A 72089-nucleotide genomic window follows, 5' to 3' on the forward strand; every position below is an offset into this window, starting at 1 on the left:
AATATTCTAATGAAGAATCTAGTTTGTCATATCTTCTGCATTTAATCTGATTTTATATGCAATTTTGGGTGAGATAATGAATACAATTTTGCTTCTTACAGATATGTACTTAAAAAAATAGAGACACATTTTAAAGGCCTTTTCAGTTAATAGTGGATTTTCTTTTTAAGAAATTTAAATAGGCAGAAACTTCTTATTAACTCTACAATGACTCTATTTTATAATGTTTTCCAGGCAATCACAGTTTTAAAGTAAAATGTGGAAAAATGTTATACAACACAATATTGTTTTATAAGCCCACGCCTGGAACTTAAAAAGGATCATATGTGTAAATCTTTAATGGGGACATTTTAAACTTAAGTATCCTTGGATTTTACTGGACAAATATAACCTGCCCATGAATGAATTAGAAAAAGTATATGTGTGTGTATACACAAGTTAAAGTACTATTTTAAACATGTATGCAGGTTTGTGATCATATAAATGTATATTTAACATATCTGTGTATACAAAAAAAATATATATATATACACACATATGTGTGTGTGTGTGTGTGTGTATATATATATATATATATATATATATATATATATATCATGTATACATATAATGAAAGATAATTTTATTTTTGGTTTTAGCTACCAAAATCCTAGATTCTCTTTTCTGAAGCAAAGTCTTTCTAAATACAAGATAATAAACATGATAAATTTTGAAAGTGATTTTTTAAATCTTGTAATTTATACCACAGATTTTAAAGAATGTCTCAGTTCTTATTTTTTCAAAAGAAAAATAAGTTGGATGTTCAAAGTGTACAACAAATACATATTCAGAGATGATGTTTCTGGCCTGTTTTATTCTTCTGCACCCCAAGCAATACTGCAACCTCCTGGTACATCCATGCCCATGTCTTCTGTCCGTCTTGGAGGAAATATGGCTGAGACAGAGAAAAAAATAATTTTTTAAATCATTCTGAATTACTTCTAATACATGATTATGGCAGATTATTTCCTTCTGTCTCTCAATCCATTGAGGCAGCCTCAGCAACTGTGGGGCGCTGACTGTGAGACCCTGTCTCTAAATAAAGTACAAAACAGGGCTTTGGATGTGGCTCAGTGGTTGAGTGCCCCTGGGTTCAATCCCCAATACCAAATTAAATACATATACAATTGAAAGGGCCACAGTGTCAGAAGAGTTCCTCCTTTACTTACCCCTTCTGTCTGCTTCCTTTTGTTGCTCAGGTCATTCCTTTCTTTGCTTTTCTTCTGCCACATTTTTAAAAAATGGATAAATATTTTCTTTGGTCTCCCTACTTTTGGTGTAAGTGTGCTGTGTCATTTAATTGAAACAGGGTTTTCCTCCACCTTACCTGAAGCAGGCATAGATGTGCCAGTAAGAATTACATTGAGAAGTGAGTAAATATGACTCATAAAACTATTTGGTTTTAATACATTAGCATATGCTGTCCATGTCAACAAATATCATGAATATTCAGTGTAACATGCCAATTGATTTAATGTCATCTAAAAGATATATTAGTTTGAAGCACTATTACATCATTACATAATCAAAAAGGTAAAAAAGTGCTGTAACTATAAAAATGCATTTGGAGGACCAAGATATTTTGAATGGGTACGAAAGTATGCAAGTATGCATGTTTGTATATTTTTTTTTCTTTTGGTACTTGGATCAAATGCAGGCAAGTGTTCTACCACTAAGCCATATCAGCAGCCCTCTGTAACATATATTCTTATCCTTAAATAGCACTGAAAAGGAATAATAATTTGTAGCACAAATCAGATTGATGTTTGCATCGAAAGAAGATCCTAGGGTAAAAAAAAAAAATAGAAGAAGTTCAAGGTGAATATGGCATTCTATCTTAGTTCAAAACCTAAAATGTACTGATCAGGGTAATCACCTATCCCCCTCAGAGACTGTTAATTTGCAGGAACTTTATAGAAAGCAGTTGGGCAATACATATTATAAATCCTAAAGGTGTTGATTTTCATTGACCCAATTAAATACACTTTTTGTGTTTATCCTAGAGCAGTGTTCAAAATAAGAAGCATATTTTCTAAATAAGGATGTTCATTGTGGTATATTAATAACAAAAGTTGAATAATTATAAACAACCTGAATTGTTGATAAAAAAAGATATTTTAGATAAGCCAAGGAATAACGAAGTGACTGAATACTATTCTGCCTTTAAACACCAGATTTTAAGAATATAAAATATATATACAAACATAAATAGATATCTGCATATATATGCATATATATTACATATATATGTTGTTTAATTTAGAAAAAATATTACTAAAAAGTGGAAATTTTATATAGAAGGTCTTTTTATATGTACACATAATTTTGCATGGAAAAAAGACATGTAGGAAATATACCAAAATACTAATAATTGATATTTCTGGGTGATAAGATTTGAGGTAACCAAAACTTCATGTATTTCTACATCCTTAAATTACCTACATAGATCCCATATCAGCAGTAATGAAAAAGTAAAATATATTAAAAATTTCTCATCTATTCAGCATTCATATTTCCAAAATCCATTACTAGCTTTCATCAGTGAATTCTGGCCTCAATGCAGTTAGTAAATGAGCAAAGGAAGCAGAAACCACTTTCAAAGTCACTCTTTCAGCTGCATTCCTTAGGGCTTATTAAGGTGACAAACACTTTTGACCAAAGCTTATGGTCAGCAACATTCTCAGAAACATCAAATGCTCCCATTAGTTTTATTTTTTTTTTCTGTACATGAAACAAGGGCTTCCCAAGAAGCTCACTGTGGCACCACAGGCTGTCCCCAAATTGTTCATCCTCATACTGGGTTCAGGTCTTTAAGTGAGCCCAGGTATGTTTTAATGACCTTGGAACTGGGAACCCTTTTGTACTGTTCCCATACCCAGCCAGTTGCTGTATATCTTGGCAGAGGCAAGCTTGTTTCTAAGGAAAGAGAAATATTTCCATTCTTTAATAAGTCATTCCAAGTTTCCTGTGATGTTATAAATAATCGGGCAAACAGCCGGCTTTATTCTGCTTAATTTGATATGGCAGATTTGAAATGTCGAAAAGTTCACTCTCAACATAAGCCATGCAACTGGACTCTGACCAATACTTTCATTCCTGATGGGATAAACTTTATCATCAAGCTCACTCAGGAAGGCAGCTGAGTCCCTGCCTGGCCTTCCCAGGCGCTGACTGATAGAGAAGTCTGAGCTGGCTGAGCATGCTGTGAGCATGAGGTCAGCCCTTCCTGGGTTTTCTCTGGGGGGACCTGCAACTAGCCTGACAAACTCAGCTAATATAGCTGTCATTCAAGGGTGGGGAGAAGGAGGATAAAAAAACAAAGTTGAAATTAACATGTGAGTAATTGGGAGAAGAAGCCATACATATCATTTCAGAGTAAACATTTCAATAAAAGAGACATATTTTCATCTCTCCATAACACTGTGTCAAATGTCCTTTCACGACCAAGTTCAAGGGCTGATTTAGACTCTGGAAGTCCACAAAGAACTGAATTCTGGGGCTAGAGATGAAGGTCACCTGACAAAAGTGATGAAAGATAAAACTACCATAAATTCAGATACTTGGCCAAGATTTCTAAATCTGCTGAAAGAGCTAAAAGGGCATATTGCCAATTAGTCTGATTTTTAATAGGATGTTTTTGTTGTTTTAGTTCTTTGCCGTGTATTTACAAATCAAACACGTGCTGATGAAACAGCTCAAGTGTGGTTTGTGTTGATCCATAAAATTATTTAAAGAGGAAGAAATAGTAATTGTTGAGCTTGTTTTAATGAGTTTGAATATTAAGCAATTTCCTTTTATAATACATTTGTTTAAAGCTCTCTGTTCATACCTCATTTGGTCTGATTTTTTAAATTTGTATTTTATCCAAGTCTAACCTCATTTTCTTCCCAGTTTCTTATTATTCTTAAGGCTGTTCATGTTCTAATTAAGTTCACTTCAGGAAACGTTTTCTTGGAAATAAATGTATCAAGCTGATTAGAGATAGCTGAAACCAAATGTGAGATGTGGGATCAAGATTTTTTAATCCAGACAATATTTAATATGTATCAGTTTGCAATTTTCTCAAAAGCCAAAAGAAAGAAAAAGGAAGAAGGAAAGAAATTCATTGTTTGCAAAAATAAAAAAAAAAATAACTCATATTTTCAAGTTTCCACTTGAGCATTTACTTGCTTATTGAATCTTAGTTTGCTTTAAGAAAGAGGGTACAAATATTCTGTGAGAACTGGGCAGATGGAGGGAACATGAGAAAATGCTTATTGCTATTGGGAGGGAACTCTCCATGGCTAACATTTGTCCCAGATATGCTGAGTGCCAACCTTTCTAATACTTTACCAGGTGGAAACAACTGTCATTTGTTAGCTGTTGTAGTGTCCTCATACTTTCCTGTCCTGCCTGGTCATTTCCCATTCCTATAATCTTACTATGGGTACTTTACTTGTAGTACATTATGTTAGTTTTCCAGGTCAGCTACAACAAGGTGCCATAAACTTGATGGTTCCAGACATTTATGGTCTCATAGTTCTGCAAGCTGTAATGGTGTGATCACAGGGTCTTCAAGGACAGGCTGCATCTGAAACCTGAAAGAGGTTGTCCCTCACTCTAACCAGCTTCTGATGGTTTGCAGGATGTCTGTGGCCTTCCTTGGCTAGCAACTATATCACTCCAATACTTGCTTGGTTGTCATATGATGTTCCCCTCCTGTATCTGTCTTCACATGGCAGGCTTCTTGTAAGGACACCAGTTACAGTAAACTAGGAAACCTCCCTAATCCAGTATGACCTCATCTTAACTAATCACACCTCATCTTAACTAATCTATTTCCAAATAAGGAAATAGGAACCAAGAGTCAGGGATTCACCACATCATTTTGAGAGAGATCACAATTCAACCCCTAACAGGTATTGAACAGGCAGCATTGGTTATTTAGCATTTAGCAACAAGGTTGCTAAACAATGAATTGGTCAATCAATTGACTATGCTTTAATTGTTTTAAAGTGACAAATATTAATCAGAACTCCAGCAGCATAGTCATAGCAAAACTGAGCCTAATGTAAAGATTTAAGCTTGAGTTTTCTTTATATTGACACATCTCTAACTTGAAAGCTTTCTGAAGCCATAGGGAGTCAGGAAAAATGTCACTTCATATATGCCCTCAGGTTTGGAATCAATTGATGTGCCCTTGTTTAAGAAGGTCAGTGTAGAGTTTAATTGGATATGTTTAACTGAAGTATTAAATAGAGACATTTCTGGCCTGAACAGATCCCTTGCCAGATAAGGACAAATATAATAAAGATGTCAGATGCTTCTCTGGACCAAGTGAGATCATTACACAATTATATTACTTAGGAAGGCAAAGGGCAAGAAGGCAATTTTTACTCTGAAATGTTACATTTCTGAGTTTCCCAAGTTCATTCTTCTTCTCCCTCTCCCTCTCTCTTTCTCTTTTTTTATGATTATTTTTGTAGGTTTTCTCCTAGGTTAATGGGACAAAATAATAAAATGCTGTCCTGATTTTTTTTAGCCTAATCTTGAGATGTTTTACTTAAAATCTCTGAATCTTCGAACAACTCTAGGCTGTTCTAAGCACTTTTGGCAATAAAAAAATCAGAACAAAATATTTACTTTTATAAAAGGGCCAGATAAAAATCCCCCCAAAATCCCTCAATACCTTGAGAGTCCTAATTCACTAATATTAATCATAAGCTATGAACTCTTTATTTTATTTAAAATAGTGTTGGATACTGGGGTAATAAAGAAAAATTGAAAGAAATGTTTCCTTAATTACCATGTCAAAGATACATATATAAAGCCAGGTTTTTAAGTAACTGGTAATGTAATGAGAGCCTTATTCAAAATACAAATGCCGGGATGATAAAGAAAGGCAAAGTCCTTCATTTGCACTGAGTGGAGCAGAGAATTAGAAGCATGGAGGTTAAGTTATATTAGGCTGGGCTATCACAAGATTCCAGTATCTTAATAAACATACACACAAGTACACACATTTGATCCTTTTCCATGGTACATGTTGAGTGTGGTTCGGCTGGGAGAAAGGGGGAGTGTACCTCTTGTGGCTACTCAGGCAGTGTCGCTTTAGTGTTCCACACCCAACAAGACACACAAAAGGAAACAAGGCCAAGGGCTCAATGGATCTTCAAGCTTCTATCCAAAAGGATGTGTATCCCTAGGTCCTGTCACTTCTGAAGTTCTCTTACCAGATGAACTCTTGAAGCCATAATAAAGCATACAATTTGTGATAAGGAGAAAGTAGAAGTGTAAAAAAGAAAACCATAAAGAATGTCCCAATGTTGGAATATGCTAGGATATTTGCATAAGACCAAATGGCTACCATTGTTGGCATTTTTTAAGAAGGAGGGTAGCAGTTGATAATTTGGACATCATGCCTGGGTCAGGAAATTCAAAATAGTGGAAAAGGAAGTTGAGAAACCATTAGCAACAATTTTGTGTGAGTAGAAATATTTGTGCATGACCAAAATTAAGGTATGAGGAGGAGAGCATGGGAGGAAACTATGATGAAAGTACACTGTCCCTAGGTTATTTGGGATCATTAGTTGGTTTAGGTTGTGTCAGAACTCCCAAAGTTGTCCCTTCAGGAAACTGTGATGGTTTTTGATGTCAACTTGACTACTCTATAGACCCCAGTTAATCAAAGACTAATTATTGAAGATTAATATAGGGTTTCCTGTAAAGGGATTTTATAAGGAGACAAAAATTACTAATAAGTTACTTATTGGGAATTGGGAATCAGCTGCAAGACCATAAAAGCAGGGTTGAGGTTTCCCAGAGAGAGAAGAAATTCTGCCTGTCAACAACATTTCTGACTGGTACCCCTGGGGTTCTGAGCCTTTGACATCTGTCATTTTAGATTGATAAGTTCCTTTTTAAAAAAATATTTTTTTCAGTTGTAGATGGACACAATACCTTTATTTCATTTGTTTATTTTTTATGTGGTGCCAGGGATCCAACCCAGTGCCTCACGCATGCTACGCAAGCGCTCTACCACTGAGCCACAACCCCAGCCCTGATCAGTTCCTTCTAATAAGTCTCTTCATATATATAACTCCCAATGGTTCTGTTCAGTTGATTGAAAACTAACTGATACATAAGTAATCTTTAAAGTACCATAAAAAAGTTAAAAAAAATGAAACAGAAAATATTTCCACCCAATAAAGTGTGATTTACTGAGCAGGCCATTGATTTGAGAAACTGTTTAGTCTCTCCGAAAACATTCTGTAAGACTTCCAAAAGATTGCATGAATGATAGAGGAAGTCATGAGTTCACTCTCCTCCCTGTTTGAAGGCACCTGTTCCTGCTACTTACCCTCTACTACCCTTTCCTATAACCAAGGAAGCCCCACAGGAGGAAAATGGGAAGTAGTCAAGGGTAGCTTGAAAGGCTATGGGCTGGGAATGGACAGCATAAGGTAAGAGTCCACTGGAAAGACTTGGACTTCTGTTTTGTAGTGGTAGAGAGGCACAGACATTTATACTTAAAGGAAATATAATTTGTGATTTGATCAAATATGCCAAGAGCCTAAAATATGCCAGACGTGGTGAAAGAAGCTGAATCAATATGAACAAAATATAATCTCCATTGTTCAGAAATTCATTTAAAAATAGTTGCAATAAAATGTAACAAGATTTTACAAGAGATTATATATACCTATTGGTGGAGAAAGAGTTAATGTTCTCTAGAAATATGTAGGAGGTAAAGAGAGATAGTTATTTACAAAGCAATCATGAAGAAGAGGGTCATTTGGGATCAAACCTTGAGTGTCACATTCACTTCTGGGTGTCACATTTCTGTGAAGACAGGGATGCCGCAGTCCGGCTGCAGCAAAATAACCGGGGGGGGGTGACGAACAACTTGTGTACGTTGATACAGCAGGAGTGGGAGCCCTTTATTGTAGGATAACAGAGGTATTTATACATTCCACATAGCTTATATAATTAACATAAACTAGATACAGCAGTCAACCAATCAGGAATCTCCACACTTAATGGCTCGCTTTTGTTACTTCTCAAACCACTCCCTCTGGCATTTTGCCAGGCACCATCCAGACTTGTTTACGAACTCTAACATTCCCCTGGCAAAATGCCAGGTGTTATTTTGACTTGTTTACAGACTCTAATATTTCCCCCTTTTGTTTAATTTAAATAATGACCATAGTGGTTTTTACAGAAACACCATAAATAACCTGCCACAAACAGAAAGGGAGGATACAAAATGCCACAATACCAAGCCAATTGATGGCTCCATGCAAGAAGCCCTTGGAAAAATTATACCAGCAATGACACCGTTAGCAAAGATACCGAGTTACAATTTGTTGTAGATTACAGTTTGTTGTCTCAGCTCAGGTAAAGCAGTGTATCAATAGATTAACTCACAGTCCAGGTAAATCACAGTCCAGGTAAGTTCTGCAGGCAGCTAGCCTAAGCTGTAGCAGCAGAAACAGCAACAGCTCTGAAGTCTCGTCCGTTTCTCAGCTGAAGTTTCCTCCGGGTTTTCAGCAACATTGGAAATTCTTCCACTCTCATTTTCACTGGCACTGGGACGAAGGCAGGAACTCCAGCAATGATGTTAAAGAAAATCCTGTAGCATTCCACTAAGAAAACAACCTTCTGAACAATTTAGTACATTATCTCAAGTTTTTTTTGCATTTGAAATAAGCATTAATAGTGCTCATTACTCATTAGCTTCCAGATGTGGGAGAACCATTGTAGCTTAGTTATTGGCATTGAAAATGACCAAACATCATGGACACCAGTAGCGTCTTCTGCTGGCTATAGTGCCTGGGCAGCCCCAGATGGCCCTGCGGAGTGTCCCAGACTCAAACTGCTACTGGGCACAGGGAGCAAGAGCCTGCGAGACTGTGCCTCCAGGTCAGGTCTAGATTTGGGCTCCCAGCAGTGGAAGAGCCAGCTTCCTGGCCAGGAGGCGGGGAAGGGCCAGTCGCCACCGCCTCTTGGAAAATCCTTGCTGCGCTGTGACCGGCTTGCACACTCGGCAGCTGCCTCTCCGCTCCACGCACCCTCCGGTAACGAAAAGTATTTAGTAATAGCCTTTTGCTGCAACTTTTTTCCTGATAATCTTTCTTCTTCTGAACTTTCTTTTTCTTTCTGACTAGAGTTCCTGGGCTCTTATCAACACATGCCCTAACTATTCTTGGTTCCACTGGGGTGCCTTCTTCCCTTAGTAATTTACTTCTCACCCCTTCCATATTTTCATCACAAAGACAATACAACATTTCAAGACAAAACAAGACACAAACATACTGTATTAATCTTCTCCATCTTCTTAAAATGGTCATTTTTCCTCTTGCCCTATCTGCCTAGGGACGAGCAGATTTGCTCCCGTCCTATCTATGGACGAGCAGCTTTTTTTTTTTTTTTGTCACTTACCCCCGAGTGTCCCGGGGCTCCCGGTATGGGCCACCATCTGCTGCAGTCCGGCTGCAGCAAAATAACCGGGGGTGACGAACAATTTGTGTACATTGATACAGCAGGAGTGGGAGCCTTTTCTTGTAGGATAACAGAGGTATTTATACATTCCACATAGCTTATCTAATTAGCATAAACTAGATACATCAGTCAACCAATAAGGAATCACCACACTTAATGGCTCGCTGGCATTACTTCATAAACCACTCCCTCTGGCAAAATGCCAGGTGCCATCCAGACTTGTTTACAGTCTCTAATACAGGGACAAAATGGAAAATAATGTAAGTGAAAAACAGCATTGTAGTCAAAGAATTGTTCAGAGACTTGCAATTCTTGAATGTGTTTGAAAGGAAAATACCTGGAGAGATAGACAAGATCTGGGTTTCAGAGATATATGTATATATCATTACATTTTCCCAATTGCTTTCATATAGATGCTCCTTTATAGAAATGAGAAAGATTTCTACATGCCCCTGATTGGAGCTTAGAACATTTTCCCAATTGCTTTCATGTAGATGCTCCTTTATAGAAATAAGAAAGATTTCTACATGCCCCTGATTGGAGCTTAGACCTACCTCAATACATATTTGTTTTTATTTGGTATTTGATGGAATCCAACAACTTATACCACTGTATCTGAGCTTCCTGGTGCTCTTGGTCTAGCCTCACATACACAGGTGGCCAAATCACCTTGATATCAGTAAGCACTTGCCTACACCTGGTGGGAAGAATGAGCAGCCAGCAGTTTCCTTGTGTGCAGAGGTGAAACATTCCTGTGCAGTATCCAGGCACGTGGCAGCCAGCCGCCTGCTGGATGGAGACATGCTTTGTGCCCAATTCCCTGAAAAATTAAGAAATATAAATTTTCAAAATGCAGTGTTTCATTTTCTCTTCAGCCTGACCTAATTATTGCCAGCAGGTACAATTGGCCACTAACGTGGATTTTCCTCCTCTTTTGCCTGTGAGTAAAAAGCCCCAGTCTCTCATTTGTTTTATTTTTCTTTGAAGGCTGCTGAAGTGTTTCATGCCAGCATCTCCTCATTCCTTCTTTGCCATTTTGATGCTTTGATTCACCTGTAAAACACATTTTTATAAAAGCCAAAGAAAGAACAGTGGCCATAAAAATCCCACATGCCTGAGCATGGTCCCCGTTGCTAGTGATCCAGGAAAGGCCTTCTGCTTGCAGCAGCCTCTCTTTGGCAGCTCCAGTCTCTACTATTCTTCTCCAGCCATTCTGCTCACAAGTCTGGCAGGGTTAGAGAAGCTGAATGCATTATTTCATGATCACTTGACAGTGTTTTCTTTAAACCTCCAAGTTTACAAAGAAGGTGACAGCCACAAGAGATTTGTCCTGACAGCACAAAGATTAGTGCATGCTGCGTCTGAAGGGGTCAGAGAAAGGAAAAATAAAGAAACAGCATGCAAATGAGCTCAGACATACACACATTCATGTGTATTTTGAATCTGCATAGGCCACAATGATTTCCTATTTTATTTTCCTTTTGACTAGGTAAGGCATACAAAAATGCTCAGAAAATAAAGAAGAGAAAAAAGTGAAAATTATCATGTATTGCCTTCTAGTTCTCACTAAAAATATCTTAAAGAAGAGCAGCCTTACATTTATCTCTAAAGGTAAAATGTCAAGACTCTTCAGAAAACAGTACATGACAATGATCACCTTTGAAAAATGCTAGCAATTCCAAACTTTTCTAATAAGCATATTTAATATGTATCTCATGCTTCAATGGGAAAAATATGTGAAGATTCATGAGCAAGTTGATAACACTGACATTCCAGGGAAGTGGTGTAAGTTAGAGTTTTGAATTGTGTTTTCTGGAAAGCTAATTTTGGTGATGTTTTGAGGCCTTCTTTGAGAATGGGATCCATAGTAAATAATTTAGCAAATGCTGTGTTAACAAGGTTACTTTGTTTATCTTTGAAAGATTTCTCACTGCTTTAAAAAAGAATGCATACACTAGTATGGTCTCAAGGAGTAAGTTCTCAAGAAAGAACCTTATTTGGAAAACATTTGAGAAAGTAAGAAGTAGTTTTTAACGACAAAACTTCACAATTCTAACTTCAGCTCTGATCTCTGAACAAAACTCCAGGTGTACAACACCCACTGTGTGTTAGCCATCTCTTAATAGGAGAAACTGGAATGTCCTCACAATCTATCTCCAAAGCATAACAGTGTCTGCCATACAACTTTTAGGTGTATTTAATCCCTGAAGTCATGAAAATAAATGTTGGGGTAAGTCTAAATAAAACAGAATTAATTACAAACAAGTGAAAAATTAATTGAGAAAAAATTAAGGAACAAAGAAGTTTCATTTTTATTAATAGAGGAATAAAAGGTTAAACATTCTTATGGATTTACATTAAGTATGTGATTTTATGGGTCCAATTGTTTTGTTTTGTTGGACCATTGTTGTGTTTCAATATCATATTCATCCCAATAATTTCTACACACGCCTTAAATGATCATTGAAGTTTCTCCCTAGTCAAAGATATTATTCTTTCATTGGCTTATCAAGCTAAATAGAGTGGTTGGAAAGGTTTTGCTATCTGTCATTTTGACTCCTTCATTTGGCAAGCTACATTTCATGTAAACATAGCAGGATACATTTCATGGGACATTAAGACTCAGAGCCATTGCTTCTTCTAGAAACAGGGACCAGGTGACCAAAGGGTGCGATTTTCACTGCTAGATATATTTCAACTCCTCCACACATGTTTATCACTAACTCCAATGAGGGCCACAAAGGAAGAAAGTTTATGTAGTACGGCAGAGGTAGGGAGATGTAGAAATATCTAATGGACCAATTGATTTGGGAAATGCTTTTTTTTGTTTGTTTACTTCCATCCACAGAGCATGAATTACACAAATAGATGAAAATTTCAAGATGATAGATCTAGCTCAAAAAAATGAATTTTTAGTCCTAGTGACTTGGCAAGCTGAGACAAGAGCATTGCAAGTTCAAAGCCAGCCTCTGCATATGAGCAAGACACTAAAGAGCTCAGGGATACCCTGTCTCTAAATAAAATACAAACAAATAGGGCTGCGGATGTGGCTCCATGATTGAGTGCCCCTGAGTTAAACACAGGGTACCCCCCCAAAAAAGAAGAGTTTAAACAACCAAAGCGACCCTCAAATCCAATTGTATTTCAATAATATAATAAAAATAGTATTTTGATAGAGTAGTAGGCTTTCCATCGTTAGATTTCATGTAGAAGTTAATCATATCTGTGAGATTTTTGTGTTGGATGGGAAGTAGAGACCACAAGGCTTATGATAGCTCTTCAGGTACTCCTGGCTACAAATGCTTTGGTCCTCAGAATGTTCCTACTCCTTCAGAGATGTGACCCAATATTGCTCATCACTTCAAAAACACACAATGTAGAGGTCAGCACAGAATAAGTTAGTATGCATGTTCTTTATGTTTCAACATTGTTTAATAAAAACATTTAAATAAATAGAAAAATAAAAGGAGAGGAAGAAAGAAAGGGAGAGAGATTTTTCCAAGAGACAAAGACGGAAGGAGGGAAAAAGAGGAATGGATACTAAAGGGAAGAAGGAAAGGACAGAATCTTGAACACACTATGCACAAAAGAGAATATAAAAATTGCTATTACAAATAGCCCCAATAAATAAATCACTGAATCATCATTCATAATATTCAAATTAAAAATACCCATATTTCAGGATGTGTGTTCTAGGAGTCTGTTATCCCTCTGAACATATTTTCTCTCACTTTCAATTTTTTTCTCTCTCTGCTTCTACCACACTTTGAATGAAAATTCAAAATCTTTATTACTTTTAATCTGGGGACTTTGTCCTAAGGGTGATGATGAAGAGGATCATCTCATATGAGCTCTAAGAAATGTACTCAGTTGAATGCATCATATAGAAAGGTAGAAATGGAGATATGCACACACATATAGAATTCTGAGCAGTAGAAACATTCCTTATCAGAAAAAAAAAAATAACAGAGTAGAGGTATGGAGGCTTTGGAAATGGGAATATAGAGGGATTTATGGGACTCAGCACAGAGTATCCAGAACTTTGATTCTGATATTAATAACCTTCAAATCATGTGTGCAACAGAAATATGCTCAGAAGCCAACTACATTGATGACTCACTCAGAGGATGCTAGCAAGTCTCTCTTCTTGGTACCACAGTTAGCTAACAAGACTTAAAAATGGAAGAGCGGTGATGGGGAGGGTGGTTGTGGATTGCACCCTATTAAGGCTAAGCTATTATCTTTGCTGAATTCTCAGCCCATTAGAAACAGAAACCAATGCTTTGCACTTGATAAGGCAGCATTGCTCAGTTTGACTAACCACTTAAAGGCAGGTTGAGTACAGTAGACACCATACATCTAGAAGAAAGAGGTACTGTATTCTTAACCAGAACTGAATACTACTTGTCTGTGTCAGAACCCTGCTTAGAAACTTATAAAATCTGGCTTTACTAAAACTGGATTCTGTACATCATTTTCTCAGACCATGGGACCATTTTATAGCAAAAAAAGATATGATAACACTATTATGATACTACATGATACTAATATGACCCTACTACGTTCTACATCATACAGAAACTGTAAGCCTAGTAGCACGAGAGAACAAAGATCACATCACTTGCCAAATCCCGGGGAATTCCCGGAATATTTGATATGGTGTCAATGGTGTGCTGGTGAAAGTTTAACATTGGGTTTACCAATAATACAAGGATAACAGAATAAATGCTTTGATTCGAAAACTTGTAAGTTTTCAAACTTACTCGAAACATGGGTGGTGTACAGCTATCAATGCTGCAAAACTAAAAGTCATCAGATGAGTTAAAAAAAAATGGAGTGGAAAAGGGATTCTCAGGATTGCCTCATATAGTGATGTAAATTGACTCAAGCCAATCCCTGGGCACTATCATCTGGGTGTGTAGTATGCACAATGTGCCACTGTCTAATATATGATGCTATGTCCACAATAATTACAATTCATAGATCAGAAAAACAAAATAACAAAAACCAAGGGTTTAAATTCTGATAATGGGTGTCCTCATGAGCATTAGTAGTGCTTCAATTCAGAATCCATGCTTCTGTACCTCATGACCTTAATATCAGTGGGATTTAAGTTATTTCTTCCTGTAGAAGTAATGTTTTTAAGAAGTAGTACAGTTTCCTGAAACTGTAGGTAGAACCCCAGCTGGTCCTTTTGGTCTGTTCATGCCAGTAGAACACAGGGCAACCACAGGGTTAATGCTCTTTGTTATTATAGGGTTCTAGAGCAGTTACTTCACAGGGGGGCTGCAAGGAATTGCTCTGGACCTCAGGAGATTTAGTATATATGTAGCATTGCTTCAATGCCCAGTGGTAACTAAATAACTAGCTGCAATATACAGTCTTACAAGAGCCAAGCAACTAAGGACTAGTAATATTTGGAGATGAAAGTCTGGTTGTCCCAATTTGCTAAGACATGGAGGAATTAGATAAAAGGCATTGATTAGGGATTCAACCCACTTGAGGCTAGGGAAGAAGCTTCTTTCATCAATCTTCTTAAATTAATTATTTTAGGATAAACATGACCATCCATCCCTTGAAGACTTTGTGAAACACTGGACTTAAAGCCAGGCACAAATGAATTCATGTAGTTCAAGAGTGAAATCTGCCCTTCCTACGTCCTCATAGCTCCTCTATTCATCTTGCAATTGTGGATACAACAGACAAAGACTTATATATTTCACATTTTATTCTTCATGGTTGAAGTAATATCATTATTGGCTAAACATCCATTAATTTTTTTAAAAAACATTTTTCAAATTGTAGATGGACACAATCTTTATTTATTTTTCCGTGGTGCCGAGGATCGAACCCAGTGTCTCAGGCACACTAGGCGAGGGCTCTACCACCAAGTCACAACCACAACCCCCACCCATTCATTTTTAATAGTGAAAAATTATAACAGACTGAGTTGAGAAAAAATATGAAATAAAATATCCAGTTTGTTTCATCCACATAATCTTTGTTAATAAATTTTCACAATTTGTTCTATATTTGCTCCAAATTCCTTTAATTAGAATGCAGTAGATTAAAATTTACTAATATCAAAGCTGGCTTTTGAAAATCCACCTCTACAACGATTATTTTGTTACTAATGATTACATTAATATAAAATTAAAATTTGGTCGATTCTTAGCACCATACTCCTATTATTCTCATCATCAATAATTATTCCCTATTCTTTACTTTCCTAAATGTATGTTATCTTGGTCAATGTCTCTTAGAACTAGGAAATTATCATATGTTATTCATACCTTCAGAAGGCTCATAATTTATTTGGGGAAATAAGCCTAATTCTTAAACAATAACAGATCTTGCAACTAATAAGTTGTAACTCCATTAGTATATAAATGATATGATTAAAGATGGTAAATCAGACTACAAGAAGAAATTAATGAGTACAGCAGTTAATTGAGATAGGAAATTAAATAAATACAGTTTGGGAGGTATAGAAAGCAATAATGATCAGTGTTATGGTTGCAATATGAATTGTCCACCCAAAGTTCATGTGTGAGACAATGCAAAGAATGGTTAGAGGTGAAATTATAAGATTATGAGAGTTGTAAAATTATTGGTGGATTTACCCACTGATGGGAATTAACTGTGGTAACTATAGGCTGTGGTAGGGTGTGCTAAGAGGAGATAGGTCACTGGGGGCATGCCTTTGGGGATTATATTTTGCCTCTAGTAAGTGGAACTCTCTGCTTCCTGATTGCCATGTCCTGTGTTGCTTTCCTCCTCCACAGCCTTCCTCCTTGATGCTCTGCCTCATCTTGGGCCCAGAACAATGGAATCAGCTGCCTGTGGACTGAGACCTCTGAAACTATGAATGCCAAATAAACTGTTCATCCTTCAAATTACATCTCACCAGCTCTTTTGGTCACAGTGGTGCAACAATTGACTAAAACAATAAGATTTCGTGTTTATTACCTTTCACAGTGTATTTGTTTAAAGCAAATCCCCAATTGCTATGTTCTGAAAGTTTGTGCCTACTTCCCCAATTCACATATGGAAATCTAATCCCCATTGTGATAGTGTCAAGAGGAGGGACCTTTGGGGAAGATCCCATGTTGAAGTCATTAAGATGGAGACCTCATGAAGACCCAAGGGAGTTTTTTTGTCCCCTTCTGCCATATAAGAACACAGCAAGAAAATACAATCAATGAAGCAAAGATTGAGTCTTCAATAGAAATCTAATCTCCTTGTGTCTTTTTTGATCACAGACTTCTCTCAGCATCCAGAACTGTGAAAAAGGATTTTCTGTTGCTTAGAAATCATCTAGTCCATTTTGTTATTGCAACACAAACTGACCGAAACACCAGTCTTATGACATTTGGAGGTGAAGCCATTAGCAGGTGATTTTTCCTTCATAAGTTGACTTAGTGTCATCATAAAATAGTCTCTAGAAAGTTTGTATGATCCTTCACTCCAGTGAAAATAGAGCAAAAAGACAGCCATCAATGAAACAGAAGGTGGTTCCTACCAGACACCAAATCCATAGGCTTGGGCTTGGTATTTTCTGGAAATATGATAAATAAATTTCTGTTGTTTATAATCTACCCGATCAATGGTACTCTGTTATAGCAACACAAAATGACTATGACATATGGCAAATTGGGTCTATATTATGATGGGTGTGCAATATCATCAAATGATTTTAGAATTGATGTGCTAGGAAATTGGTGCCTGAGATATATTTGAGTAAGGACTGACATGAGGAATGTTGTGTTCAGTAATAATTCTGATAGTTTGATAGAGAAAGAAGTCATGTAGTCAGCAAGAAGGATATGGAGGTAAGTTCAGTGTGAAGAACAAAATCAAACAAAATCTACATATATTTCTTATTCAAGTTATGCCAACGGAACTGGGAGTCTTCAAAAATCACTGAAAGTTTTTTAACTGCCATTTTATTACCTATTTTGCTAAAATATCTGTAATAAGTACTGTGGTCTAATTGTTTGGTGATATTTCTCTGAGAAATGCATAGTTTTGTAAGAATTGTGTTGTGTTCAGGCATAAAGTTGTCAGATGTTATGTAGTATTTGATGTTCAATGTGGTTTAAAAATGTGAGGTAATGTATATTTATTATTTTCTTCTTTTCATTAAAAAAGGATCATAAATATTAATGGAGTCCTTCTTGTTTATAGCCACAAGCCTAAAATTTTCTAATGTAGGAATAGTTGACACTATAGAAGACTTCTGGAGAGTTACTGAAAAAAAAAAAGAGTTACTGAGAGGGATTTTTCATGTCCTCATGTTTTTGCTCTTTTCCTAAGACTGGGCTCTTGACAAATAGTTATTTATAGTGTATTTCAAATGCAAATTGACATGTATTCAAATCTTTTGAATATATGAATATTTTAAGAATAGTCAGTATATCTTGAAAACTTCTCTCAACTACTTTTCCTTTGGTTTTTGGTGTCCCAAAGGAAGGACTCGGTAAGGGGGGAGGTTTGGTGGACTAAATAGAGGAGGCTTTATTTCAGACAACAAACTGAGAATTTCAGTGGATGATCTGTGCACTGAGCAGATGAGCAGGAGTGAATCTAACCCATGCTCTGCTCTGAGACCCAAGGAATGTGGCCAATGTCAATTAAATCCTGCTAGGGTCACTTTGATGTCTGGGGAAGCAGACTTGTGTCACATTCCAAGGACTCCACAGGCAAAAGTCCTGCAGTCAGCTGTTGAAGACTTAGTCTATTCATTAAAATGCAAAGGATGCCTTCAGAACTTGCCATACTATGAAATGACAAAGTGCCCCAAGTAAGACAAGCAATGATTAAAATACTTCCACCCAAAGAATAAACTAAAACTAAAATATGTTTTTCTGGTTGTTTTAAAGTTGATGTTAGCTCCAAAACTAACTTCCTTTGGAATGAGAGAGCTTGGAAGCCATACTGTACCAATCATGCTATTTTTTTTTTAATCAACCAAGACAAACCTTCAAAAGGATTAATACATGTGATAGGACCTAGGGATACAAGTTTCATTTACCTTTGGTATGTGAAACAAAAGGAAACATTTTAATTACAGAACAGGTTTCTTTAACAATAGTGTTATGTACTTTACACTAAAAAAATAAAATCCAGATGTATTAAGGATCTCCCCGCAAAAGTAAATTATTTGACTATAGGAAAATATGAGCACATGTGTGTTGGCTCATGTGACAAGGAGAGGCATTAGATATATAAAGAAAATGGAAATTTCAGAAAAAGAGTCGCTTTATGGATCAAAGAATAAGCTATAAATTAAAAAAAATAATATAACAATAAAGATGGACTTTAGATTAACTAACCTCATTCATACACAACACCCAGGAATGTATATTGAACCATTGCTTCTAGGGACAATAAAGAGTTCTGGGAGCCTCTGGTCACAACATTTTCATCAGCTAATCAATATATAAATCTGCTTTGTGTGTGTTACTGTTTAACGACACCCTATTAAAACAATATTGTTAAGTCACTAACATTGAACTCACTGCCAAAAGCACTATAACTTCTGGATGAATGAAGTTTATTTAATCTACATATTTTCTCCATGAGACAGCATAGGATTCTTGAGGTTAAGAACACTAGGCAACATTTAGCACTATGTACAGGAATGGTTCTAGACAGTGTAATCATCAACCAAACACAAAAATAACAAAAACTTGGTCTTATATAAACTGAAAGGTATACCTATGTACAGTATATACATTTAAACAAAGGATGTTGCCCTGCCCAACCTCCAGAGGAAAGTACACATAGGAGGATGACTTGAAATTTTTATTCATGAGTGACCACAAATATAAGTAAGTATTGATTTTGCAATTGAACATAGATTTTAGAAAGTAAGTAAATTTCCAAATGAAGAGTCCAGGGAAAAGGTGGATCCTGTGTGTGTGTGTGTGTGTGTGTCCATGCATGCACATGTATGTACAAAGAGGAGAGAAAAAAGAAAAGGAAGAGCAGAAGGAAGCCCAGGAACAACAAGATAAGGAGGAAGAGGGAAAGAAATCCATTGTTGAGTATGAGTATGAGGCAGTTAGTCTCCTAGAGGAAATGTCAATTGAAACAAATCTTCAAAATTAACTACTTTTATTAAAATTCTTTAAAAATATCTTCATACTTTGAGCATTGTTGAATTACTTATTTGAATAATGCCGCAGTCCGGCTGCAGCAAAATAACTGGGGGGTGACAAACAACTTGTGTAGATTAATATAGCAGGAGTGGAAGCCGTTTATTGTAGGACCAGAGCGATCTTTATACATCCCACACAGCTTATCTTAATTAGCATAAACTAGATACAGCAGTCAACCAATAAGGAATCTCCACACTTAATGTATCGCTGGCGTTACTTCGCAAACCACTCCCTCTGGCAAAATACCAGGCGCCATCCCGACTTGTTTACAGACCTTAACAGAATAAGGGCATTATTTTATTATTTATCTAAATTCCAATATGTGTTTGTACATATTCTTAATTAATATTATCACTGTTTAGAAATCAACACTATTAGGGGACATGAGCATTCAGACACCGCACATCATATAAAGTAGAAAGTCATGCTGCCATTAGAAATTGCAACAGGAGTCCTTAATTATATGAGTGAATGTTCAATATCAATTTAAAGAGTCAAAATGAAACTTTCTCTGTATATATGTGAATGTTTTGATATCCTTTTAAATATCTAGTATTATTTCTTCAAAGATATTTATAACCACTGCATATATTTTACAGAATCTTTGAGTATTTTGATTGTTAATGATTTTTATCCTGTTCTGTAGTTTACTAATATTTAATATTAATACTTTTATGCAATTACATTTTATTATGATCCTATGTTATAATAATAAAATATTAAAGTTAGTGAATGATTTTGAAATAATACATCAATTTAGAAAGGATTAATGGTATCTACTTTCTATAGTCTGAATATATGTGTCCACAAAATTCATATGCTGAAATCCTAACTCCTGAAGAGTTACCTCTGGGAGGTGATCAGGTCATGAAGACAGAGTTATGATTGGGATAATAGCCCTCATAACAGGGATCCCAGAGAGTTTCCCAGCACTTCTACCAGGTGAGACAAGCAGAAACATCACCTATGAACCAGGAAATATGCCCTCACCAAACACTTAGAGTTATAATTTAATAACATACTGTTAGATTTTTGCTCAAATTGTTTCTGTTTGGGCCATTGGGAGCTCTTACAGGCTGGATTTTGTGTCTCTTTGACATGCCCTCAAACTTTTGTTTTATTTCTGGTAGTAAAACAACACTCCAGGTTCATCTTATATCTTACTGCCCCAGTCTCAGAATCAGTCATTTCTCACCTGTTTCTTTTTATTGGAAAATAATATTTCAAAATGAAAATCTGGGCAGTAGGTGCTAATTGCTAATGGGACCATTGCTAATGGGTCCTCTCAGCAGACAAAGTTATGCAATATTTTTATGTTTATTAGTTCATTTTTAAATAAAGATCTATAATAGTTTCCATATTAATCTATCTGTCTGTAAGTGTAGATCTGTGTGTGTATACAAAGCTTGATATACCATCTGCTAATACTGAGGTCAGTGATGTTCTTTATCACATATATTGTTGTTGAAAAATTTGCTTTTTAAAAAAAATATTACTATTGATTTGAAGTACTCTTTTCATGTGTCTATATTTTAGACATACATGTACACACACCCTCCAGTTATGTATGTGTGCATAGAAGAAGGTAAATGAAATGGGTGTATTCTGTTTCCATGTTTGTATATATCAAGTAGAGGAATAGATAAATAAAAAGATGGTAAAATTAAATATATAACCCTAAATATGTTAACCACTACTCATGTATGTACACATTTTGAAAAAATGATCTTTAAGATTTTCCTCACCTTCCATCACAGATGTAATGTATTTTTATTGTAGAAACTTTGCAATATTTTCTTTGGTTACTTTTACCAAAGAAGAAGACTTTTCCTAAATAAAAATCTTTAAAAAGTTTTTCTTCTAATTTTCTTTAAATAATCAAATGAGTTGTATCAAAGTTAAGCAGCTTAAATCATGTAGAATGTATTATCTACTTAACATAAAAATAGAATCTAACTTTATTTCCTCAAATGGATACTCAGTAGATCAAATGATTTTTTTGCTAGTTTTTTTTTCTAGATCTTTGAAATATCTTCTATATTTCAGAATATTTTCATGCACATGTGATTTTATTAAAACCTTATATTTGTTGATATACCTATCCTGAGAAAATGTCATAGTGAGACAAATGACTGATTACTAATCTTTTAAAAATTATTTAGGGGCCTGGAGTTGTGGCTCAGTAGTAGAGCGCTCGGATGGCACATACGAGGCCCTGGGTTAGATCCTCAGCACCACAAAAAATAAATAAAATAAGGTATTGTGTCCATCTATAACTAAATGTTTTTTAATTATTTAGATCATTTTGTATATATTTCTTACTAATTGAAAACAAGTTGAATTTTTAAGGGTGAGTATATTTCTGGACATGTATACTTTCATTGTCTTTTTTTTCTTTTTTTTAAAGAGAGAGAGAGAGAGAGAGAGAGAGAGAGAATTTTAATATTTATTTTTTAGTTATCGGCGGACACAACATATTTATTTTTGTATGTGGTGCTGAGGATCGAACCCGGGCCGCACACATGCCAGGCGAGTGAGCTACCACTTGAGCCACATCCCCAGCCCTCATTGTCTTTTATTAAAAATATTAATTGCAAACTGTTTTCCTAACTAGAGATTTATATGAATTTTTAAAATCAGGAAGAGTATGTTCTCCAAATTTATTTTATGTGTGTGTTTTTGCATGGATATATGAATAAGTTATATACGTGTGTGTGTGTATATATGTATGTATATATATATATATATATATATATATATATATATATATATATATATATATATATCTCCTTGGTGTTTATATACAAAGACAATTATCTGTATTTATACATATAAAAACAAATGCTGAGGCAGCAGGATTAATCCAGAACAAGTGATCAAACTGATTATAGTAGTTTTAACACCTTTTTTTTAGCTGATTCCTTGGGACTTCCTACACAAATAAGCATGTTGTATATAAAGAGCAACATTTTTAAAACATACATTCCATTTCTCTTCTCATAATATACTTGTGTTCTTTTAATTTCTTGAGCATGTAAAAATTAAAAAAATATATATGTACAATTTTTTTAATTGTACATGAAACACAAATTATGGAAAATTTTCAGAAAAATATATGCAACATCTGCACTGAAAACTGCAAGACATTGTGAAGACAATATAAAATAATCTAAATAAATTGGCAAATATGTCATGCTTATGGTAGTCTCCAAATTTTTAGAATTTGATTTATAATTAAACTGACTTACAGATTCAATATAATCATATCAAAATCAAATCAAGATTTAAAAACAAATATTGAAAATGTGTGACCAAAACAAAAACAATCCATTAACAAGATTGCCAAGTTCATTGCTGATGAAAATTTGACACCAGCACAAGTCTAAAATGTTTCTGAAACATCATTATTTGGGCATTATTATACAGAAAGGCACTAGCTACAATTGATGAGACAGTCATCACGGCAAAGAAGGAGATCAAGGACAGAATAGCTGCTGGATTGCTAATGTAACAGTCACACATAGAGTGAACTTGCTGTGATAGTCCAAAGCCTGTTTTCTCCCTGTTTTAAAGCAGAGAATTTTTTACCAGTCCATTATTTCACCAACAAAAATGCTTGGATCACCAGGAATGTGTTTTCTGATTAGTTTCACAAGTATTTTGTACCAGCAGCTGATGCTCACTATAGGGAAGTTGGACCAGATGATAACTACAAGATTTCATTATTCCTTGACAAATGCTCTTCTTATCCTCTAGCTAACATCGTGCTTATGATATGCACTTTCTATAAAATATGACTACACTAAATCAATAATATAACCAGAATATCCATGAATGACAAATAAATAAAAAAGACTTTCTTGAACAACATGTAATTAGAGACATGGGAGGGGACAGGTTTCAAAAGGAGTTTGGCATGACAGATTCCATATATACATTGCTGCCAACACTTGGGATACAGTGACTAAAGACACAATTGTGAATGGCTGGCACAACTTCTGGTCTGTGATTATGTGAGTGATGATGAGGCACAGGTGGTCACTTTTGACGATTCTGTACATAAGGAGAATTAAAAATCACAGGGATGTCTGAACTTACACATACAAAAAGCATTCAGTGTCCAGAAAATAAGGCTATAAGAATTGGATATCCAAAAAAAAAAAATTAACACTGATAAACATACTGTAGTTGTTTTTTTACTGACCAGTGTTAAAATAGCTGAATTGGCTCTGAGTCAAGGTGATTGCAATAATAGTGACTATGTAGATGACAATGTAAGTATTGCAGAAAAAGTGCTGAAAGATAGCATGGTGAACATGTGGGGTCGGCTTATTGGAAGACGAGAACAGTGTTCATTCATTACAGAAAAAGAGATCACATCAGTTTACAAAGTCAAAGAGACTTGTAAGGCAAAAATGTTGTTATCTGCTAGTTCATGGCTGACTCTGCAAGAAACATTTAAAAAGGCATTCCACTTATCAGACAGAACATTTGGCCTTTGGTTATTTGTGACTGGCTTATTTAACTTTAGTATGATAGTCTTCAGTTCCATCCATTTACCAGCAAATGCCATAATTTCATTATTTTTATGGCTGAGTAATATACTATTGTGTATATAGAACATTTTCTTTATCCATTCATCTGTCGGAGGGCAGATGGTTTCAAATGGCAAGTCACATTCTATACATGTATAACATGTCAAAATACATTCTTCTGTCATGTGTAACTAATAAAAACAAATGAAAAAAAAAGTCATCCTGAAGAATGCCTCCTCGTCCCTAGAGGATCACTCTCTGGTCCTTTAACTGCTTCTGATTTTTCTTCTCAGCTAAACAGATAAGTGTGATGTACAGTAAACTGTAAAACATAGCACTCACAGGTGGAGACAGAAAGCTGCCTCCTTGCTGTGGCTGTTCTCACAGCTCACAGTTGTTCTGGTGATGCTGCCATGTAGATTACTTAGCTAGATCACTGTTTTACACTGTATTGATGGCATGCCATGTTTATATTGTTAAGTACTGATGTGTGAAGAGGGTAAGAAAATAATCATTTATTAATGGCATGTGAAGTCATAGTTAGTAATGATGAAAATCCACTGGGTGGCCTGCTTTGTGACCAGTGAGAAGGAACGAACTTTGCAAAATTATTGTTATTTAAAACTTTGATTACAATTGCCTTCAGTCTATGTGTACTATACACACACACACACACACACACAGGTACAAGTTTTGATTTAGGCTTGGGTCCCATCCCCAAGTTATTTCATTACATAATTATTAAATTGTAAAATTTAAAAACATCCAAAATCAACAACACTTCTTGTCCCAAGCATTTCCTATAAGAAGTATTTACAGTGCGATAGGTAATCTTGTGAATGTTCTCAGGCCAGAAGAACTGAAGTGAATCATACCTCGTCGAGATCTCTTCTTTCAAATGTCAATATTTCCTCCGCTACTTGCATTATACTTAGTTTTAGGGATCATTAAATACATGCACGTGGGCACACATGTGCAAACACACATTTGGGGGCTTAACATTTATAATTATTATTAGTGAAAGGCTGAAGCCATTTTTTTTAACATTACATAAGCCCCTGTCACTTTTTTAGGTTTTACTTTGATATGCAGATTGCATTTCATTAAGGAGAAAAGTGGTAAATATCTAAGCTAGAGTTCTGCACATCTCAAGGAACTCCAGTGCAGTTTTCTGAAATTAATATATTCTTAAAGTGAAAAGACAGACTACATTTGACAATTTATGAAGCTACATGTGAACTGTACCCAACCAAGGAATAATGGTGCTTGTCACTTAAATTGATAGATTTTTTAAAAGCTCTTTTATGAAAATATGTAACTGACTGTTGTCTAAATAATCAAACCACTGAAATTTAAAAAAAAAATGAGTCTCAGCTGTCTCTGTTCTCAATTATTGTTATTGTAAACACATAGTATTTTGACAGATTTCCTTTCAATATGATTTTGGAATTACGGTTATATATTTATACCCACTGTTGTGCATGAATGAGAGCGTGTGATTTTCAGTTTTCTCTAAGTTGTTGAAGTTTAAAATTGTTAAAATGATTTACAGAATATCAGTGTGGTTTTACTATTTTGCAAATTATATACTACCAAGATTTTCAAATTCTTATGCTATAAGAAGGAAGCAATTACAGAACACATAGATCTATTCACTTAATCTACTCCAAATGCCATATTTCACAAATTATGCATCTTTTAATTATTTAGTTTGTTTAGTAAATTATTAAAGAAATTATTTTGAAGATCAATGATGTTGTCTTAATAATATGTTTTATAAAATGTACTTGTTTTATCTTATTCAATATAAAATGTAATAGAGCTTATATTTTCTTCTGACAAATACGATAATATGACATGGTATATTTTTATTATTGTTCACTTGCTAACATTTAATAATGGTATTAGCTTAATATATCATATATACATATACTATTTATTGTTGTTAAGTAAGTTTGTCAAATTTTATTTCTTAAAGGTGTAGGTCTTTTAACAGTAGCATAGGAAGAATAGTTGAAAATACTGAATATGTGGAAAAACATGTAGTTGTCAGCCACAAGATTCCAAATCCAAATTTACCTATGTAAAACAAGGTCTACATTCAGCATAAGAAAATTAAATAATTGCTTAAGGTTTAATGCCAATTTTTGTTTATAGGTAGAAATGTATTGTATACATACGAGTGGTTGTGTGAATATATATTCTGAAAGCTATTTGATAGTATTAGGCAGTGAAAAACTTAAATATCTAAACAGGCAATGTTTATCCATGGGTGTAGTTTATAGTACAGATTTTAGGTAAGAATAAAAATAATTATTATATAGATATAAAATGTTGGGATTTATTTTTCCTAACTTCCTCAAAGTATTATTTGCAAACAATTAAATTATAAATATTTTTTAAATTTATGTATTCATGTAAATGCAACCATGATCAATTTATAGATTATTTATATTATTTATATTGTCTTTTGTCTCATACCAAAGCACTGTTCTATCCTGTCCCTGACACAAGTTACTGCTGACATTTTCTTGTGCAAAAAAGTAAATTTCCCTTTTCTGGTTTTCCATTTAAATAGAATCATACAACATGTGTGTGTTTGTGTATTGCTCCCTCTCTCTATAGGTATATATGTAGAAATACACACTCTATCTATACAACGTTTTTAAGTTTTTCATTTATATTCTTGACTATTTTCACTCAAGTGCATCTGGCTTCATCTTCAATAGTTACCATCCTTTGAAAACACCCAGGCTGTGTTTATCATTATAACCTGAAAAATTTTAATACACATGATACCTTTCCAAGGTAAATTTATATAATAGGTAAGAGAAAATTTTTAAAGAGGCATAAATTACAATATGTCAAATATGTATGGTATTTTATCAGTAAGGAATAGTCCATTTTGATTGATTGTGAGAAATCGAAAAAATTCTTTTTTGCCTGCCATTATTATTAACAGTGGAAAAAAATGTTCATTTTCAAGAGAAGTCACAAGTGGCTAAAGACAAGTGGCTAAAGTCAACAGTTGTGAAGGCCAAACCATGTTAGATTATTAGTTTTCTTTAAATTAAACATAATCTTTCCTAAGTCTATTTTACATATTGTTGGTACTCTCTCGTATAGCTCTTTATATCTGCACAGCTGTACCCCAGGATATAACACAGGGAACACAGGAAGAGACTGTTCATTTTTGTAAGCCCACACCTTCCCCCATGTTCCATTGTCACACTGCCACCCAGTGTTGTTTGGGTTGGTCCTTCTACATGAGTCCCTTTCCCAAGTTTTAGTGTAAACTGAACCATTAAGACAACATTAACAACATTCCAGCTTCAATGGCATAAATGTTAGGACCAAAACAGTCCTGCTGGATTCTGTTTAATTTGCATTCATATGTCTTTGATCCTGATTATGGAGAGCCTCTGTTTCTATCCCATTTGAGTTTAATATGAGTGTTCACTAAACCTATGACAATGTTCTCATCCAACTTTGGCCTAGGCATTTCTTAACACAGTGTTACAATTGAACAGTCCACTTTAAAAATATAAGCAAATATGAATCATCATACATTTATTTAATAATAAATGCTATAGCTAATTGATTTTAACTCATAATAAATAACAATATTATCACATTTATGAGAGTTATTTTTGAAAGATGGTGTTCAATTTATTTGTTAAATTTTGTAGCAAAATATTCTCTCCATTTTCTTAAAGTATAATGTTGTAGGTAAGTGGTAAGGTCAAAATCAGCCAAAATTTGGTGTCAAGTCAAACAACAACGGAGATGGGCTAAAGGAAAAACTCTAACCTAACATTGTTATTAGTATATCAACTTATACTACACTGCACATTTTGCTAATGCAAAAAAATAAGGAAATTAGTAATAATGTTTTAGAAAACCAAGATTGTCATCCATTATACCTCAGATAAGAATGTAGCTTTGTAAATAAAAATCAAGAGAAACTGATTTATATTGGGCACTTCTGATTCCAAAGATCAACAAGTTTATAAAAATTCAGTAGATCTCAGTTGAAGATAATAAGTTACCAAAGTTATGTCTTTACAGTAAGAAAGAAGGGAAAAAACAAGAATTTTACTATCAAAACACAATTAAGTTGATAAACAGATTGTGGTGTTTTAAATACCTAGCTAATATGATTACTTTTAAAAACATTATTAGATATTTGATTAGAGACAAGTCACTTAACTATTTTTGGTCACTGATCTGGGAAAAAATTATCTTCCCTGCCTAAACCATATTATTGTGAAGAGTGGAGAAAATTATTTTAGAAAGAGTAACAATTCTTGCTGTTTGTGTTTTTTTTTAAACAGGTTGATTATTGTCAGGTATATCTCTAACATACAACAAAATACAAAATCAGATCAACAGACAATAACTTTGAGCAGAGACCACTTGGTTTTCAAGTTTCATGTCACAATTCAACACTGATATATACCTAAGGCTAATGACCTTACAGCTTCTTCAGAAGGCTGTGTGTTATTTCTGACATTACATATATTATTTGCTTTCCAAATTAACATTATTTTTAAAATAATAAAATATATTTTTAATTATTTAAATATGATATGTTACATTTGCTTTCCCATTTTGTTTGTTTACTCTTTAATAGAATCTTTGTAACATGATCTTTTATTCACTGACATTAAAAAAAAAATAAATGTACAACTTCTTTGAAAGGTCGTTTGGAAGATTCTTGTAAACATAAGAACATACTGTTACCATACAACCCAGCAATCATGCTCCTTGATATTTACCCAAGTGTATTGAAAACTTTTCTTCATACAAAAACCTGCATACAGATGTTTATAATGGGATTTTTTTTCTTGTAATTGTTAAAAAATGGAAATAACCAAGATCTCCATCAGAAGACAAATGTGTAATTAAAATGTGGTACATTGAAGAATACAATAAAATTCATGTTAAAAGTAAATGAGTTAATCAAGTCATGAAAAGCCATTGAAGATATTCCATGATATTACTAAGTGAAAGAAGCCAATATAAAAAGGCTACAAGAGGTAGGTTACCAATTATACAACATTCTGGAAAAGGCACAATTATGGAGATAGTAGAAGGATCTTGGTTACCAGGAGATGAAACAGGATGAGTGAGTAGATCAGACAGGATTTTGAGGACAGTGGAACCATCATGTATACCTGTCATTATGCATTTATACATTTATACATGTCATTATACCTTTATCAAAACACAAAGAATATATAGCATCAATACTGAACCTTGGACTTCCGGTAGTACTGCCATATAAATGCAGGTTCATGGATTGTAACAAATGTGCTACTCTAGAGCAGAAAGCTGATAGTGTGTCCATGTAGGGACAGAGGGCATATGAGAACTCTGTTCCTTTTGCTCAATTTTGCTATGAATCTGAAACTACTCAAAAATCTGCTTACTTTTTAAAATCTGTGTATTTAAAGCTACCACGTATTTTTTTTAAAGCACATATGGACCCTCTAATTACCGCTTATCTTCCATGATTACAACTCATCATATTCTACCTTAAATATTCATTTCTCAAATCCACTAAGAGATCACAGGAAAACATATTCTGATTCTGACCAACCATTTAAAAGTTCCAAATTTATTTTTCTATAATTTTATATCTAAAAGCAGATAGTTGTCTAGTGATATCTTCTCTACCTGAATAGTTATGAGAAAAATGCCACGCTCACACTCACATCAATTACTTTTCTACATGACATCACCTAAAGGGTTACTATAACCTTCTTTCTCTCCTTCTTTCCTACCAGTTTTAGTCAGATTACCTTATTTTCCTTAGTTTTTCCCTATGAGACAAAGATGTTTTATGACATGACATTACCATTTTCAGAGTGCTTTTGTTTATATTCCTCTTAAAAGGAATTGCTCATCATAATCCAGGTTGCTTTGACAAATGAACAGCAAAATGTGGCCAGCATTTCCTTTGTTTTAAGTACTCTTCTTTAGAGCATGAATAAAATCTAAGATTCATTATCATGGTTTCAGCACTGCACGGTAGATTCTCATTGATTCCATTATCAGCTAGTACCCTTAGGTTTTCCCTTCAATGACTTTTAATAAATAACTCTTCCTCATCCCCTATCCATGAAGATTTTTAAAAATAACCTTCAGGATCATACATTTATCACTATTAACCTTCATTTTGTTAGACATTAATCCACATATAGTTCGTTGGTATTGGCTAACTTAATAATTTTTGGTAATAATATGTTTCATCAGTGCCTCATTAAGTGCATAACCATTTATTCAGAAAGGCAGGTAGTTGGAAAGAACTTCAAGAAGGAAGTGGAATTTCTTAAAAGATTGTTTTGTTGAATTGGTCATTGCGTGTTTTAAAAAGTGGAAAGTTGAAGCAAGCTGGATAGCTCATATATGTTTGTTTGTTTTTTCTCTGAAGGGTTATGTGTGCCAGGTAAGGATACATCATGGTGATCTATGAAAGCCTCCACAGAAACAGGATATTTTTGAGCTGCATATTCCTTTTGATACAGCAAAATGAGATGAGGGTGTAATGAAAGTCCTGACTTCTTAGAACACTGGTTCAAAGGCATTAGAGCGGTTAATTGGAAGATGTATCTAAAAATAGTTAAAGTCATAATAAAGTATTTTTCAAAATATTTTTTTAATTCTTCTGGTTCTATTAATGTTAAATAGAATGGCTCCCCCACCACATGGTGTCTAAAGACAACTTTAATATTCACATTTTGTCTTTTATTCTCCAGGATAAATATTTGCTAGTTCTTAAATGTTACTCTGAAGACATCACTTCCAGATCATTTACTCTTCTGTGTGGCTTTTTCTGGATTTTCTCCAGTTGGAGATTACACTGCACCATAATATGAAGAACTGAGTTATGCAACATATTTGAAAGCAATTTCAAGGTTCTCCAAATTGTTTAAAGTAACTTATGAACTCAAGATACATTTCTTAAGGAAGACAATAGATAAGTTTCATTAATTTAGGACAATCCCAACTAAATTAATTATATTAAGCATTTTTCTTGCTTTTCTATCAGTGAAGAACTTTCTCTCCCTTTGCCTAAAATAAGTACACATCATACCTTAATAACATATTGACTATAAAAACCTTAGATTTGTATCATGAAATAATATTGAATTACATAAAAAATAGCCTACATATGATTGTATAGACAATAATTTTTTAAAAAATATTCCATAGTTAATTATAAATAAGCAACCTTGTTTTTAAACATGTTTTAATAATCATTAAAAAACTTATTATTTATGTTCTTGACTATAATGGGGTTTTGGTGGTCCTGGATGTATTTTTAAGAAGATGTAAAAAGAGTTTAAAAGTTAATCTAAAGTAATTACTATCCTGGAGAAGAATAACTGTTATATAAACACCTTTAGGTATTTCAATTTAAAAAGAATAAAATCTATACATATTAGTTGATTTTTTTATTCTTTAAAATGTTCCAAAGGTATAGATGCACATTCTGTAATCCCTAAATTGTCATTTTGAATAATGGAGTAATTTGTGAACTTGCAGAGTGACACAAATGAGCGTGCACGCACGAGCACACACTCACACACACACACAAAGAAAATTAATAATATGGAAGTAAAAATGACTCACTTTTTAAAAGCTCCACATAATACCCATTGCTAAGCCAAATTTTTAAAGGATAGACTATTACATAAGCTACTGTAGAGTAGCCCAAATTCCTAAGGATATTCAATATTCTTACTGATATTGAATAGGTTGATATTCAATAGGCTCAGGGAAAGTTTGAAGAAATCATTGGTGAGTTCTTTGTCCTTATTAAATTGATTCTTTCTTCTGTAGTTTAATAATACCTAGATTCCATAATTCTCTTGATTCCTTACCTTGCTGTTGCTTTCATGATCTTAAACATAAACTCACTTCTGATAAGTGATGCTGTCATGTATTCATAAATAGCATTATCTTTATGGTACCTTTTTAAAATTCATATAATTTATGAAAATTATCTATCAAAGTTTTTTTTTTTCATTTTTTCATTTACTAAACCATTTAACTCTTCACTCAAATTCCTAGACAAAATATAATAAATATTATTTGAACTTTTACTGTGTGTGAATGCTTTAAGTGCTTTACGTGAATTAATTATTTTTTAATCCTTGAAACAATTTTTTTTAATACCAGGGATTGAACTCAATAGCACTCAAACACTGAGCCACACAACCAGCCCTATTTTGTATTTTATTTAGGGTTTCACTGAGTTGCTTAGTGTCTTGCTATTTCTGATGCTGGCTTTGAACTCACGATCCTCTTGCCTTGGCCTCCCAAGATACTGAGATTATAGGCATGTGCCACCTCGCCCTACCCTTAAAGCAATCATAAGAGGGGTTACATTTATTATTTTCATCTTAGAGGTGAGAATATTGATTAATTGCTCTGGCAAGGTCTTCTAAAACTATGCAAGAGTGGAGATTTTTGTCTTGTTCCTAAAAGAATATATTTAAAATTAAATTTTCAAGTTTTTATTCTATAAAGATATTCTTTTAGCACTAAATATTCAGGGACAAACTTCTTTGTGTTAAAACTTTGAATAACATTTTATTCAGTATAAGCAATATTTAACATACTTATATAATTGCTAAATACTTAAAAATGGTCAGGGAGTGCACCTCTAATAACTCATTTCTCAATAATTTTATAAAACATGGCTTGATGCTTGGACTAAGAGCATCAAGGAAAAGCTGATATTTTCCTTTATATCCAAAACTGTGGTGGAGGTTTTCAACAAATATTATAAGACGAACTGGTACCCAACAGCAAAATAAACCTGAAAACAAGAGTTTCTTTCCCAGTAGCATGAGAAGCCTGGAATTTATGCCGAATATTTGGCATGAGCCCAATGGTACCCACTTGAAAACTGGTCCAGAGCACAAGTTCTATATAAATAAAAGGTTGCCAAGAGTTATAAAAATGTTCAGCGATAAAGTTAAGGAATTTGGAGGTCTGAGTTAGAATCTTAATCATGAGAATCCAAAGCAGCAAATGAATTAGACTAAACTAGCATGTAAATATTCCTATAGAGGAAACATAATGGAAAAGATATTTCAGAATTAGACTAAGATCAAGCATCAGCATTAAAAATGCTGCTAATGTGAAAGTATTTAATTTACTTTACCATAGCAAGTGGGTCATATAAGACTAAATTAAACTTTTTTAAGTGATAACATGTTTTCCCTGGGGGTATTTGCTATTTATTGTGTTGAATACAATTTTAATTGGTTCTGTTTGATATTTCTTTAATACCTATGTTGTATCACATTTTGAAATACATGCCCCAATAAGCTATGAAACTTTGCTTTCAAATACGATACCACCACATTGATTTCTGGAAGACTTTGTGACTTCATTTAACCAATAAATAAAAGTGGTAGAAGTAGGGCAACATGAGTTTTAGACCAAAGTTTTGAATACGTTTGGGAGCCACCATAAAAGAATCTATGCTTTTTCTGCTGAAGAGATCACTAGGCTATAGCAGCACATGAAAAAAGGAGCACTTAATTCTGCATGCGGAAAGCTACATACTGTGATGGTTAGTGTAAATTGTCCATTTGAATGGATTGGGAAATGTCTGCAACACTTCCAAGTTGATGCTGATGGTGTTTCTAAAGATTATTGGTATATGGGACAGAAAACTGAAGGGGAAATACAAGCAGCACTGTCTTAGATAAAACTAAAGAGGAAAGAAAGAGAAAGTGAGGTGGATATAAGCTGGATTCTTCTTGAGCAGGCATGCCTATTGTTAATGTCATTGTTAAGGAAAAAGAACTCCACTTCCTCTTTTCCAGTGCAGAACCTCTATGAAAATTTCCAGAGAATTTCAAGGCCTTCTTTCTCAGACTGGGGCTGCATTTTGATGACAGGATCCAATTTCATGGACTAGACAGTTTCTATTTCCTCTGGCTCTTTGGCATATACACAGCCATCATGGGACTATCCAGCTTATGATTTGATAAACTGATCTAATACATTCCCTTTTATAATATTACATATACATGTTCCATTGGTTCTGTTCCTCTAGAGAACCTTGATTAATACACACAACCAGATGTCTCTGCTACTTTGATGGGCCTATTTTCCAGCTATTCCACCGAGGTAAATGAGACATCTGGGTAACAGTCAAATCAGAAGCAGCCTTTGGTGAGGTGCATGAGATCCACCGTGCTGATACAAGTCAACCAACAGAATAGTGAGAGAGAAGGAAAAGCTTGTCTTTTTAATCTGACCACGGAAGCTAGAACGTTTATTTTTCAATGTGCTTAGAGTTGAGATAAGTCTTCTTTCTAGTTATGAGCCTCTAGCATCACTTTTTTTTTATTGGTTGTTCAAAACATTACAAAGCTCATGACATATCATCTTCCATACATTTGATTCAAGTGGGTTATGAACTCCCATTTTTTACCCCAAATACAAGTCGCAGAATCACATTGGTTACACATCCACATTTTTACATAATACCATATTAATGACTGTTGTATTCTGCTACCTTTCCTATCCCCTACTATCCCCCCTCCCCTTCCCTCTCATCTTCCCTCTCTACCCCATCTGCTGTTGTTTAATTCTCTCCCTTGTTACACAAAATTACATATAAGAGTTTGTGAGGGGAAAGGGGAAAAAAAAACAAGGGAGAGAATTAGCATTACTTTTAAAAGAATACTTCCATTAAAAATCTTCCTTTACCTTTTTGAAATGTTTATAAAACTTTTGAAAAGTTTCAAATTCCAGGGACTGTCTTATTCAAGGAACTAGTGTCATCTCTTTGAAATGTAATCATCAAACAAGGTAGCACCTCTAGGTCTGGTCTAGCTCTTCTTATACTGAAAAACTGGATTTTATTTTCCTTTTGGTAAGAACAATTAGAATATACAATAGCATGCAATATCCCCCTCTCTGTATTCTTTTAGTCAATTAATTAATTATTAATGGGTGATTTATAGCTATACATAAAGGTGAAATTCCATATGGTATATTTACCCATGCACATACCAATTTTTTTTTTCAAATTCATTCATTTCCTCACGTTTTTTCCCTCCTCCCTTTCCCTCAATGTCCTATTTCTCTCATCTTCCCTCTATCATTATGATATATGAGCTCCTTTTTTCCAGCTTATTTTGCTCTAGCTTCTATAAATGAGAGAAAACATTAGACCATTTGATTTTTCTGAGCTGGCTTATTTCACTTAGCATAATGGTCTTGAGTTCCACCCATTTACTGACAAATGCCATAATTTCATTCTTCTTTATGGCTAGGTAAAACTCCACTGTGTATATAGACTATTATCATTAATGGCTGGTTTCTTATCATGGCTATTGTTAATAGTATTGTTATTTTAGATCTTTGGGATAAATGCTGAGGAGTGAGACAGCTGAGTCATGTGGTGATTTCATTCTTTCTTGATGAAACTCTACATTGTTTTCCAGAGTGGTGTATGAATCTGCAGTCCCACCAACAATGCAAGAGAGTACCTTTTCCCCACATTCTCAGCAGCAATTATTATTATTTGCATTCTTGATGATTGTCACTCTGACTGGAGTAAGATAAAATCTCAATGAAGTTTTGATTTGCATTTTCCTGATTGCTATGGATATTGAATGTTGTCTCATATGTTTATTGGTCATTTGTATTTTTTCTTTTAAACTTATTGGTATAGTTCTTTTGTCTGTTTATTGATTTGGAAATTTGGTGTTAAGGATTAGGAGTTCTTTATATATTCTGGATATTAAGCTCCCATCACAGGAGTAGTTGGCAAAGATTTTCTTCCATTTCTATAGGATCTGTCTTCATTTTCTTAATAATTTACCTTGCTGTGCAAAGGATCTTTAATTTGATATCATCAACTTCACAATTAAAATATATGGATGGGCATAGGAAAGAAACCCACAGAGTGAAAGTAAAAGGATGGAAAAAAAATATTCCATGCACATAGACTCCAAAAACAAGCAGAAATAGATACTCCCATATCTGATAAAGCAGATTTTAAGCAAAGATTATCAGAAGGGTCAAAGAAAGTCATTACATTTTTGTAAAGAAAATAATTCAATACCAAGATACAGTGATAGTAAATGCCCCAAAAGTCAGTTCATCTGATTATGTAAATAAACAAATAGCTAAAACTTCTTGATGCTAAATCTCCAAGAGAACCCAAGAAAATAATAGTAGGTGATTTCAACATACTCCTTTTACCAAGCATAAAAGTGACAAAAATACATCCAACCTAAATAATGTTATAGATCAAATGGACCTAACGAATACAATATTTCACCTCAAAACAGCTGAATTCACTTTCTTCTCAACAACTTATGGAACCTTTTCCAAAACAGTTCAAATTTTAGATCAAAATGTAATTCTTACCAAATAAAAAGGATAGAACCCATGCACTCCTTTCTCTTAAAAAAGAGAAAGAAAGAAAGAAAGAAGAAAGGAAGAAAGAAAGAAAAACTATTCTGTCCTTTGTTTCAGAAGAGTTGAGTTCACTTTCTCCCCTCTACTATAGTAATATTGTATAAGCCTTTCTGCTAACCTTCAATTAAATTTTTTGTTTGAAAAAAAATTATTAGTGTTGTATGGTATTTTATTCATAGTAAGATATAACTAAAGCAGAAATATGTATTGAGGAGTGAGTACTGCCATGATAAAAAATGAAGTAAATAAAATAAAAGTATTAACTTTGGGACTAGGAAACAAAGAAGCTGAAGCTATAAGTTAATGAAAGAAGTAACTCATCATCACATTTTAGAGGAACAAAATTATGTTTATATTAGGGACTAGAAAAAATGACTATTTAAATGAATGTTTAATGTCACAACTGGTTTAAATTAGCAGCAAAGGATAAGATTGTGAATAAGGAGAGAGGAAGGCAAGAAGGGATTGTTGAGTTTCCAAGTGCAATCTAAAAAAATAGCATCAACCAAAATCTTTCTGAGTTGAAAAAATAAAACAAGTTCACATTTTCTGCTTTACAGAGACAAGAAATGACCTCAAAAAGAAAAAAGAGAAAGCATAACCTCTTGGCAAAGATTAAATCCAGGATATAACAAGTAAAAACTTGGTTTTAGGATCATTATGTAATGTGTGTAGTTGTAAGATCCTGTGTGAAAATATCTGTCATTTCTAAATTAGGTTTCTATAGACTCTCTCAGGTAAATAGAAAGCCTTTAAGGATCTTAACAGCTTAGCTTATTGTTTTGTTCTGTTGGATGACTTATATGGCTACCAAGATTCATTAGAGCATGGTGTCAAAGGACCTTGACTCAGTCTAAGAAGCAAGGGATCCGTTTTGAAGAAATCTGTACCTGTAACTTTTGTTTGCATAACATCAGAATTATACCCCAAAATTTAATAGAACGAAAACCAAGAATCAGTGCAATGCTATCTTTAAGAAATACACTGTGTGTACAAATGAAGGGGCTGGTTGAAAGTTAGAAGAATCTATAATGCATATATTGTTTTCCAGGGAGAAATAGGAATAGCAAAACCATACTTCAATGAGGCTTGAGAGAGAATAAATTTCAAGAAATTGAGAAAACAAGAGTGGCTTAAACTTTTAAGAATTTTGTCATAACATAAAAATGGTTTTAGTCAACATAGAGATGCATGGTATTCAAATAAGTATTCATTTTTTACTTAAGAAATATGAATCTGCCTTGACATTATTCATTAAGGAGCCAACAGACAGACAGACCTTTAGAGGTAAGAGGGAAAGAGGTGGTTCTATTAAGATGTTAGAGAAGGGGGGTGTTGAGGTGAGTACAGAACAAAATGAATTTGTAGATATAAGACCATGAAAATTATTACATAACATGATGATGACTTTATTATATTTCACAGGTAAATTTTATTTTGATATACCAAATATAGGATAAAAATTTTAAATATCTAATAAAAATTCACCTTTGAGAAGAATAGAAGAATTGACCAGGCTTATGTAGGAGTATTACCATATAATACTTAATATGCTGATGGGATTAGAAATGAAGCATGTTTACTGATGTCAATCCAGAAAAAAAGAAAGAAAGAGAGAAAGAAAAAAAGAAAACTAGAAATTTCCCTAAGTGGTTTTGAGAGAGGGTAGGGAGAGAGACAAGAAGGAGAAGGGGATAAAGTGAATTTTAGGATCTATAGAAATGAGAAATTTTGAGGTAAAAAATCAATAGAACTTTGAATGTGGTATGTTGGTAAAAGATTTGAAGGACTAAATATTGGGCAAGTCTACCTAAATGTAAGATATTGGTATGATAATAATGGCCCACTGAGAAAAACAGTGAATAAAAACAAATGTGTGGTACAAATACTAGAAATATCAACCTCAAAGAAAATTCAATGTGAGTGAATGATTGGAAGGATAGATTATTGTGGCCAAAGGATGGGGTTTAAGATTTTCAAGATGGAGGAGCCCATTGTGGCCATGAGACAGGATATTGGAAAAGACTACAGGCTCCTGCAGATCTGACTCCTAAGGAGCAGGTGAGGTGAGGCAGCTATATATGCTATCATCATGGATGAAAAAATTTCTCAAGACAATGACAGGAGTGTGGTGAAAAGAAAGACCATTCTTACACCAAAACCAGATATTGATTGGGAGAAAGAGACCAAGATATTAAGAAGTAACCAGTAAGAGGAGGCCAAGAAATTTAGCCTAAGGGCACAAGAGATTTTCAACAAGAGTGGACAAATCATGCACCTGCCACCTACATGAGTAGCTCTCACTGTTCTGAATCTGGAAGGAGGAAAATTGAAGCACAGTGAAAATAGTCAGAGGCTAGATACACCTGAGGAACTTAATGTTTCTATTTGGCTGTACTGAGCACTAAATATAAGGTTTAAAACACATAAATTGTATTTAAAGTAGATAAGAAATGCTACTGGAGAAGGAGTTAAAAAGTTTTTAATCAAAAATTCCTTGGATAGCCAGAATTATTTTGAACTCCAAGATAGAGCAATGACATTGAAAACACAGAACAAACAAACTTGCATTCTTTTTGATCCAAAATTAGTGAGCTATAAATGGCCCAGTTAACAAAACACACAGTTTAGTCATCATTGCAATTGCAAAAGGCATATTTATCAAGTGTCATTAATTTACATGATTAAGTGTCAAGTGGGTGATTCATAAATTTAGGCTCATTTAAAAAGGCAGACACATCTCCCAGTAGGGGTCAAGGAGCTGAGTAGGAAAAACTAAATTAAATTCCATCTAATCTTTCTAAGAAATGTTAGCTTTATACCAACAATTTAACCTGCAATTATGGTCAATGTCATACAAATTCTGCAGATATACCTCAAATCTTGAATAAAAGCAGAATAATGCACATATGTTCTCTGAGAAATGTTGTATTCTTAGGCACTTAATATATAAGAAATTTTAGGAATCATGTCATTGAAACAAAGTTAGTTTGGCTTTAAGATGATGCTTTAGGAGAGCTTGATTGACTGAAAGGAGACAAGAAACATGACTAGGAATGCAACTAATAAGAGGGAATCTCTAAATGAAATGGAACGTTTTCAAAATATCATTTACATTTTGTGTTCTTGCATATGGCGCACATTCCTATTATCCCAGGATGTAATAGATACTCATTAAATAGTGCATTTTGCAGCATTCCTGTTTGAATGACTTCACCAGTTTTCATTACTTTAACTTTATTGTATATCTCTCAAAGGCATTTTCTGATTTTTGACTGGTGGATCTGAATGCACGAGAGAGAGAGATCTCTGGCACTCCACTAGGAAAAAAAATAGGGTTTTTTGGAATATTTGAACGCAGACATATTTGAATCCGTGTGTTGGCTAACCTGATATAGAAAACTGCAATTGAAAATATCTCTTGGTTTAGTTTTATGTGTCTTATTAACAGACACAGAAACTTTTTTAAAAAGTTGTACTGTGGTATACAGGAAAATAAAATGTCCTTTGCCTCCTGTCACACCTTTATACTTCTCATCTCCCAGTTCTAATAAGAATGGCAATGATGGTCTGACTGATTAAAGTTTAACCAAAGAAGTATTTCATTTCAACCAGATTTTTTTTTAGCAAAATTATTCCTTTACTTTCTCAGTTTTTCTCCCTTCCTCACTCCCTCTCTCCCTCCCTCCCACCTTTCTATTCTTCTTTTTTCCTGGGTCAATTCTCAAACCGAATTGTGAAGCAAGAGGAAAAGAATGCAGAAAAACTGTGAGTTGAAATGTATTGAATTGAAGCTTAGTAGATTGTTCAATGGGAAAGTTCCCCAAGGACCTCAGCTCATGGTTTTAGACACTTTTAAATCTAGACATACACATTTCTGAGTCTTTAGAGATGATTTGTATTGCTGGCCTGATCCAGAAGGGTGCTGATTATAAAATTTGAAACTAAAGCGTTTCTAAAGCGAACAGGAATGATGAGGCCTTTGGTGATGAGAACCTCCATGTAAATGATCTGCCTCAGAAAGCAAACAAACAGCTTGGAAAAAGGACTGGTCTTATGTCACCAATGGGTTTTTGCAAACATTTATGGATGGTTCACATGATGTATTAGTTTCCTAGGGTTGTCATAATTAGGTGGCATAAAGCAAGAAAACGGTTACTATCTCCCAGTTCCCAAGGCTAGCAGCCTGTCATCAAGCAGTGCAATGAACCCCTTTTCTGAGAGCTCTAGGGGAACATTCTTCCCTAATTCTTCACTGCCTCTCATGGTGACAGAGTTCCATGGCATCTCTTGGAGTGTCACATATCATCCAAATCTCTACCTCTTGATTCATGCTATTCTCCTGTGTGTTTTTCTGCCCAAGTTTTCTCTCTCTTATCAATAACACCAGTCATTAAATATTGGCCTATGGTAATTCAGTATGAACTCATCCTAAATTGATTATATTTACAAGGACTTGACTTTTAAATAAGGACACATTCATCTGAACCAGAAGCTAGAATTTCTACATATTTTTTGGAGGGCAGGGGACAAAATTTAACCCACCACACTAGACAAACAATAGTCAGAATATTGTGAAATCAGTTTTTATTGTTATTTTTATTGCCTCTTGCTTAGGGTCTCTTTAAAATTTCTTTTTGTTTGTTCATTTATGTTTAAAGTAATAGCATCTCCTTAACCATTTAGTCATAGGCAAATAAATCAGATTACATTGTAAATTCAAATAAAATGCAACTTTGCTTTTTAAAATGACACATAAAGGGAAATTTCTTATAAATATGAAATACATCTCTTTTCTTTAAACTCCACTTAATATTTCTTCTTCATATCAAGACTTCATACCTTCATGAATCTTACCATTTGCCATTGTGTTTCTCTTTATAGACATTTCTTACATTTTAATACAGTGTACATTTCTCCCTCTTCCCTTATTCTTCCTTTGTTACTCGATTCCTACCTCCAAGCTATTTTCCAAGAGTTTGCTTTCACAGAAACACAAGCCAGTACTTCTGCCAAGCATTTCAATTGGAAATCTTTTACAAATTAACAAATGAACTACTATGAGATATAAACACAAATATATAGACACATATGCATTATACTTTGTAATTTCAAAACTCTTGGCCTGAGCAATTTTCATCAACTATCTTAGCACCCTGGTAATTTTTTCCTACAAAGTCTGTGAAGCAGGAATTGTTATTTTGCACATAGAATGAGTAATCAGTGTTATTTTTAAGTCATATACAATAAAAGATTTTTGGCAGTGGTAACTCTGCTTCCCTGAGTGGCACCTTTCTTGTTCTTCACTCTCCTTATTTAGTTTTTCCAACTTACTGCATGTTCCCCTAATCTCCTGCCTAACTACATCCTCCATCATGCTCAGGGACTCCATTGTCCCACCCCCAAGCAGAAACTGGAAGTTGTTAGGCAGGAACTTCATTTCCTGCCAAGCAATCTGCAGATGTTGTCATGTGCTTCTGCATGCCCACTTCTGTTTCTCCCTCCTCCTCCCAGGTCCATCTAGCAGGTCATCTCTCCTTTGTATTTTCCATAAGCTTAACCTCTCCCATGTGGTCAAAACTGAATTTACTACCTTCCTAACCTCACTCTCAACAAACAAACAAATAAACTAATTCTTCCTTGAATATTTTCATGCTGAATTTGTCTATTTTTCTATTTGCTACAACAAAATATTACAGACTGGGTAATTTATAAAGGAAAAAAAACCCTTATTTCTCACAACTCTGGATGCAGGGAGATCAAAGATCATGGCACTGGCATCTGGTCCTGGTTTTTGTGTTGTGGCATGACATGATGGAAGTATAAGTAGAGGCAAGACCGAGGAAGTTGGACTGAACTTCTCATTTTTATCAGGAACCCATTCCCATGGTACTGGTGTTAATAAATTCATGAAGGCAGAGTCCATGACAAATCACATCTTAAAGGTCATACCTCTTAATACTTTTACGAGGATAATTAAATTTCAACATGAGTTTTGGAAGGGACATTCAACCATAGCATAAGTAATGGGGAAAAATATTACTTAGTTGCTCTACCTAGAGTTTTATTCATCTCTTCACCCCATTGATGGAAGGGGAATTCATACTCCAGGTTTGTGGGGATGGTTGAAAACACAATATCCAGCACTGGAGAGATGAGGTCCACAGGAGTTTATGAGCCACATGCACCCATGACTGGGGACACTATGCCAGGCAGGGTCACAAGAGGGTTATATTTGGCAAAGAGTGAATCTGCAGTAGTGTTAGATATAGGTTTTGCAATAACCAGAAGGTGGGGTGAACCCTGATTCCCACAGAAAATTGTTTGCAATGGGTTTTGCTGAGTAATTCTGTAGGCTGGTAGGAACTGAAATCATCTCCTTAGAGATAAGCAGACAGAGTGTCTGGTCTCTATAATGAAGAAGGCTGTTCGTCTATGGTACCTTATCTATGGAGGAACAATGGTGAGATGAGCTCATATTTGGGAAACTGGGAGCCCTTGCAGGTTTCCCCAGTAGTCAAGGTATACATCTACTGCATCTTAGTTTTAGGCATGATGCCACATAGCTTAGGAATTCCTAAATTCTGATTTTCTTTTCATTTTCCTTTTAACATCCAGTCATTTCACATTATTCTATCTACTTCTAAATGTCTCCATCATCTCCTTTTCACACACATACTTCTCCCCATCACATCACCTGGCTTATTCCTGCTCATTCATTAAAATTGGACTTAGTAGCCACCTCTCCTGGGTGTCTGTGAACTTCCTTGGGTTTGTGAGAAGCATCCCTCCTTTTGTTTCCACATCATCTTCTATTTGAGCAATCATCTATTATATCATGGGGAACTTTTATTTACTCAATTTTCTTTCTGCAATTGATCTTTAGCTTTAGACTTCAGAAATGACATTTTGAGTACTCTATCCCGAATGTGTGGCACATAGTAGGTGCATGATCAACAGATACTAAATTTTCAGAAATGTCACTGAATGAATGGATATCTATCTTAACATTGACAATTCAGCCTGATGAAAATTGTTTAAGCCCAGCATTCAAAGCACTTCTGGTAATATATTATTAGCAGTTTTCTTGCTTACCTCTTCTCACCTTGCTACTCACTAAGCTTTGTTTTTATACAGAATTTTAGCTGGCACAATAAGTGATGTATTGGATTTCCTATGTTCCTGGGAAACACTTTGGACTTCATGGGGCAACATTAATTCTTGCTATTGGTCTGAGAACCCAATAGAGCAATGTGATTTATTTATTCTTTCATCCGTCTGGCAATCCCAGGCAGCACCTGCCAGGGCATGGCTGCTGTATCAGCAAACACAATGGGGAGCAAATGAATGTGCATCTTGGTCCCCAAAGAGAAACCCATTACCACTGCAGCTAAGCTTGACAGTTTAGGGCTCCCATTTGATTCTAGAGAACATGAAATGCTCCAGTACTTTTTGAAATCATTTGCTTATATGTGACTGCAGTTCACACATCCCAGTGTGTCCTTTTCCTTCATACCCCAAAGGAAAGTGAAATATGAACCTATTCCATTCAGAGATCACTGAATAATGTTTGCTGCTATCAGATTTCATTGGCTTCAACACTGTTATTTGTTGAAAATATGTGGTTGAATCTCAAAGCCAACAACATTCCCCCAGGGTACCCATTAGGCAGAAGGGGAACACAGTTGTAAACAATCTGTTTTGTAAAATAGAAGTCTCTGGAAGGAAAGGCATCAAAATTGTGTTTGTTGAATATTTCATAGCCTAGAATATACAATTTACAAACAGTGAGGGAATTGTAGAAGATAGTGAGTCTAAAATGTAATTTTCAGAAAAAAAAATTTTCTACTGACTTTCAATGGTTTTATAGAGGAAGCTGGAGTATGAGTGAGCAATGAAGGAGAAAGAAAATTAATGGTGCAAGTAAAAAGTGGTTTAAAAAAAAAGAGCATTCCAAATTCATTGGAATGAGGTTCCTTTTCACTGATTATCCATGAAATGGCTTTCTAAGTACAACCATGCACCGCATAATGGTTCAGTCCACGATGGACCGCATATATCATGGTGGTCCCATAAAGTTTATAATAGAGCTGAAAAAGTCCTACATCCTAGTGATATCAATTGAAGACTACTATTGAGGCCACTGCAGTACTTACGTGTTTGTGATGATTCTGGTATAAGTAAATCTTGTGTGCTGCTCATCATTTAAAATGGACAACACTATGTATAATGTTTAATAATTAAAAATGTGATCAACTATGTGATTCTTACATATATTATACTATAGTTTATTGCCATTTTAATGTGTTCCTTCTACTTATACAGAATTTTATTTATGTTAACCAGCATGCCATGTTATTCTTGTACATTTTGTTCTGTCTACTGATTATGTAATTTTCTCTTGTGGTTGATTTAATGCCATATTCTTTGATTTATCATGGCCTACAGAGCAATAGGCTGTACTATGTTTAAACCACATAGCAAAAGTGTTAGTAGGTTCTATCTTCTGGGCCATATCATCTGTCTATACTCTATGGTCTTCCAATATTGACAAAAATTGCCTAAGGATGCATTTTTTCAGACTATATCCCCAGTGTGTGAGTGTATATGCATTTGAGAACTTTTTTTTTAATGTTATCAAATAAGCAACACAGATGGAAAAAAAATGCAAAGGGATATTTCTTCTAAAGAGATAGAAAAATGGCCTGAACTAGGACATGTTGAATTTTCAGGCTTTACTTGTGTTCAATTAACCTCCCAATTTCAGAAGGTAGACACAGTTCTCCAAAATTACACACCCAAATGTGTATATATACATGTACTTATAATTTTATACAAAGAAAGTGGATAGCTTTAACCAGACTCTTAAATCTCCCTATTGCTATATTTTCCAAATTTGTAAAACAGTTACATAGAAAAAGAGCATGAGAAAAATAGACATAGATTGAGAGAGTTCTGCCCAAATAGATGAACACTCATATTAGTATATCGATTGCTTTCCAGCCACCTTCAGCCTCCTTATGACTCTCCAACTGTTCCATTAAATGCTTTAAACATTTACAGCATTCAAAGTTGTAGAAAATACATGTTTATTAGTGATATTACATTTATGTTTGAAAACTGACTTGTTTGCACTGAAACTTACAAAGGAAACAAGACAATAAAATCAGTGTGTACCATTTTAAGGAGGATTGTCTAATTTTTGTATATATGTCTGAACCAGTAAATATTACGTATTTGGTTTGGGTATATTAAAGTTAATTTACATGTCATCCAGATCTAAAAAATAATTTTGCAACTTTTTTTCATGCAACGTTATGCTTTAGAGATTATTTTCCATATCAACATGAAAATAAGTTATTATGATTTTTTTCCACAATAACTCTCATACATTTGTACTAATAGGAATACATTATACATCTATTTTTATATTTCTGAATCATAGAGCATTTTGGTATTACAATATTATTATTTTTTTCTTATGAGTAAGTTAAGTGTAGAGTTTAACCAAATCCCCAGAACTGACTTCAGCTATAGACTGGATTTCTTCATTAACTTTTGTTAAAATTATCTTGACACCCTGCAGTTTTAATTGAAGCTTTACTTCCTGATTCTATGTTACTTTGAGCTTTGCAGAGAATGTTATGCATATTTAGGTAAATAAATATTCTTGACTTCAAGAATCAAAACTAAGACCCTGCTTTATTACTGGTTATTTATTGATAATACATAAATCTCACATTTCCAGGGGATATTGAAATGCATAAGAAGATCGAAGTTATTGGCATTTATAGGACATAGCACGTAAATTTTCCAGTAACTTAAAAGGAAAGACTCTAAGACCCCCAAAATAATACATTTCACCAAGGAGTATTTTCAAAATATATCAGAATGGCAAAGAAAAATTTGTGTTAGTGGATTCAAGCATATTCATACTGAATTAACTATAAAATGTTTTGAGTTAATATATTTGGACACCAATGAAACACTCTTCCATGTCTTTTCCAAATTACATGCAGTTGACAGATTATGCTAGAGGCAATGATGAGTCATGGAGTATTGTTTTCAGAGCTGTAACAATTAAGGTTGAGATTCCCTAGCCTTGCATTTATAAGCCTCCACAATGTAAATGGGATTTGCCTCTTTAAATGTACCTTATTCATGTTCATAAACACTAGACCCCAGCCAAATTGACTTGTTTGTAATTTTAGCACATATTCCTTTCCCCATGTGTGCTTTAGCTTTTGATTTTCCATCTGCCTGGAATTTTCTTCTCTCCCTATATTCTCTTGCTTATTCCCTTTGCTTGTGCAAGATTCTGCATGAATATTGTTTCCTTTGTGATTATTTGCCTCATCCTTCTCTTCTCTCTTTTAGAATAAGGGATGTGCACTTTTGTTTATACAGCACCTGATACATGCTGGCCACTCTAATAAGAAAGATAAAAGAAAAAAAGGAAACAATTCATATAAGAATTCACATGGTGAAGAATGTGGCAGAGTAGACTATTTTCTCGGAACCAGTAATAATACAGAATGATTAACAACACGATCTCAGATGAGCAATGCTTCTATGAAAATAGAAACATGTGGGGCTAATTCTGTCTGGGTGCACCTAGGAAGTACCTTCTATGTGTCAATATGTCAATAGTTATTAATTGGGGGAAGCATACAATGTCTACTCAAAGGGGGAGTTCAGCCCTCTTCCTTGATCTTTAATGCACATGCTTCAGTGGTGAGTCAAGACATTCAAGAAACAGGAAATATAGGTGTGGTGAATTAATACAGTCATTTTTAAAGGTATGACGTTCTAATTCACCCAACATGTGTTTGAAAAGCTTTTTCTGGGGAGCATGGATAGGAGTGAGGAAGTCACAATGTAAGGAGCAAATGTAAAATCCAAGTGTGGGATTTGTCTTCTCTTCCTGTTCTCCTGGGGCAGTCATTGTCCCTTTGCAACAGATATATGTGCATGATGTGCAATTCTTCTATGAAAACCTGAGCATATGACCAGGATGAATAACTAACACATTTTCCTGTTCTTCAGAGCATGCAGGATAGTGAGTACATCATGTATGCTAATCAATGAAGACAGCTTTCTACACCCACCCCCCAAACCTTTTTTTTTTTGGACCAGGCTGTCTTAGAATTTCTGGACTCAAGAGCGCCTCCTGCCTCATCTTCCTGAGTATCTGGGATGATAGGCATGTGCCAATGACCTAGTTTAAAGAAAGCTTTTTTTTTTCTTTTTTTTTTTTATTGGTTGTTCAAAACATTACAAAGCTCATGACATAAAGTTTGGATCATTAACATGGTACAAAATATTGGTGGGGTCCTCCCGTGGATTTTGATACACAGTGTCTATAAATTTTAACTTTCAGAAATGCAGCAGATAACTACTTACATTTTCTGTTCACTATAGTTGATTTTTCAAAAATGATTTGTGTTGATAAATTGTCACCTGTATGGCCTTTAAAACTTATGGAGCATTTACCAAAGGCCAAGCACTTGAATCAGCATTTTATATATATATTTTACTTTAATACAACTACTCTTATGAGTTAGGTATTCCTGTTATGCCTATTTCATCAATAATAAAATTATAGCCCAGAGAAATAGTTGAATGTGCCCATTGCTCCACAGCTAGAGGAAATAGGCAAGTTAGATAATCTTAAGACTTCAACTCTGCTTCTATAATGCACTGTGAGTCTCAAGAGGCATAATTAACAATGAGAAGGTAATTAAAAAAACACTTTGATTGAGACACACCACTTAAAAGTAAATATGTTTTCTTATTAGTTTGCTTTAACAAAGTAACACAAATAAGAAGTTAAACCTGCAGAAATGTATTTTCTCATAGTTATGAAAGCTAGAAGTCTGAGATCAAGATATCAGTAGGCTTGTTTCATTTTAAGGACAATGAAAGAGGAGGAGTCTATCCCAGCATTCTCTCCTTGCCTTGGAATGACTGTCTTTCAATGTCTCTTCAAACCACCTTTCTTCTATGTATCTTTCTGTCTTAATCTCCCCTCCCTTTTTTATAAGGACATTAGTCATATTAAATTAAGGCCCTCATGACCTTACTTTAACTTGCTAATCTTTATCAAAATGCTATGTCCAAACAAGGTCACATTCAGAAGTATGGAGGATGGATACTTCAACACGTGAATTTTGGGAGAAACAATTGAATTCATAGCAATTGCTGTGAATATAAAAATAACAACAAGGTGAAATTTAGGTTCGAAATTATGTTTCTTTTCAAATGAGCTTTTATTTTAGTAGCATGATGAACTAGTTATTATAAATTTTAGATGGACATTATATAGAACTACATTTTTTATTGTTGCATATTCATAATACAGAATGGTGGGTATCATTGTTGCACATACACATAACATAATGTGATTAATTTCAATATCCAGTAACTCCCCATTCCTTCCCCTCTTCCCTTTCCCTGAACTCTTCATGTATCTTAATGGGCTCCTTTCTATTTTCTTGTAAAACTCTAATATTTTTAAGGTTATTTAGAATATGTGATATTAATTCTCTCAAAAATTATGTCCTGCTTTTAAAAACTAATCTATAAATCTATTTTCAAATGAAGCCACAGCTAATCGTGTACACTCTGTATGTCTTACAGAGATTTGGGCTGAATTTGACTCTTGTTCAAAGAACATTTTGTGGTTAATTTATAATGAAGTCTAATCTAATACCAATTTTCTGTGAACATATTTTTAGGCTATTTTGCGAGGTCAAAAAATAGCACACAGTTGTTTTCTGTGTGAAAGTCACTTATCATTAAAATAATACAAATGAACAGTATACAGAAAAGGAAAAAGAGAGAAAAATAATCAACAGAGCAAATAATATTCCACTTATGCAAATCACTCTCATTTCTATTTCAATGCCGAAAAAACAAGCGTGACTGCAAGGCTGTTCCATAAACAATAGATAATGCAGCTGTTCCTCAGAAGGCCATTTTAAAATTCACATTTATTAATTAGGAAACTAATTCTAGAAAGAAAGATAAAAACTCTTTAACCTCCATTGATTACCTAAGAATGTCTTCCTGTAATTGGTGATGAACTCTCTTAATCATGATAGAATAATGGATTTCATACTTAAAAATTCTAGTACCCCTGAGCTTGAAGAGTCTCTCTGTAGTATGTGGGACTCTCAGTTTCCTTCAGAGTTGATTTTAAAGAGAACTCTACAGCTAAAGCAACTGGTGCCACTTCCCAAGTGCACAGAAACTAGAAATAAAAGGCTGTTGGCTTGGTTAGTCTTGCATCCAACATTCTGGATGCTGCCAATTCTCAAGCAAATAGCTACTTTCCTGGAACAATCTATGCCACTGCTATACCTCAAAGTAATTAGTATGAAGTTGAGTTTTTCTTCCAATTGGATTTAATTTTGAAACTGGAATTATGGGATTATTCAGAAATCTCTGTGTTTTGCAAACACACAATCTTGGGAAATGATATGAAATGGTACAGAGAATGTACAATATAATAAAATTCAAGGCTTTATCTTGTATTTTGAACATGTGAGTCCCTTAAGATCTCTATGTTCATAATTTCATCATATCCTCAAAACACAATGAACCATGACTATAAATATTTGACATTTAATGAGAAGAAAAATCAAAGAAAGCAAGAACTGGTAAAACAGCATTAAGAATCCTGCCCTTGGAGTTTTTACTCAAAACCACTAGTATTCCTGAAAACAAACCAGTAAATTCATATCCCTAGTGAAATATTTTTATATCTTTTAAAACATCTTAGTGAAAATATTGTCATGTGAAGTCATTAAGAGGGTGAATGAAGTGAAGAGCCAAGAAAGAAGTATCTCAACAGATTTCCATTAAGATAAACATTTAAACAGGTGTGAAGAGCAAATAGATCTAATACTTGAACAAGTCAGGTTTTTTTTTTTCCCCCACTTTTTAAACTTTCAAATGTGATTTCGTCATTAAATCACAATGGTTGATAAATCAAACATGCATTCCTCTTCTAAAATCTCTTTTCTGGCCTAACACGTGGATGAGTGAAAAACTCATGCATTATTTTCAGAAAGCTTAAATATATGGTTTATTCAAACTCTCCCATTAATAAAAGCCTTTTAGTGTTAAAGTTGCACTTCAGTTTTGTTTTTTTTTTAATGGATGATTTGAATTACAGAAAACTCTGAAATAGTTTAATCTTCCTTGAAAGTCATTAAATTAGAAGAGGCTTTATTACAGATGGAAACATTTTAAAAGATGAGTAGACAAAATTCTTATATCTAGTCAGACAATGCACTTTCATCCTAAATATTGGGTCCAAGAAAAAAAAATAATAAATGAGATTAAATTCCTGAAAATTTGTACACCCAGGTGGGGATAGGCAGAATTTTGATCTGATTGCATCATAAAATATCAATTATATCCTACAATTTCTTCTCCTCTTCATAAAATATTTATCTAAAGAGAGCTATTTTGAGACACTTTTGTGCAATTTCCAGTAACATTGGAATTTGTTGTTTCATCAAAACAAACAGGAAGCCAACAATGATTTACACAGGGCTCTCTCAATTATACCCAGGTGTTCATGTTCCACCAACATTCTTAGTTTTTCTTACTATCAGCTCTGTCTTCTGATGAGTTTCTGGGCATGAACCATGTTCTTCAATGCTATCTTTCCTCATACTGAAAAGCCCTTTCCTCTGGATTTGTTAGCCCCTGACTTTAGATTTTGCCCATCTTCCAATCTCTTGCACCATCTTCTCAACCTACATACACCTGCTTTAGGAAATCTCTCAAAGGAGTACAAGTAAACCTTTCTTAAGATCTCCTTTCTGTCTGTCCTAATTTCAAATGTAGATAATGAATGAGTCTTGTGTTCTGCAAAGGATGCAAATATACTATCATTCTATACTAACTAAATTAAAAAATCAAGTCAACTTCGCCAACTCAATGAACAGCAGTTTATAAACCTAGAAGTTTATAAGTTTATAAGATTGTGTGAAAATTTATGAAACATTTTACACTGATATACAGGCATTTCTCAAGGAAAGCATATAATTTGTATCAAATACTGATGGACTCTCAAAGCTATTTGTGAGAATAAAATGTCTTCAATGATTTACAATCCAAATTCAAAAGTAAACTTTATTTTGCCACCCAAGCACATATGATCTTTGTATGCAATGGTCACGAAAGGTCAGTGTTCTTTCAGACATCCATCAATTGTGTATTAAATGACTGCTAAGTGCCAGGAGCTTGGACTGATGTGTTGTGAACAATATTAATAAATTCAGAACATTCATCCCTCCTCGGCCAGGGTGTATTATATGGCAAGAAGATTCAAACCAAATAAGTAATGAGTAATCTAAAGGACATCATGTTAGGGGCAAAACAAGGACAACAAATAATGTTAATAGGGTACCTAGTATATGTAGAGAATAGTCGCAGAGAGAAAACTAACTTGAGGATGAATTATTTACTCTAATATTTGAATTATCAGTAAAAACTTGCTAGAGAAGATGAGAGAATGACCTGAGAGGAAGAAGTGGAGAAGCATTCTAGACACACAACACCTGTCAGAGGCCTTGAGGTGGGAACAGACAAGCCCATCAGAAGCTTGGCAGTCTCCACTAGTCTCCAGTATGGATGTAGTAACAATGCAACAAGGAACACAAAGGTACTTTTCTCTGACATGATGTCCAAGATGGACCTGTGCTAAAGAATTGAGCACTGATAGCAATATCGAAGACTTTGAACTTCACAATCCGAAGAGCCAGAAATAAAGTGAAAGATTTTCATCTTTGCTCCATAAATTTCATTTGAAACAGATCCAAATTGTGTAGATTATCAGCTCAGCAGATGAACTAACGTTTATCATTTGCCAATTCACCTATGTTCTCGTTAAATCTTTCTCCAAAGTTCATATTAAATAAAACGGTAGCATTTTTTAAAATGTATGCAAAGCTGAGTTTAAAGCTTCGAATGAGAGCAAAAGAGCGCACACCCGACTAGATTAATCTGAGGTATTAAAATGATGAAGAACATCACTCCATTCAATGAAGATATGTTATGTCATTGCTCCACATTATAAAAGCAAAAATCAGTCTAAGTCATTTAGCCAATTTGTTCTTAGCATGAAAGTTGTATCTCTGCTAGGCAATCTTTCTTTATCATTTATTATTTATTGAACTCCAAGTATGCATCAGTACATAAATCGTTATATTCATAGTCCCTACTCCAAAGGCATATACAAAGTAAAAGAGAGAAAACAATTCAGACATTAAATATGTCAAATGTGTTGATCAAACACTGAAGACTAGGGTTCTTAATTATAAATACAACCTCATAGCTTAGTAAGTTGAAACTGTAAATAATAGAAAACGCAAAATAGGGAACACGCATTCTGGATGTGTCCCTATCTAGTTTGATATTGCCTCAGAACATTAGTGCATTTATTAAAATATACTTTTAGAACACAGTGTATTCTTGCTAGAAAAAAATAAACAGGAACATAATATAAAGTTTTGGGGAAGGTTAAGCCAGGAGTACTTTGTATTCTCTATTTTTCACTAGTGTTCTGTATTTGTCCCTAAAAAAGACAAAATTCTCACTTATAACAATCCTTGATTATGTTCCTATCAACATAATTCTTTTATCTCATTAAGTGGTAAAGTTTTTAAAAGGAATATAATTAGAAGCAAAAGAGCTCACGTTTTTAACAAAGTCTTCTCACTTTGCTTTCATTTTACCCAGTTTTTAATTGTTACATGCCATATAATATTATGAGCATCAGAGAGTAAAGAACTGCCTTCACATTATGCTAACTTCCTATTGTAAAATGGGAAGATCATCCAAATAAGCAATGCCAAGTGGATGGATGTATGTTCTCTTTTGCTTATATAATAAGTTAGCTTGTTCACCTATTTCTAAATTCATTTGTTGAGAATGTTAATGCCCAATATGTTGAAATGTGACCTAGCTGAGAAATAGAGTCATTGCAGGTATAGCTAATTAAGTAATGATGACATCATAAAGATGGACCCTAATCAAATATGACTGTTAAACTTTTTAAAAGTGAACATATAAACAGGAGAAATGAAAAAAAAAAAACAGATACCTACCTATATCTACAAATATGTATCCATCTCTTCATCTTTCTGTATCATCAATGTTTCAAATGGTACTTTCTCAACTTATATTTATCTGAATTTGAAAGTCTCAATTATCATTGGGTTATGAGGAGTACCCCTAAAATGTCCCTGTGTCAATGCAGGAATACTCAGAGTGAAAATGCTTAGATTATGAGAGTTGTAATCCAAATGGTGGATTAATCCATTTGATGGATTAATCATTTTAATGAACTAACATGGCTAGTAACTCTAAGCAGGTGGGGTTTGACTGGAGGAAATAGGTCACTGGGGGCATGCCCTTTGGGATTATTGTCCCTGATGCCTCACTCTCTCTTGCTGACTACCATGAGTTGAGCTGCTTTCCTCTGTCACAAACTTCCGCCACTATATTCTGCCTTATATCAGGCCCAGAGCAATAGAATTCTTGACCATTGACAGAATATCTGAAACCATGAGCCCCAAATGAACTTCTTACCCTCTTTAGTTGTTATTGTTAGGTATTTTGGTCACAGCAATGGAAAGCTAACTAGCAGAGCATCTTTCTATTTGCATTCCTAATGTAACTCCAGCTTTAAGAAAACATGAATTCAAATACATAACACTATAGAAATCAAATTAGGCTTCACTATTCAGGGTATTAAGATTCAGAATTAATGAACCTTTATGGAAACATATAAGTAGATTTTTAAAATCCAATTTGTAAACAACTCCTTTTGGGTAAATCGAATAAATTTGAGAACACACAAAAGCCTAGTGTCATTTGAGCTTTGACTTCTAAAGTAAATGATTTCATAACCTGAGGGAATGAATTTATGCCTTGTGTACTTGGTCATTGATATCTTTGGAATACACATCCAAAATTACCTACAGAAGCTGTCTTTATGCTTTTATAGGAATTGTATGCTGCATTTTAAATGTATGAGAAATAAGTACTTTTTGATCCTCTGGCTCTCTAGCCATGTGCATATCTCTGACTTAAGACTGTGTTGGAGTAAGAAAATCTAAGACTAGAAATCACAGTGAAGCCCTCTCATTATGAAGTTGTCCATTAGTTGTTCTGGACCCTACCACATCCCAGTAAAAAGCACTGTTGGGTTTCTGACTTCCATCACTCTCTGTGAAGGAGAAAGGATTTGTCAATGACTACAGCATTTAAAAAAAGAGAGGGGGGGATGGATCCATGTACAAATTTTGCATCCCCACTCTTTACTTTGTAAAATTAGCACTCTGATCTTGTTAAGCCTCCCTTTTCCCAGTTTTAATGATAATATTAATACTTGTCTGAAATAATGACTCTGAATATTAAATGTGACAGTACATAAAAAATACATACAGCAGACGCTGGAAGACAGAGTCTATAATTATGAAGAGTTGACACCTGCATCACCTAGCTTTTAGCCTGGACTTGAGATAATCAGTAGTGGCTGCTTATGAATAAAGTGCCTTCAAAGTCAAGGCAAGAGAAAGGAATATGCTCCTGGTGTAAACATCTGGAGTACTAGCTATTAAGTTGAGTGAGTATTTATGAATATTTTAAAAATAGTTAGATATTGTAGCAGGGACTTTGGGTGGACACATATAATTTAATATGCTCTTTGCTCTGTTCCCTTCCTGCAGACTCGTGTCTTAGCTTTCCACTGCCTTGTTCCATGAAGACGATTTTGGGGAAATGAAAGTAGAGTGCCCAGCAGACAAATGACTCTGGTACTCAATTTCAGACACTAAATCCATTTGGAATTTAATTGTCTTTTATGACTACCTTGGGCAAATGTAAAACTCGAATCCTTGCCCTCTTTGGCAGATTGTCCTCATTTTCCAAAGTTGAATCTCAGTCTTGATGTTTTACAAACCAGCTATGCCCTCTTTTGTGAGAATTGTAAACATTCGTGGTCAAAGTGTACAGACTTGGAAGGCCATTTATTTCTTCAATAACTTTTATAATAAATACTTAACAAATGTAGCATGTGCAAAGAGGCTAAGCACTTAACATGTCAGGTGTAATTATCTCTATTTTATATACGTGGAAACACAGGTCACAAAGCTAGAAAGTGCCAAAACCAGGGTGAAAATCCAGGAGGTATACTCAGATCCACCTGGTAATAAGCACTAAATCATAGGCCTCAGGAGTTCTGCTCCACTGGGTAGAGCTTAACCTATGTTCTCTTTTGCTTATATAGTAAGTTAACTTGTTCCCCTATTTCTAAATTCATTTGTTGAGAATGTTAATGCCCAATATGTTGAAATGTGACCTAGCTGAGAAATAGAGTCATTGCAGGTATAGCTAATTAAGTAATGATGACATCATAAAGATGGGCCCTAATCAAATATGACTGTTAAACTTTTTAAAAGTGAACATATAAACAGGAGAAATGAAAAAAAAATAACATTGATGATAAGAAAACACAGAAGCCAACCATCTATGTAACAGAGGAAGGCCTGGAACAGATTCTTCATTTACTGCCCTCAGAAGAAACCATCTCTAGCAATATTGAGAATCTAGAACTTGTCAGAACTCTGAGCAACAAATTTCTATTGTGTAAATGACTTAGTTCATTGTACTTTTTAAAGGCAGTCCAAGCAAACTAATATAGAAGACCTTACCAAAAAAAATCATTTTGAACCTTTTAATTCTCTTATTCAGGAGAAAAGAAGGAATATTTGATTCAGAATGGAATGTTCCACATTTGGGAGAATAGGCTTTGAGATGAGGAATTTCATACTAAAGGAATTTAATGATAAGAGCAGGAAAAAAGTTCTTTTTCTTAATAAATATATTTTAAGTGGATGCATTCCATGGATGTCTTAATATATATTATGCAAAAAACATTGGATGGTTTCTAATTTCTTTCAGTGGGCTCCATGGTCATTACAATGATGCCCCTAGCAGTCCCTTGGATCTTCTACCCCCATTCCCCTCTGCTTCCTGTTCCAGTCTGTGTTGATCATACACGTTGAACACTCCTAATCTGAAGATCTGAAATCTGAAATCTTCTCAAATGTGAAACTCATAGAGCAACAACATGTTATCATCAGTGGAAAATTCCACATCATGAAACTTTGTTTCACCCAAAAATCATTCAAAATAATGTATAATATTACCTTCGGATATTGTGCACAAGGTGTGTATGAAACAGGAATGAATTTTCTGTTCAAGTTTGGGACACATCCTAAAGATATCTCATTTGTGTATGAAATACTCCAAAATTTGAAGAATTCTGCATTCAGAAACTCTTAGAGTTCCAAGCATTGGATTAAAAAAATACTCAATTTATATCTTCATTTCAGCTGCTACATTTTGTTTAAGGCCAGTAGTCTAATTTATATATTAGATATAGAGAGAAATATGTGTGCAATATAAGAAAAATATGAGAAAATTTGTTTTACATTTTTTTCTAATTAGCTGAAATTGTCTCAAATAAAGGTCCAGAGGGTTTTTTTTAAGGAAAAACTGTCAAATCTGTAAGTAATATTTGATATCTTAGGCATTAGAATTTTTAATTCACATTGCTTAATTGTGGAAACTTGGATTTTTATTTAAATATTGGTTTTGTAAGCTAATAATGTGTAAAGCTAAGGATGGTTAGAAGAAGGAAACAGAAGTTCTTCTATAAACTCAGTTCAAAGGAATTCAGTTCAAATCTCCATTTAATAGAGAAAACATTCTTAAGTAGAAAAATAATATATATTTCCATTTTCTAGCTATGAATGGAAAAGCAGAGATAATTTTCTTGTCAAATTTCATACAACCTATTTACAGAATAGTTCTCTTTTGTGGAGTTAAGCTTTGTCATATCTCCCTGTGGGTAAGAGTAAGCAAAGTAATTGAAGATATTTATTGTTTCCCTTTATTTAGCTAGTGTCTTAATTAAGACACTAGCTTCATTTTACCTAGTACTTGGTATGCAATGAGAACCAAAACTAACAAATCTCACACATAAATAATTAATTACAATGCATTGTGTCATGAGATTATTTTTCAACATATTTCCCCAAACTATTTTCTTTTGATTGAGATTTGGTAGAAAGAAAAAAGATTTCAAAAGGAATATGGAAAGTAGTGGTTTTTAGGATAAAAAGTTGCAAGATTATTTCATAGCAGTAAGCAGATACTTCATGAAAAGAAATGTGTACATTTCAGTTTGAACCAAAACTATTATGAAAGTATTGCATTTTTTCATTTGTTAATAATCAAGTGCAGTTGCAAGTTTTATTAATGAATCATGTAATTAATGAAGACTAGATGAGCTGTTTCCTGATTTTTTGTACTAAAGTCTCATGGAGTCCTTTCAATGAGTCAAGAGCAATCTGCACTGACTACCAGTCCCTGAATTATTCATCAGCTCAGAGAGAAAATAAGTAATCACCCAGCAGTGGCCAAAGGGAACAAGTGCTCTTGAGCTGGGGGAATATAAGGGTCACAAGTTTAAAAGAAGGACACCCACATATAAACACAAACACAAAGCAAATTAAAACAGCAACAACAAAAACAATGCATAAGACTGATTCCTAAAAATGGCCATGTAAAAACCCAGTTTGTAAAACATGTGCTGTATTGGAAGCAAAGAGCAAAATTTCTCATGAACAGACTAAGACATGAATTATAATCACAAACCACATACATGCTAGTTAAGTCCTATTGGGAAACAGAAGAATGTCTGAGTAAATCCTAGTAACTGAAACTCACAAAACTAGTTCCTCAACAGCAGAAGAGAAGCCATCGTAATGCCCACACAGTGGATTCTCCACAAGACACTACCAGCAGCTCCACAGAAATCTCCAGTTCACAGTCAATGTGACATTCACTAAAGTCACTTCAGAAATTAATTCAAAACATAACTTCTTTCTTTTGAATGTGATTCAGAAAAGATCCCACTTGCTAATGATGGAGGTGGGGTAGAAGTACTCATTGTCACACAAAGACATCAACTGAGCAACAAGGGGCTGGTATATGAATCTGATGTCTCTACCACCAATGGTCCTAAGATCTCAAATAACAACAGAATATGTAGAATAAGCAGAAAGTTTGATTTTTCATGGCCTTCACCTGGGACGAGAACCCTTCCCCTCACTGAGCCTCAGGAGTTGTCTGTAAAATGTAGTGCATATGCAGATATCCCTCAAGGGACATAAATCATGCCTCCCCTTGAGATGATGAAGATCCTTATTCACTCAATCCATTCAAATAATTTTATTTGAAGCATGTACTGTCCTCATTACTGTTTTAGGAGCAAGTTTCTAGGGATTTTCTTCCTTGAGTTCTGAGCCTAAATCTGACTTATAGTGTCAATTTCAGTATATAACTAGACAGAATGAGATTTTACTAAAGTAATAAGTAGGATTAGATTCTGTTACTTCTATTATCCCCCATGATATGAAGGTAACTAAACATTATATAATAATCAAATTCATAAATCACTACCTTGAATATTATATTGGGAATTCTTTGTCTCCTAATTTTCAACTGAGGAAAAAACACATAAGTGAAAACTTTACAATGTCAGTTAACTCCAAAGCCCAAAGCATTTATAAGGAGGAAAAAAATGACTAGATCTACTATTTGTATCATTGTGGGTTGTAAATAATACATTAACTTACATGAAAGAAGTAAATTGGATTTAACATTTATAATTTAATAATCACTGTTCAAGAGGAAACACTCAAAATAAGAACAAGCTACCAAAACTTTATTCATTGAATCATATTCAGTGTTCCACATACCATCCATTCTTTTTGAAACCATTTGTTGAACATCAATAAGAAACTGGAGGAGATGTAGAATAATGAGGCAGGATCTCCCCATGGAGAAGCTCAGTACTTACTCAGTAGTGATGAAGTTGTGTGTTTATGGTATTCTTTTATCACTCTGTGTACAGTTGAGATACACACAAATTACAAAGTGGGTACAAGAGAAATTGCATTAATTTTGGAGGATTGTAAGAACGATCATTTGAATCAAAACCTGAAGGCTGACAGTGAGTGTTTTGGATATTTAAGGAAACTGGGGATACAACTTTTTAATTTTTTATTACATAGTGGTTATTGTAGATTGTTTCCATTATGGCACAAAAAATTAGAATAGTTATTTTTTTTCCCTTATTCTCACTCAAATTTCAGCCTTCCATAATTTGTTAGGTAAGTCATTCTTTAACTGGTGATTAAAGCACTGGATTCCTTTCATCCTGTGATTCTGTGTTCTTGCAGGGCCTTTGTGGTAAGGATAAAATGAACGTAGAGTTGAGAATCCTGAGTCAGTTTAGGGTGTTCTGCATAGTCATAATTAAACCTTTAAACTTTCATCTCTGTGTTTTAACTGTTGCAATTATAAAATGAACTTTTATTGCTAAAGTATATATCTTGTCTTCTATGCTTAGGCCATAGGAGGTGGCAAATCGCATTTTACTTCAGAGAGTACTTTAAAAGATGAACAATTGGGTTTCTATAAGCTAGGGTCACTTCCTTACAAATGAATTCTCAAGTACTGTATTTCAACTAAGAAAGAAATATAAAAGTAGACTAGGCTTATTATCAGTGGTCTTTTTGTTCTGTTTCCTAAATATGCTCAATCATTCTTCTGCCCTCAATTCTCATACTGTTGACTACAGCTTCTCTTTCTTACAAAATTTATTTGCTAAGCAGGCTTGCTTAGAGAGTGCCCCACAATTCTTCAGATTTTACACCTTGATCTTGCCTGGTCAAAATATATCTGTCCTAATTTCTATAACATCTTTGCCAGTTTGAATCACTCTGATAAAATAAAAATAACAAGCTAACAGAATGGTGACAAATGCATGTTCTTTATTAGCATTTTTGGGATGAATATATATATATATATATATATATATATATATATATATATATATATATATCACTCTTCTCAACTTACAGCTGCATTTAATCTATAGCCTCCAATATCTTAAACTATATAATGCTATTTAGTCCAAAGGGTATTTTATTTGGAAAGGAGTTTATTTTTTCACTCAGCAATTCAGAATATAAGTAGGAAAGATCTAACTGCATATGGGTTATTTACTCTTATTGGCCAGCATTTATTAAATGAGAGATGTTTGAAGTTGGTGGTAAGATATGTGCTAAGAAAAAGTACAGATTTAAAAAAAATAATGAGTAACATTATTTAAAAAAAATCAGTGTACTTTTAATTTAATTCAAATTAACATCTTCGAAAGCTTTGGTGCATCCCTAATCCTGTCCCAAAATATTTAGGTTTATTTTAATTAGAGAATTTGGAGTGCCTTTTTACAGCAAAAATCCCACAGATCTGTTATTTATAAAACACTAAGGATAGGAGAGGTACTTGTATGTGTGTATGTATATACATGATGAGGTATTTCTAAAGGATTAAGTAAAAGTACTCAATTAAAATTCCTCTGAATAAAAACTCTCAGGTTTGTCCCAGGTCTCCTTCAGTATTCACCCATGCAGATAGGTAAGAATTCGTTCTACTTCCAACTAATTGAACCTCTGTTTGGTAAAAGTTAATATAAAATTTTCCGTAAATGTGAAAGTGACACTATTGACCCTTAATTTGAGTTGAATTTTGGGAATAATAATGCATTTTTAAAAAAACCTACGTTTTAAAAAACAATGTGTCCTTCATTCTCAGATGCAAAAATGTGTTCTCTGGAAATTTCAGGCTTATTATTATTATAAAACAAAGAGTTATAAAAATCACTTGATTGCTACTATATGGTTCAGAGAAAGGTTCTGGAATTGAGTCTCCTCAACCCAATCTTCTACTTTTAGGTCCAACATCTGCCCTTTTTTCCAGTCCCCCTGGCCACAGGGGTGGAACACTGTAATTTATATAACATGCTTCAGTCTTGGGAAAGAAAATAGATCTGGTCTCACTAGAAAACTGAGTGTGAGTGAGGATTTGGAAATGGATGCTAGGCAGAAATTAATGCAATGTTCAGGTATAAAGGGAATGTATGATGGAAAATAAATTCACAAATGTCCAAAACACTTTGTTAGCTTGATTACAGCATGTGGTATAACACGTAATACTCATTTTTTATCACTACAGTCTAATAACTAAGCTGTAAAATAATGAAGCTTAGTAATACTAGAAAATATTATAGCTTAGCTACACCTTCCAGTAAATTGTAGCTATAGGTTTAAAAGGCAAAAGCAATAATAACAAAAATAATGAAATCTCCATCTTATGGTACTTTAAAAGAGTGAACTTTCCTCCATAAAATATTAAGGCTTTAAATATGTGTTTACAACAATATTCCCTAATTAAGGAGAATAATTTTATTCAACATTGTAGGCCTAACAAAAACTAGGCTTATCCTGAAAAACTTGTGGAAATGTTTGTGTTCTCTTAAAACTTGACTAAACAATTGAACACATTGATTTATCTCTATTGATACTTTCTCTTCTCCTCACTCCAAATGGCTTTGGGTATGAAAGCAAACATTTTTGCCAGGAAAAAAAAATTATTCATGAAGTTACAACTAGTGAAAAATTGAGGACTCAAATATTCTTGTGCAACTTATTAATCACAATCATAAGAGAAGTGATACATTGTTGATTTTAAGAGAATTTGGAAATGAAAAGCAAAAGCATTTCAAATCTACAGTGAGATTTTTAATGAGAAGTAGCTGAAATTCCAAAGGGGAACACATGATTATAAATATGTCTCTGGTGTATTTTTAATGCCCATGTGCTTTGTGTATGTAAATCTCCTACTTGATTGCAAAAATAATACTGCCAGTATTCATTGTTTGAGAAGAACCAATGAATGGAATGAACTAGCCAGTAGAATACCAAATACAGGTTGATTTTAAGTCATGGGGATTTTGTGGCCAGAGTGGTTTGAAAAAAATGCGAACAAAGATTAAATAGATTAACTGCTTTCCCAAAAGAAGCAGACTTCTCCAGCTAACAGTTGGCCAAGGAGCAGAGATAATCTTTGAGCTACCTCCAGGTATGTTTGCTGCTCATGACTTATAGATGTGTCTCACATTTGATACATGAATGCATCACTAGACCAATTCAGTGGTACTTTAGGAGGTCAGATAGGTCTGTAAAACGACAGCAGATCTAGGGATGTATTTGTGGTGTGGCAGGGATGGAGCATTGGTGAGGTTGGCACACAGGACTGAATTGCAGGAGGCAGCCCACGGGCCTAAAACAGTAATGCCTCTATACAGAAGAATGACATTTCCCAGCTCATATTTTTCTGCTTCACTTTCCTGTAAATGGAAATCAGAATTAAGGAGGGGGAATATAACCTTCAATGTTTACACTAATTTGTAGCACAAGATGCATTTTTAAAGAGAGAAGGGCAAACCTCAAATGATCTGAGGTTTACATTAGTGTGCCAAGGCAGCACAATTAATTGGCATCTTCTGCAAACTCAGAACCTTTTAGATGCAAAGCCTCACTGGAAATTTCAAGTGAGTAGGTATTTTTTTCAATGCCTCCTCTCTCTGGAAGCTCCCATTTCAAGTCTTGCCTGGAAGTGGCTCAAGAACTCATTCCTGTCTATTTCTCTGTTTCCTATCTTTAACCAGAATCCATGAAAACTAATTTAAGAACAAAGAAAAATCAAAGTAACAGCTATCGTTCAATATAAAAAGTTCTGTTGTGCTGATATTTTACTCATTTAAAACAAAATTTTTTTACAAGTGTGAACATGGGCATGTTCACAGAGCTGTATGCGTCTAATCCTGACTGTGAAGTTTAGTCTGGGTGGCTTGCTTGGTCCTTTCTTTACATAAGAAAACTTTCAAACTCCTGTCTTCTGAAAACACAGCACTACAGCGAAACCTCCAGCTTCCCTGCAGTGAGACAGTGAGACAGTGAGAGAGCTACACCTTCAAACCGCCCCGCACTGCCTTACAGATGCTCACTAACTGGTGGGGCTCCTCTAGACTAGGTAATGAAAGGGAGGGATTAGAATTCTTTCCAGCACCTGTTTGCCTGTGGCTTTGCTATGGAAATTAAGCTAGGAATTTATTCTACAAGTCTGGAAACTGAAGTTTAAATTTACTCAATTTTGAAATTGTACAGAGAATATAAAGTCTTTTCCAATTTCCCTTTCACTAAAAGGTTTTTATTACTTCAGACTAATGGTGGTGGTGTCCTCAGGGGAAATTCTGTCATAAACCTCTTAGAGATCTGTCAGGAACCACACTGGAAAATTTTACTGATGGATAACCCAATGTGTGCAGAAGCACATTTGTTCCCATTGTTGAGAAGAGGGTGAGGATGAGCAAGAAGAAGGGAGGTAGTGGGTGGAGGGTATATTGGGGGCATATGAGAAGTGACTTGATACATGGATTTCAAATCTTGTGTACTTCTTAGTTATGATTTCTTTAATAATTCTACAAGACAAACATTTTTGGTACTAAATGAAGGGGTGTGTGTGTGTGTGTGTGTGTGTGTATTGGGTGTATTCTTGGAGACATTCTATGCAGAAGACCAGAGTCTTGGACCTAAAAGAGGAAAACACATGTTGCAACAAATGTGAAAATCTATAGATGACAAGTTTTGTGGGACTAAGCTTGACTTTGCACATTTTAATAAATACTTTTTCTTTAAGTTATCGCTAAAAGAAAATAGCAGTTTTGTAAGATAAAGAAGTTTATACCAAAAAAAAGAAAATCACTTGGTTGATAATTTAGAACTTTCCTCTTAATTAATTAGTTAAATTAGTATTTATTGTGTATCTAGAAAAAGAGAGAAAATACTTTCCTATATGAATCTTAAATTAATAAATGCGGGTTGGAGGAAGAGCAATAACAATTACCCTAAAGTTATGATTGACTGTCTGGAAGAAGATCAATGAGGTCAGGATATAAAAAGCAAGGGAGAGAGAACTTAAAGGACACCATAAGAAAGCCAAGAGTGAATTATGTAGAGCATTGTTATTGAAAGACTTGAGATTTCATGCTAATGATGGAAAACCACTGACTGGTTTTGAATACAGGAATAAAATTGCCTGGATTGAAGTTTAAAAGATTGTTCTGTTGCTAATTGGATATAGTAGAGGAGCCCAAAAGAAATAGAACCACCAAAATGTGTTACTGGTGCATATATAATTCCTATATAAAAATGCAAGAATTTTTTTTATATTTACTTATTTTTATTTGTTCTACTTAGTTGTACATGACAGCAGAATGCATTTCAATTCATTTTACACAAATGGAGCACAACATTTCAATTCTCTGGTTGTACATGGTGTAGAGATTCACCATTCATGCAATCATACATGTACTTAGGGTAAGGATGTCTATCTCAATCCACCATCTTTCCTAACTTCAAAACCTCAAAACCCCTTTCCACTCTCCCCTTTGCCCAATCCAAAGATCCTCCATTCTTCCCATGCCCCCCACCCCCTGGCCCCTGCCCATCATAGATCAGCATCCACTAATCAAAGAAAACATTCAGCCTTCAGTTTTTTTTGGATTGGCTTACTTTGCTTAGTATAATAGTTTCCCACTCCATCCATTTACCTGCAAGTGCCACAATTTTACTCTCTTTTAATGCTGAGCAATATTCCATTGTGTATATATACCACAGTTTCTTTATCCATCAATAGATGTATTGATGGGCATCTAGGTTGGTTCCACACTTTATGTATTGTGAATTCAGCTGCTATAGACATTGGTGGGGCTATGTCACTATCATATGCTGATTTAAAGTCTTTTGGGTATAAACTGAGGAATTCGATGGCTGGGTTAAATGGTGAGGTTCCATTCCAAGTTTTCTGAGGAATCTCCAAACTGCTTTCTAAAGTGGTTGCACCAATTTACAGTCCCACCAACAATGTATGAGTGTATCTTTTCCCCCATATCTTCTCCAACACTTATTATTGCTTGGATTCTTAATAACTGCCATTCTGACTACGGTGACATAAAATCTTGGAGTAGTTTTGATATACATTTCTCTAATTACTAAAGAGGTTGAACATTTTTTCATATATTTTTTGATCATCTGTATATCTTCTTCTGAGAATTATCTATTCATTTTTTTAGCCCATTTATTGATTTGGTATTGATTTGTGTTTTTTTTTCTTTTGGTATTAAGTTTATTGAGTTCTTTGTATATCCTGGAGATTAGTGCTCTATCTGATGTGCATGTGGTAAAAATTTGCTCTCATACTGTAGGCTCTCTATTCATCTCATTGTTTCTTTTGCTGAGATGAAGCTTTTTAGTTTGATTCCATCCCATGTATTGATTCTTGATTTTATTCTTTGCTCTTTAGTATTATTAAAGAACTCAGGGCCTAGTCCAACATGATGAAGATTTGGGCCTACTTTCTTCTTTGAGGTGCAGGGTCTCTGGTCTAATTCCTAGGTCCTTGATCCACTTGAGTTTTGTGCAGGGTGAGAGATAGAGGTTTAATTTCATTTTGCTACATATGAATTTCAAGTTTTCCCAGTACCATTTGTTGAAGAGGCTATCCTTTCTCCAATAAAATACAAGAAAAAAATTTTTTTCTTTGTTTTTTAAATATTTTTTTTAGTCGTTGTTGAACCTTTATTTTATTTATTTGTATGTGGTGCTGAGAATCGAACCCAGTGTGTCACACATGCTAGGCAAGTGTGCTACCACTGAGCCATGACCCTAGCCCCCAAAGAAGATTTTTGATTAGGAACTTGAGGGAAGAAATTGGAGTAGAATCTAAAAACTTGAGGAACCTATCCATTAGAAAAATTTTATTACCTAAGACAAGAAAATACTTTTAATCTGCTATTTCTTAGATGTAAAAGAGAATATAGTTGAGGTACAGAAATTGCCAAAGTACTGTGAGAAATGTAATCTGTTATAAAATGCATTAAATATTTTTTAATAGAAGTAAGTGTAAATGGGCTTGCCATGCATTCAATCAAGAATAAATATGAGAAAACAAAAAGTGATAAAGTAGTTGAAAAGTGAGGGCTGTGAAGAAATAAGCTATCAGAAATGTTCTGGAATTATGCAATGATTTCTCATTCTCACAGTTAATGAAATTGTTTGAATTAAGTTTACTTAAATTCCAAGAGTGAAGGAAGTTTCCAGATGGTATCTGTGTTGGCTATGAAAGATATTTATTAATGTATTCAAATCCATTAGTAAACTGTAGTTTACTATTTTTTTTTCAAATATGAAAAGACACAAGTCAATGTTTGAGAATCTGACAAGGACATACAGATGCCTGTTATTAAATTTCAAAATGTTGGAACATAGGTAGCTGATTTTAAAGCTTGTGCTCTTAACTATTGAGCTTTGTAGCTTTGAATAACTGAAACTTTTATAACAGAAATCAAGCACATAATAGAGAACACCCCAGGAGGGTATGATCCAGTGCAAACTATGTTAGGCTAAAAAGAAATCCTTCTTATTCATGCTGTTTTCCTTTAATTCCAAATGATCCATACTCCATGGTCCCATAAATGTTTGAAATGTAATAAGTGATCTTATAACCTGCATGCATCATGGTTCTGTCACATCTACCACAGAGACAAGTTCATGGCATATTTCCTAAACAAGTGACAGAATTTCTGGCTGTACATGTGAGTGTTTGCTTATTTTAATTGCATTTTAATTAGGTGGTCTTATAAAACAAAGGTGTGTAAAATTCATTTTTATTCATTGATCTTATAAACAGATACACACACAGGATTTAAAAACAAATTGTACTTATAGAATCTAAATAGCATTTTAATTTTTTAAAAAAAAAAATAAAAATATTAAAGCCAACACAAACACAATCATTGTGATATTCTTATCTCTAATTTTGAAATAAGGAAACTGATGCTTTGTTTTTTATTTACTACCTTCCTCCTTCAATCTAATCCTTCTGGAGCATATTTTCACATCTTAAGAAGAGCCATGTATCACATTTTCTAAGAACTCATATAAAAGCAGTTACTAGAATAGCAAGACACATTCTATTTCAAAGACAGTGACAAAACAAGAGCATTTATTTTTTATAGTCCAAATTTAACCTTCTTGTAAAGAAATTTGTCATTCAAGAACAAAACTGCAACAGAACATATGAGAGAATATAAACATCATTCCTGATTCATGGGATACAGGGGATATCTTCTCAACCCTTTGGAATACGGGAGTGTCTTCTTGTGTTCTCTTGAACACATCTCCACTGTGCTTAAAATAAGAACATTTCCCCCATTTCTCAGCAAAATTACAAAATTACCTTCCTCTGCTGTCCAAGGACTCCTGGTTTTCACATCATGTATTTTTACTTACTTGACACAAGATGTTTTAAAATTACACGCACAAAACATGGTATTCTTTCATATCAAACTCATTGCTATTTATACCTTTACTAAAAATAAAGAAGTTCCAATGATTATTTAGGACTGGGGTGTACTCCATGGTAAGTACTTGCCTAGCGTGTGCATAGCCCTGAATTTAATCAACCACACCATAAAAAGGGGTAAAAGAGAAAAAAAAAGAACAGGATCAGTATTTGTTATATAGGCTAAAGGAAAATAAGAATGTCCTAAACCTTAATAATTATTGTTTTTATGCTCCTTAAAGGAAATAGATAATACTGCCTCCTAGTGGGAAGAAAATAACTGGCAGATGAAAAGGAACACACCCACAAGAGAAGAGATGGGGGCGAAAAAAGGAGGAGAAGAGAGAAAGGAAAAGAAATCTGGCCTAAATCCCCACACTGTATCGGATTCCACATAGATTCAGACTCCAAAATAAGCTGGGTGTAGAAACGAATGCTTTGATTTCAAATGATGCTTTGGTTGTTTTGTTGATACCTATCAATTGATTGACATGGGGCAAATGACCTAAGTCTCTCACCCGAAGTTGTTTTATCTGTATTATAAATGCAATAATAGTCTTTTCTTCTAAATTGGGAAATTTTTAAAGCAATATTTCCAGTTCATTGAAAATATACAACTCTTGGTGACCCTGCAATAATTAGATGTGGAATTTATAAAAATAATTCCACAGATTTCAAATTGGCCACATAGTAAACACTTACTAAATTGGAGGTATCCTAACATTCCTTCGATTCAGAGTTTCTATAAACTAATAGGTCTTGAAACTTCTTATACTTCCTTGTGGGCTTTATTGTACTTCCTGGTACAATAATCATTGGCTTATGGATCATTTTAAGGGTAAAAGAAAGATATATCTCCTTACCTCCTCAACATATATTTTTCAATTTGTTGATAATTCATCTTCATGTGGGATACAGAAAGAAGGTGATCAAAACTGATTATTAAAAGATTCCAGAATTGGAATCTCTATTTAGCTTCAACATTATCAAGCTGTTACTTGAAACTATTTGGCAAAGCTAAAATAAGTATGTTGGGTGGTGGAACTTTCTCCAGGTAAAATATGTCCATGGACACTATGAGAACAGAAAGTGTCTGTTAGAGCTCCTTCAATCAATGTAGCAGGAAAGCTGAAATCAGTTCTGAGTTAATTGGTTGGAGAGGAAAGGAGAGGAAAATGGGGAGGTCACCTCAGTGGTGACATATTCTGAAGGTGAGAGAAAGTACAAGGAAGGAGAGTCATATTAATTTCTTCTGTCTATCCGGAGCTGTGGATTCCATGGGAAGAGGTGTAGCCATGGGCTACATCAGAAAGTCTATTTTTCATTCTCCTTTTGTCCAGCATAGGTTTGGAAGGATGTCAAAGTTCATGAGAATGTGAGTGGAAGAAACTGGACAGCATCAGCAGAAACTTGTGGAGCTGACTCTATCTGGGAGTTATCTCCCATTAGTCCCAATCCCTTCTGGAATTTGGCATATGGCATGCACACATAACAATGTCAATTGTAGCAAAAGAGCAGAATCCATAGAAATAGACATAGCTCATGTATGGTCCCTTCTTTCCCATTTTAAACATTTATAATCCTGGGAACCAAGTGAAGATAGAAATGGCTCCTAATGATATTCCAAATTATGCTATAACAAGTAGCCTGCTAAACATAGATCTTCCCCCACTCCTTGACCACCCTTCTTTCCTTCCTTCTTGTCTCCTTACCCATTGTGTCCTCTAATTTGCACTCCCTTTCTTATCTTTCTCTTTTTCTACTTCTTCTCTCTTCAGACTTCTTATTTTTCACTAAAACAATTTCCTTATGACACTGTGGTTACCTTCTATGCTGGGAATCAGATGCCAAACTACACAAATTCTCAGAAGTGAATTTTTTTCTTTGCTAAGTTCTGCAATCACACAAGTTTCCCTGGCAGATTCTAAGCACATAACCCACTAAAACTGATGAAAGTCATGGTGCAATATTCATAATAGAGGAAATCAAACATTAAACAAAGTCAGATTCATATAAAGCTCAATTTCATTCTTTTAGGGAGCTGTGCTTAGAGACAGACAGGATATTGTTGATTTAGATGTTATGGGAAGGTCACATGTTTAAAATCTTTCCCCCACACATTAAAAAACCCACAAGAAAATATCTTGTTGAAGTTCAATTTCCAATACCTCAGAAAGTCCTATCTTCTTACTTCTTCAATCCCTTGGCACATTCTTACTACCTCGATAGCCACCAAAAACCAGCAGCTGCTTAAGATGGAATTTGCAGACAGCTGTTGGGGATAGTTTTCAACCACAAAGAAACACAAGTTGAAAAGTTCAGTACAAAGGTTTTCCCCATTCTCAAAAATGGAAGCTGTAATACTTATAATAGTCATGTAAAGGGGATCATTAGCCCATTTCTAAATTGAATTACTTGCTTTTTTTAATAGTTAAATTTTTTCAATTCCTTTTATGTTCTAGATATTAATTCATTGGTAGATAGTTTGCAAATTATTTGTTTCATTCTGTGGATTGTGTGTTAACTCTGGATTATTTCATTTGCTGTGCAGAAAACACTTAGTTTGCTATAAAAGCATTTGTCTCTTTTTACTTTTGTTTTCTGTGTTTTGGTGGTGGTATTATTAGTACTATTATTACTATTTTGCCTATACCAATGTCTTCAAGTGTTTCCCTATGTTTGCTTGAGATCATTTATTATCTCAAGTCTACCATTTTGGTCTTTGATCCATTTTGAGTTGATTTACCTTATTTGTCATCAAATAAAATTTTGCCATTGAAATCTCTTTGTTGATTCAAGACACATTTTTTCCTGACTTACTTGATTCTACCAAAAAATATAATAAATGTAGCTATGTGACATCTCAACAGCTGGATGAAATGGCTTTTAACATTTAAGAATAATTCCAGATATTTTGTATTATTAAGACAATAAAAGTTAAAAAAAAAAAAAAACACTTGTTAGAAATAAATTCATATATGCAGGAGAACACTGGGTAAGGAAGAATTTTGTTTGAAAGTGGGGAAAATCCCATTGTCAATAAATAATTAGCACATTTTTCAGAACATATTGCTAAGTTGTGATAAAGTTCCTGGAACTTTTACTCACTGCTGATTAAAATATAAATAAGAACATTTATTAAGTTTAACAATATTTATGTAAGTAGAAAAAAGAAGAAAAAGTCTTGTAACTGTAAGTAAAATTCTTGTATATAGATCAGAGCAATTATCTGAAGTTATAAAAATAAAATAATGTTTGAAGACTTCAAAGGGTGTTCATGATATATTAAGTGAAGAAGGTTATAAAACCATATATAAGATTGTTTTCTTTTGTAAACATATGTGTATGTGTGTGTATTCACTGAGATGCAAATAATGATTTTTTTTCCTTATTGGTAGAATTTAGGCGTAGGCTTTTCTTTTCTTTTCTTTTCTTTTCTTTTTTCTTTCTTTCTTTACAGGATGCCAGTAGAGATATATCTAGAGAAGAAACCAAGGGTTCATCTGAATTTTTCTGATTGAGGTGGGATCATTAGATTCAGAGTTCTCTGATGGGTTCAGTATTTGAGTCATTCACAAGTCAACTGTGTTAGTTTGGATTGATGTAGGTGATATACTAATATAGGAAGTGAGATTGGTGTGAGTGATACAGGGGAAAGCAGCCAATAAAAGAGTATGTTAATAAATGGGTTGTTATTTTAGACAAAGCTCAGTCCAGTATGGAAAACTGAGAACTTGTTTTGATGGTGCATTAGAAAACAGGGTCACCAATATTTGAGCATTCTCTGGTATGTATGTCCATCCCTCATTGGTTGAGAGTCACTCCAGGGTCACTTGCAATCTGGTCACTTGCAATCCATGAGGACTGGCAGGAAACACAGAGCAATAACAGAATCCTTTCCATAGCCTGGTAAACCGTCTACGTTAAAAAAAATGAATAAGCTGTCAAACAGGGGAAAATAGTCCTACATCAGGAAAGGTGGGGTGATAGCAAGCTGACCAGGGTA

This window comes from Marmota monax, unplaced genomic scaffold (assembly GCF_021218885.2).
Source record: "Marmota monax isolate L192 unplaced genomic scaffold, Marmota_monax_Labrador192_F-V1.1 WCK01_AAM20220418_F8-fsc00017, whole genome shotgun sequence".
Lineage (NCBI taxonomy): Eukaryota > Metazoa > Chordata > Mammalia > Rodentia > Sciuridae > Marmota > Marmota monax.